General features: G+C 45.8%; 2 protein-coding genes, 1 non-coding gene and 1 pseudogene across 3 annotated transcripts; 2 read left to right on the top strand and 2 right to left on the bottom strand.

Moving 5' to 3' along the window:
- Positions 1-13200: 13200 nt before the first annotated feature.
- On the bottom strand, positions 13201-31591 carry LOC145348699 (zinc-binding protein A33-like). Its single transcript, XM_080196856.1, has 4 exons — positions 31121-31591; positions 30066-30088; positions 28839-28954; positions 13201-13751 (listed from the first exon to the last, which is right to left on the bottom strand). The coding sequence occupies exons 1-4, from the start codon at positions 31589-31591 to the stop codon at positions 13201-13203; spliced, it is 1161 nt and encodes a 386-aa protein (XP_080052982.1).
- An 8006-nt stretch (positions 31592-39597) lies between these two features.
- LOC145348794 (U2 spliceosomal RNA) lies at positions 39598-39764 on the top strand (annotated as a pseudogene).
- An 8830-nt stretch (positions 39765-48594) lies between these two features.
- Positions 48595-63004, bottom strand: LOC145348698 (E3 ubiquitin-protein ligase TRIM69-like). Its single transcript, XM_080196855.1, has 4 exons — positions 62897-63004; positions 62325-62347; positions 61147-61262; positions 48595-49145 (listed from the first exon to the last, which is right to left on the bottom strand). Exons 1-4 carry the CDS (start codon positions 63002-63004, stop codon positions 48595-48597), a joined length of 798 nt encoding a protein of 265 aa, XP_080052981.1.
- A 7058-nt stretch (positions 63005-70062) lies between these two features.
- LOC145348790 (U2 spliceosomal RNA) lies at positions 70063-70248 on the top strand. Its single transcript, XR_013888016.1, has one exon. It is a non-coding gene; the product is annotated as a U2 spliceosomal RNA (small nuclear RNA).
- Positions 70249-71784: the final 1536 nt, after the last annotated feature.

The raw sequence follows: 71784 nt of genomic DNA, 5'->3' as shown, positions 1-71784 counted from the left end.
TCTCTCTCTCTCTGCTTCCCCCTCTCACTCTCTTTCTCTGCCTCCCTTCCCGCCCCACTTTCTGCCTTCCCTCTCTCTCTCTCTCCTTCCCCTCTCTCTCACTCTCTTTGCTTCCCTTCTATCTCCTGGGTCACTAAAGGGCAACTTAGCAGAGCCAAACTACCTAACCAGCACATCTTTCAGACAGTGGGAGGAAAGTGGAGCACCTGGGAGGAACCCATGCAGACATGGGGAGAACTTGCAGACTCCACACAGACAGTGGCCCAAGTCAGGAATTGAACCCAGGACCTTGGAGCTATGAGGCAGCAGTGCTAACCACTGTGCTGCCCCATTTTATTTGATTAAATTTATTATTATTACATGTATTAGTATACAGTGAAAAGTATTTTTCATTGCGTGCTATACAGACAAAGCATACCATTCATAGAGAAGGAAAGAAGAGTGCGCTAAATGTAGTGTTAGAGTCATAGCTAGGGCGTAGAGAAAAATCAACTTAGTGCGAGGTAGGTCCATTCAAAAGCCTGACTGCAGCAGGGAAGAAGCTGTACTTGAGTGGGTTGGTACGTGGCCTCAGACTTTTGTATCTTTTTCCCGAAGGAAGAAGGTGGAAGAGGGAATGTCCGGGGTGCATGGGGTCCGTAATTATGCTTGCTGCTTTTCCGAGGCAATGGGAAGTGTAGACAGAGTCAAGGGATGGGAGGCTGGTTTGCATGATGGATTGGGCTGCATTCACAACCTTTTGTACTTGCTTGCATTCTTCGGCAGAGCTGGAGACATACCAAGCTGTGATACAACCAGAAAGAATGCTTTCTATGGTGCATCTATAAAAGTTGGTGAGAGTTGTAGCTAACATGCCAAATTTCCTACCACTATAAATTACAAAATGTCGTGAATTTCCTGATGGCAGCAAATTAGTTAGGAATTTTGTTCTCCTGAAATTCCATGACCAGTCCACCTGACCTACACATCTTGGGATGTTAAGGGGCCACATTTGAACGGCCCCACACAAGCAATTGCTCTTCCATTCTGCTCTCTGATTCCCTCACCTTCTCTGCACTAACACCACCTCACCCCACACCCTAACCCCCACCCCAACTCCCTGGTGCACTCAACCCCATAGCAGGAAGGCGGAAGTAACGTTTGCTAACGTCAAAGGTACAGAAAAATGTCTGTCCCACCAGGTGTATGCACCAATCATTACATACATCATCACCGGGTGGGGGGGGGGGGAGGGGGTCTGCTACACAAGATTCCGGCATGTTGGATTATTAATGAGGATTCACCGGATGAAAATGGGATTCCAAACATATACCCCCCCCTGCCCAGGAAACTCCATTAAGGGATTTGAGGAAAATGTCTAGTTTCCTCCTGCAGTCTTAAGATGTGGAAGTTAAGGGGATTGGCCATACTAAATTGTCCCTTGGTGTCCAAAGACATTTGGGTTAGGTGGATTGGCCATGCTAAATTGCCCCTTAGTGTCAGGAGGATTAGCTAAGGGAAATACATGGGGTTACAGTGAAAGGGCCTGGGTGGGATTGTGGCCGGTGCAGCCCCGATGGGCCAAATGGCCTTCTTCTGCACTGTAGGGATTCGAAGACTTCCAACTTCCACCACCGGACCTCGTTTCCAGAATGGAAAGTTCCTCCCAGAGTTCCAAATCAGGACAATGTGTGTGTCTGTTCTGGGGTGAGGGTTGGGGGGATGGTGGTGGTGGGAAGGAGAGTGTCGGGGGAAGGAGGATGTTGGGGGGAGGGGGGTTGGGCGGTGGCAGTGGAAAGGTTCCCGCTGGGAATGAGATAAATAGTAATAATTGCTGGTGATGTAATCTGTTGGTTAATGTGGTTTAATGCTAACAGCAATAACAGGCTTAGAATAAAAGTTTGTTGTATCTGTAAATAAGTGAATGAAACCTGCACAGATCAATGTGCCCTTTGCCCCATAAAATAGTTGTGGTCGCCTATACCTTTGGACCATCGCTCTCCGAAGGTGTGCCCCCAGCCCATGTTGAATAAACCAGATTAACTTTACTCCTATCCCAGCAAAACCAGAAACATTTAGCATGGCCAATCTACCTAACCTGCACAATCTTTGGACATGAAGGGACAATTTAGCATGGCCAATCTATCTAACCTGCACATCTTTGTAACCAGAACATCGGGAGGAAACCTACGCAGATACGGGGAGAACGTGCAAACTCCACACAGACAGTGACGCAAGACAGAAATTGAACATTCGTCCCTGGTGCTGTGAGCCAGCAGTGCAAACCACTGTGCCACAGTGCTGCCCCATTGAATGGTGGAGTAGACTTGATGGGCTGAATGGCCTACCTATGCTCCTACATCTTGTGGCCTTATAAGGTGAGATTTAGAATTAAATTTGCATTTAACGTTAGGTTTCAGGTTAGATTTAGAGTTAAGATTGGATGTAGGGTTTGGTTTAGGATTAGGTTTCTGTTTAGGGCTAGTTTTCGGGTTAGATTTAGGGTTAGGTTTATGGTCAGACTTAGGGCTTGAGTGAGTTGTGTGGGTTACTTGGAGTTTAGGATCGGGGTCTATCACAGTCTATATTTGTATACATGAGCTCAATATTAAAATGTTGGTCGTAGATGAGATAGTTCTTCCGTTAGTGTTGGTGTCCAAAATAGTTGGGCCAGGGTTTGTGTTAGACAGGAAGATTTTTTCGGTGTTTAGCCTGGTTGAGTTTCCCTATTAGGCCAGAATTCTCTGGCCATTCACGCCAGTGAGATTCTCCAGCCCCGCTGGCAGCATACCCCCATCTGTGGGTTTCCCGCTGGCATGGGGTGACATCAATGGGAATTCCCACTGACGGCGGTGGGAACCAGAGAATCCCACTGACAAACAACACACCACCTCCCGCCAAGGGGCTTGGAGGCTGGTGAACTTCAGGTTTTTAGGTGTCCAGATCACCAGCAACCTGTCCTAATCCCCCCTTGCTGATGCTACAATAAAGAAAGCCCACCAACGCCTCTACTTTCTCTGGAAACTCAGGAAATTTGGCATGTCCACTACGACTCTCTCCAACTTTTACAGATGCACTATAGAAAACCTCTTTCTGGTTGCATCACAGCTTGGTATGGCTACTGCTCTGTCCAAGACCACAAGAAACGAAAGGGTCATGAATGTAGCCCAGTCCATCATGCAAACCAGCCTCCCATCCATTGACTCCGTCTACACTTCCCGCTGCCTTAGAAAAGAAGCCAAAATAATCAAGGATCCCACATGCCCCAAACATTTGTCTCTTCCAACTTCTTCCATCGGGAAAAAGCTACAAAGGTCTGAGGTCACATACCAACCAACTCAAGAACGGCTTCTTCCCTACCGCCATCAGACTTTTGAATGGAAATACCTTGTATTAAGTTGATCTTTCTCTACACCCTGGCTATGACTGTAACACTACATTCTGCACTCTCTCATATCCTTCTCTATGAGCGGTATGCTTTGTCTGTATAGCACGCAAGAAAAAATATTTTTCACTGTATACTCACACATACAACAATAAGAAGTCAAATAAAGTCAAAGAATCTCGCCCTTTACGTTTGATTCAGATTATTTGGTAATGGGGTTTGTTGCATGTCTGATCTCTGGGTTGTGTTTTTTTTTCTTTGTTGCCCGTTGCAATGGCACAAAAGTGTCCTATGACACTTTTAATGTGTCATTAAATGTTGATTTGAGACATTGTTTAGTTTGGACTGACAAGATTACATTGTGTTGCTCGCATGCAATGTTTGATTTACTGAGGTGGTTCTCATGTGATCTTGTTTTGTCAGAGGCTGTGGCTTAGAGGTATCGTCATTGGACTAGCAATCCAGAGATTCGGCATAATGTCCTGGGGTCCTGGCTTCGAATCCCACCACAGCAAATGGTGAAACTTGAGTCTGGAATTAAAAGTCTAATGATAACCATTGTCGATTGTCGGAAAAACCCATCCGATTCACTAACGTTCTTCAGGGAAGGAAATCCACCATCCTTACCCGGTCTAGCTTACATGTGACTCCAGAGCCACAGCAATGTGGTTGACTCTGAAATACCCTCTGAAATAGCTTGGCAAGCTAATTAGTTCAAGGGCAGTGCTAGTCCAATGAATAAAAAGAGAGGAAATGCTAAAAACTCCCCAGAAACAACAGAGAATCAAGGGATTGTGAATCAGTCTAGTGAACCTTCATTGCACTCCCTCTGTGTCAATGCTCCAGGTGTGGTCTCACCAAGCATCTATACTCTATGATGATTAAGGAATGTGCATTACTTTCTAGCACTTCCTGGCCACTCAAAAATAAGCAAAATTAGCATACATGGGATTGGGGGGTGGTGGGTAATACACTGTCTTGGATTGAGAAATTTGGGACACAAAACAGAGAGCAGGAATAAATGGGTCTTTTTCAGGTGGGCCAGCTGTGATGGGTTTGGGACTGTAAGGATCAGTACCTTGGGGTTCAGCTATTCACAATGTTTTAGATGTAGGGACTAAATGTGTTATTTCCAAAATGACACAAAACTCGGTGTAAGCTGTGAAGAGGATACAAAGAAGCTGCAAAGGGACTTGGAGAGGCTGAGCGAGTGGGTGAAAATTTGCCAGATGGTTAGCACTGCTGCCTCAGCACCAGGGACCCGGGTTCAATTCCGACCTCGGGTCATTGTCTGTGTGGAGTTTGCACATTATCCCCATGCCTGCGTGGGTTTCCTCCAGGTGCTCCGTTTTCCTCCCACAGTCCAAAGCTATGCAAGTTAGGTGGATTGACCATACTAAATTGCCCCTTAGTGTCAGGGGTACTAGCTAGGGTAAATGTGTGGGGTTATGGGGATAGGGCCTGGGTGGGATCGTGGTCAGTGCAGACTTGATGGGCCAAATGGCCTCCTTCTGCACTGTAGGGATTCTATGTAATTCTGATATGGGCCAAACGTGGGCAGTTGGGACTGCTGGGAGGGCACCATGGATCAGTTGGACCGAAGGGCCTGTTTTCATGCTGTATTGCTCTATGACAGAGCAGGTTCAAAGGGCCGAATGGTCTACTCCTGCCCCAACCTAATATGCTATTATGTATCATTTTTAATGCCCTTGATTAATGGCATGTTCCTCGAGTAAACGTTTCAACTAAAAGACAGCACCTCTGGCAGTGCGGCATGTCCTCAGTACTGCACCAAGTGTTGGCTGGTACATGTTCGGAACTCTGGATTCAAAACCATATTTTTCTTCTTTCAAATGATAAAGTTTAAAGTTTATTTATTGGTGTCACAAGTAAGGCTTACATGAACACTGCAAAGAAGTTACTGTGAAAATCCCCTAGTTGCCACACCCTGGCGTCTGTTCGGGTACCCTGAGGGAGAATTTAGCATGGCCAATGCACCTAACCATCTGGTCGCAGCAGCTGAGGGACTTCACTGGTGCATTCTGGGAGAAGTCAGATGAGCAACATTGACCAAGAAGTGGGAAGCAGAAGATCTGGTCTGAAGGAGTGGTAAGCCCAAAACATTGCATTAGTGTTTCCCACCTACTCTCCTTCTCCTCTAACCCAAAAAAAAGGAAGGTAAAAGTGAAGCTAAGTTTTTTTCAAACAATTGTATTGGTGCTCAAAATGTCAGTCAGTGGGGTTAAGTGCTGCAGTTGTGAGGAGTGGGAGATCTGTGATGCTTCCAGTGTCTCGCCTACTATATCTGCAGGAAGCTCACGCTATTGCAGCTCCTTACAGAATGCATGGATAGGTTGGAGCAGCAGTTGGATGCACTTAGGAGCATAAAGGAGATGGGAAGCGTCATAGATAGGAGCTTGATGGTCACACCCAAGGTGCAGTCTGAAGGGTGACTGCCAGAAGGGGCAGCCAGTCAGTGAAGGAATCCCCTGCGATCATCCCCCTCTCTAACAAGTATACCATTTTGGATACAGTTGGGAGAGATGGGCTATCAGGGGATAAACACAGTAAGAAGTCTCACAACACCAGGTGAAAGTTCAACAGGTTTATTTGGTAGCAAAACCCACTAGCTTTCGGAGCTAGTCAGGTAAGGGGCAGGGTAAGGGAACAGGTAAGAGACACTTACCTGACAGAGGAGCAGCGCTTTGAAAGCTAGTGGCTTGTGCTACCCAATAAACCTGTCGGATTTTAACCTGGTGTTGTGAGACTTCTTGTTGTGTTTACCCCTGTCCAATGCCAACATCTCCACATCATGACTATCAGAGGATACCAGCAGCAGCAGCAGCCAAAGCAGTGGCACCGCAGCTGGCTCTGTTGTTAAGCAGGGAGGGATAAAGAGGACTAGAGCAATAGTTATAGGGGACTCTATAATTAGAGGTGAAGATGGGCGTTTCTGTGGACGTGAAAGAGACTCCAGGATAGTATGTTGCCTCCCTGATGCCAGGGTCTAGGATATCTCTGAATGGACAGAAAGCATTCTGAAGGGAGAGGGCGAACAGTCAGATATCCTGATACATATTGGTACTAATGACATAGGCAGGAAGAGTGATGAAGTCCTGCAGCAGCAGTTTAGGGAGTTAGGCAGAAAGTTAAAAGCAGGACTTCTGGGTTGTAATCTCAGGATTACTCTCTGTACAATGTGCTAGTGAGGTTGGGAATAGGAAGATAGTGCTGCTGAACACGTGGCTAAGCAGCTGGTGTAGGAGGGCGGGTTTCCGATATCTGGACCATTGGGGTCTCTTCCGGGGCAGATGGAACTTGTACAGGAAGGATGGGTTGCATCTAAACTGGAAAGGCATAATAAATATTCTGGCCGGGAGGTTTGCTAGTGTCACACGGAAGGATTTAAACTAGTTTGGCAGGCAGGGTGGTGTTATTGCGAGTGGGCGAAACGACCACTACAGACTCAGGATGAGTTCAATAACGGCACAGCTTTCTTTTCTTTTTACGTCGACGGAGAAACAAAGTCAGGACATACAATCGGACTGTCCCAAAAGTGCTCTAAAGACTCCCCCACATAGGGCTACAGTTATACCTGAACGTTGCGTTTCAAATGCTAATCCTTTATTTACAGTATTTGACTTCAGCCGTCCTGTTTCGATGTTTTTGAGTGTTGGAGCAATTGTTTTAAGTGTGTGTTAATCGTTTTTGTCTGGTTGGTTATTAATGGTCTAGGATCTCTGGGGTTTGATCTCAAGAGTTTTGAGGGGCCAGGGACGCTTTCCTTAACTGTGTTAATTTTAGCTGTCTCCATGGGTTTTTTGACTGGTTTAGAAGTGCTGATTTTGATGGGGTGGGGATGTGTTCTTTAGTTCCTGTAGGTGCCATCCTGTCCAATTTCCCTTATGTGCTAGCCCTGAGTTGCATTCTAAAAGCATGCTCTTGCCTACTGATCAGTGTCTGTTACTTTGTGATTTTAGTGGAGGGCTCTGAGGATAGCTTTAGTTTGCTTCCATTTTGTGTGCCCAATTTCATAAAATTTGTTGTCCGATAACAGTGGGAACCAAAGCAAAGGTGAATTAGCTGAAGGGTAACCTGAGAGTAGGGCCAGTAAATACCAGAGAAACAGCAGGCAGAGAGGGATTGCTAATCAGAGTCTGGTGGACTGAGGTGCATTTGTTTCAATGTGAGAAGTGTAACAGGTAAGACAGATGAACTTCGAGCTTGGATTAGTGCCAGGAACTATGATGTTGTTGCCATTACAGGGACTTGGTTAAGGGAAGGACGTAATTGACAGCTTAACATTCCAGCATACAGATGTTTCAGGCAGGATAGAGGGAGATGTGAAAGGGGTGGGGGAGTTGCATTCCTGGTTAAGGAGAATATCACATTTGTACTCCAGGAGGATACATCAGAGGGCTCATACAGTGAGGCAATATGGGGAGAGTTCAGGAATAGGAAAGGTGTAATCACAATATTGGGGGTTTACTATAGACTGCCCGACTGCCAGTGGGAAATTGAGGAACAGATATGTGGGCAGATTTTGGCAAAGTGTAAAAATAACAGAGTTGTTGTGGTGGGAGATTTTAATTTCCCCTAAATTGTCTGGGACTCACTTAGTGCTAGGGGCGTGGATGGGGCAGCGTTTGTAAGGAGCATGCAGGGAGGCTTCCTGAAACAGTGTGGAGATAGTCCAACTAGGGAAGGGTCCATACTGGACTTGGTATTGGGGAATGAGCCTGGCCAGGTGGTCGATGTTTCAGTAGGGGAGCAGTTCGGGAACAGTGACCACAATTCAATAAGCTTTAAGGTACTGATGGAAAAAGATGAGTGTGGTGTCCTCAAGTCTTCTGGTAGATGGACTGCAACCCAGATAAGTGTGTGGTAGTTCATTTTGACAGGTCAAATGGGATGAAGGAATATAATATTAAGGGTAAGACTCTTAACAGTGTGGAAGATCAGAAGAATCCTGGGGTCCGGGTTCATCGGACTCTCAAATCGGCTTTGCAGGTAGAGGATGTGGTTAAGAAGGCGTATGGTGTACTGGCCTTCATCAATCGAGGAATTGAGTTTAGGAGCCGGGAGATAATGCTGCAGCTGTATAAGACCCTGGTCAGACCCCACTTGGAGCACGGTGCTCCCGTTCTGGCCGCCTCATTACAGGAAGGATGTGGAAGGATGTGAAAGGGTGCAGAGGAGATTTACAAGGACGTTGCCTGGATTGAGTGGCATGCCTTATGAGGATAGGTTGAGAGAGCTCGGTCTTTTCTCCTTGGAGAGACGAAGGATGAGAGGTGACCTGATAGAGGTTTATAAGATGTTGAGAGGTATTGATCGAGTGAATTCTCAGAAGCTTTTTCCCAGGGCTGAAATGGCTGCCACAAGAGGACACAGGTTTAGGGTGCTGGGGAGTAGGTACAGAGGAGATGTCAGGGGTAAGTTTTTCACTCAGGAGGGTGGTGGGTGCGTGGAATTGGCTACCAACAGTGGTGGTGGAGGTGGAATCAATAGGGTTTTTGAAGAGACTTCTGGATGAGTACATGGAACTTAGTAAGATTGAGGGTTATATGTAAGCCGAGTAGGTAGAGATATGTTCGTTGCAACTTGTGGGCCGAAGGGCCTTTTTGTGCTGTGGTTTTTCTATGTTTTATGTTCTATGTTCTAAGTTAAGGTGCTAAATTGGGGGAAGGCTAATTATAATAATATTAGGCAGGAACTGAAGAATGTAGATTGGGGGCAGATGTTTGAGGGCAAATCAACATCTGGCATGTGGGAGTCTTTCAAGTGTAAGTTGATAGGTATTCAGGACTGACACATTCTTGTAAGGATGGAGGATAAATATGGTACGTTTTGGGAACGTTGGATAATGAGAGATATTGTGAGCCTAGTCAAAGAGAAAAAGGAAGCATTTGTCAAAGCTAGGAAGCTGGGAACACACAAAACAAGTGTGGAATGCAAGGAAAGTAGAAAGAAACTTAAGCAAGGAGTAAGAAGTGCTAAAAGGGGTCATGAAAAAGCATTGGCCAGCAGGATTAAGAAAAATCCCAAGGCTTCTTATACATATATAAAGCGCAAGAGGGTAGCCAAGGAGAGGGTTGGCCCACTCAAGGACAAGGAAGATATCTATGCATGGAGCCAGAGGAAATGGGCAAGATATTAAATGAATACTTTGCATCAGTATTCACCAAACAGAAGGACTTGGTGGATGTTGAGTCTGGGAAAGGATGTGTAAATAGTTTGAGTCATGTTGAGATCAAAAAGGAGGAGATATTAGGGTTCTTGAGAAACAGTAAAGGAGACAAGTCCCCAGGGCCTGATGGGATATTTCCCAGAATACTGAGAGAGGCAAGAGAGGAAATTGCTGGGGCCTTGAGAGAAATCTGTGCATCCTCTCTGGCTACAGGAGAGGTTCCAGTGGATTGGAGATTAGCCAATGTTGTTCCTTTGTTTAAGAAGGGTAGCAAGAATAATCCAGGTAATTACAGGCTGGTGAGCCTCACATCAGTGGTACGGAAATTACTGGAGAGGATTCTTCGAGACAGGATGTATTCCCACTTGGAAATAAGTGGTTATATTAGTGAGACGCAACATGGTTTTGTGAAGGAGAAGTCACATCTCACGAACTTGATCGAGTTTTTGGAGAAAGTGACAAAGATGATTGATGAGGGTAGGGCAGTGGATATTGTCGACATGGACTTGAGTAAGGCCTTTGACAAGGTCCCTCATGGCAGACTGGTGCAGAAGGTGAAGTCACATGGGATCAGAGGTGAGCTAGCAAGGTGGATACAAAACTGGCTCGGTCAAAGAAGACACAGGGTAGCAGTGGAAGGTGTGTTTCTGAATGGAGGGCTGTGACAAGTGCTGTTCCTTAGGGATTGGCGTTAGGACTTTTGCGGTCTGTAATATATATAAATTATTTGGAGGAAAATGTAACTGGATTGATTAACAAGTTTGTGGATGTAATACAGATAGGAAATATGCAGTAAATGGCAGAACCCTTAAGAGTATTGATAGGCAAAGGGATCTGGGTGTACAGGTACACAGGTCACTGAAAGTGGCAATGCAGGTGGAGAAGGTAGTCAAGAAGGCGTACAGCATGCTTGCCTTCATCGGCCGGGGCATTGAGTTTAAAAATTCGCAAGTCATTTTGCAGCTTTATAGAACCTGAGTTAGGCTGCAGTTTTCAATTCTGTTTGCCACACTATCAGAAGTATGTGGAGTCTTTGGAGAGGGTGCAGAAAAGATTTACCAGGATGTTGCCTGGTATGGAGAACATTAGCAATGAGGAGAGGTTGGAGAAACTTGGTTTGTTCTCACTGGAGCAACGGGGGTTGAGAGGAGACCTGACAGAAGTCTGCAAGATTATGAGAGGCATGGACAGAATGGATAGTGAGAAGCTTTTTCCCAGGGTGGTAGAGTCAATTACTGGGGGGCATAGGTTTATGTTGCGAGGGGAAAGGTTTGAAGGAGATATACAAGGCAGATTTTTTACAGAGTAGTGGGTGCCTGGAACTTGTTGCTGGGGGGAGGTGGCGGAAGCGAATACGATCGTGACTTTTGAGGGGTGTTTTGACAAGTACATGAATAGAGGGATATGGTCCCCAGAAGGTCGGGTGTTTTAGTTAAGTTGGACAGCCTTGAAGGGCCGAAGGGCCTGTTCCTGTGTTGTAATTTTCTTTGCCCCTTGTCTTTTGGACCATGGGAGCAAACAGGAGCACCCAGAGGAAATCCATGCAGACGTGGGGAGAATGTACAGACTCCACACAGACAGTGACCTGAGGCCAGAATCGAACCCGGGTCCCTGGCGCTATGAGACAGCAATGCTCGCCACTGTATCACCGTGCCGCCATGGTTGAGAGCTTCAAGTTTCCAGGTGTCCAGATTATCAACTTGTCCTGGTCCCTCCATGTTGCGCTATGGTTTAGGACAGCCACCAACACCGCTACTTTCTCAGGAGGTGAAGGAAATTTGGCACATCTGCTGCAATTCTCAGCAATTTTTACAGATGCAGCATAGAAAGCAACTTTTCCTGATATATCACAGCTTGGTAGGGCTCCTGCTCTGACCAAGAGTGCAAGTAAATACAAAGGGTTGTGAACGTGGCCCAGTCCATCATGCAAAACCACCCTCCTATCCATTGACTCTTTCCCTGCCTCAGAAAAGCAGCCAGCATAATTAAGGACCCCAGACATTCTCTCCTCCACCTTTATCTGTCAGGAAACAGATACAAAAGTCTGACGTCACACACCAACGGACTCAAGAACAGCTTCTTCCCTGCTGCCGTCAGACTTTTGAAAGGACTTACCTTATATTAAGTTGCGCTCCACATCCTAGCTATGACTGTAACACTACATTGTGCACTCGCTCCTTTCCTTCTCTACGAGCAGTATGCTTTGCCTGTATAGCACACAATAAGCAATACTTTTCTTTGTATACTAACACATGTGACAATAATAAATCAAATCAATATCAAAATCGCTAAAGCAGCCTGTTGGCAAGGGGTTGAGAAAGGTGTATACTCTGCTCGGTTATAACCCGAAAGAACTCCCCAGCAGGAGAAGGGTGTATGCGAACACCAACACTTGAAAATTCCCTCCCAAGCCACCCATCATCCAGATTTGGAAATATATCAATGTTCCTTCACTGCCCGAGAAGTCAAAATCCTGTAGCTCCCTCCCTAACAGCACTGTGGATGTACGTACACAGAAAGAAGTCTCACAACACCAGCTTAAAGTCCAACAGGTTTATTTATACGAAATGCAACAAGCTTTCAGAATAGGCTGTTCCTTCGTCTGGTGGTTGGGAGTTCCACACTGGCGGGTGTACCTACACTGCAAGGAGAGCAGCGATAGAGGCAGGGCGAAGGGGGAAGGGGCAGATGGTGAGGGGAATGGGGCGTGGGAGAGAGGGAACGCAATGAAACGGAGGGGAAATGAGGTGAGGAGGGTCCCCGGCACTGAGGGACAAGAGATGCAGCCAATCACCTCCAAGGTTCTGCAATCCCGCCTCCCTTCATATGAGTGACAGGCGCTCCGGCCAATCCTGCCCCCCAATTGGCAACGCCCCTGTGACGCTACGTGTATATTATCAAATAAATAGGTTGGACTAAAACCTGGTGTTGTCAGACTTTTTACTGTGTTTACGCCAGTCCAACGCCGGCATACCCACATCACGCTACGTGTCAGCGGCTAAGGCAAATCCATTTCCGGGTTCCCTGATACCTCGCCTCTCTCAGTCTGAGTGACAGCGGCGTTGACCAATTGCCCTCCACCTTCCGGGGACGGCCTCCTTTATTGTCAATAAGTCATACTGACCAATCGGCTTCCCTAATGCTCTGAAACCCGCCTCTTAATCTGAATGAATGACGCAACAACCAATTGATTTACGGACCATTCGAAAACCCGCCTCCCTCACGATGACTGACAGGCGGTTCAGCGAACCAATCGCCTTCTAAGCTTCATGAACCCCGCCTCCTCAGTCTCCAGCGACCAATCGATAGTCCCCCTGAACCGCCCCCTCAATGTAAATGACATCCATCCTGACCAATCGGCTTCTCCATTCCCCGGATCCCGCCTCCCTCACTCAGTGACAGACACAAACAACATGTTGAGTTTCTGCTTCTTGGATTTAATGATGAACTGTGGAATCTTTGAGAAAAACTGTTTCGATTCCAGCGGTTCACAGATTGTTTTGTTTGAAGAATCATTTTACAAATGTAATCATGGAGCCCCCAATGTAAATTATAATTCTATATAATAACCACAATATGAACAGGTTCCATCAGTTTACAGCTGGCAGGAGGCAGGGAGACGGTGTGAAATTATGGGATGGATCTGTTAGAGACCTTTAATCCTGCAGATTGTCAACGGCGCCGAGTTTTTCCCGTCGAAGTTCCATCCCGGGCTGAAGAAGGGAAAGATTCTCTCAGTGAAAGTGTGGGTGAAAGTGTGGAGATGGGACATGTTGTCCGCATTGTAAAATGACACCTGTCCACCTTCATAGTCCAGGGAAACCCCGATCTTCCGGAGATTCACACTCGGGGTGAGGAGGGTCAGTAAGGGGGAGGTGAGGGCAGAATAAACACTTCCGGAAAACAGCCTCACAATCCAGAATCCGGACTCAGGTCTCAGGGGGAATTCCCCTTTCCTGTTCACAGACTCTCGGGCCACTCCCAGATCCCACCATGTCTTCTCCCCCACCTCCACCTCCCAGTAATGTCTCCCTGATGTGAATCCCTCTGATCCCAGGACAAAGGGCCAGTAATCAAACCTCTCCGGGGTGTCAGGGAGCGGCTGCCGTTTGTCTCCGAGTCTCACACTGGTCCGGTCCTCAGACAGGATGAGCCGGGGACTCGCTGTGTTCGGATCCAGAGTCAGAGAGGCTGGAGCTGGGGGAAAGTGAAAATAACACAGTCAGTGATTTAGAAAGAGGGGGTGGGGAGGGGAGAGAGTGAGGAGTGAGGAGGAGAGGAGAGAGGTTTGTGAGGGGGAGAGGAGAATGAGGGGGAGGAGAGAGTGGGAGCAGGAATGGGATGGCAACATGGAGCCGGAGGGAGGGGAGAGGAGGGGGAATAGACCAGAAAGGAGAGGCAGGGAAGAGGGGAGAGAAGATAGTGAGTGACAGAGAGAGAGGGAGGGGGGATGAGAGGATAGGTGGAGGGGTGCAGTTGGGAAGAGAGAAAAGAGGCAGGAATGAGAGGGACTGGAGGGAGCCGGAGTGTAAAGAGGGAGATTGAGAGTGGGATGTGGGAGATTCAGAGTGGGATGTTTTTAGTGTGGAAGCAGGAGAGAGAACGACAGAGCAGATGACAGGGATTGGGATAGTGGGTGAGAAAGAAAGAGCAGAGTAGAGAGAGGATCTGGAAGGCAGATAGTGTGGGAGGAAGAAATAAACAGACCCTTCCGTGTAAAGACAGGATGGGAAATAAAGCAGGAGGGGCATGGAAGAATGTGAGAGAGAGGGAAAGGGGAGAGAGTCTGAAGCGAGTGAGGGGGAGAAGTATACCAGAATGATGAGGGAAGGGGATAGGAGGTGAGGTGGAGAGAGATTATGTGTCGATGGGGGAGTATAGGAAGGTGCTGAGAGAGAGTGGGTGAGGAGCAGGGTCAGGGAGCAGGAGGGACAAATGAGTGGTTGGCAGGGAGATGGGATGGTTGTGGGAAATGGGAGAGAGATTGCGGGACAGATTGATTTCCAAGTTAATTAGTGTCACAAGTAGGCTTACATTAACACTGTAATGAAGTTAGTGTGAAAATCCCCTCGTCACCACACTTCGGTGCCTGTTCGGGTACACTGAGGGAGAATTTAGCATCGCGAACCAGCATGTCTTTCGAACTGTGGAAGGAAACCCACACAGATGTGAGGGAGAACATGTAGATTCTGCACAGACGTGACCCAAACCAGGAATCGAAAGCGGCTCCCTGGCTCTGTGGGGCAGCAATGCGAACCACTGAGCCACCATGCCACACAAAGTAGGAAGAAGAGACGAATTAAAGAGGGAGAGACAAAGGAAGAATGGGAGGTGAGTGAGAGAGGGAGAAAGAGGAGGGAGAGAATGTAGGTGGAAAGAAATTAGTGGGGAGAAGGGGGGAGTATGTAAGCAGAGGAGTGCATAAGTGACAAGGAGAGAGAGATAGCAGGGTTGGGGAAGGAGAATTTGAGAGAGGGAAGATAGGCTGTGAGAAGGAGAGTGGGGGGGTGACAGTTACGGTTGAGGAGAGAGGGAGAGGGGACAGAGGTAAAGGAGAGAAAGCTGGAGACAGCGGGTGGGAGGCGATATCTCTGTGAAACATTGTGTAAGTGTCACTGTACAGATTGTTCACAATCTGCGTCTGTAAGATATCACACAAAACCTCAATTCCAAGAACAAAAGAATTCGGAACAGGATTAGGCCATTCGGCCCCTCGAGCCTGTTCTGGACAAGATCATGACTGATCTGATTGAATATTGTCAGTGATCCGGCCTCTGCTGCTCACTGGGGTAGAGAATTCCAATACAAGTGACCCTCTGATAGAAAACAAAATCTCATTTCTGTATTAAATGGGAGATTGCTAATTTTCAAAATGTGCATTATACAAGACGCCATCGCAAGGGAAACATCCACTCAGCATCAATCTTGTCGAGTCCCCTCAGCGTCTTGTATGTTTCAATAAGATCACCTCTCATTCTCCTAAACTCCAATGGATATCGGCCAAATCTGCTCAGGCTTTCATGATAATATAACTGCCTTCATCCCAGGAATCAGTCTCTAATTCAATGGTCATTTCTTATATTATGTATATTAATAATTTGGATAAGGGAAGTGAATGTACTACTGCTAAATTTGAGATGACACAAAAATAGGTGGGAAGGCAAGTGCTGAGGATGACAGGGTCTACAGAGGGATAAAAAAAATTAGGTGTGTGGGTGAAAGCTTGGCAGATGAAAAATAATGCAGGAAAATGTGAAGTTATGCAGATTGGTGGGAAGAATAAAGGAGCTGGATATTATTTAAATAGAGAAAGACTGCAGAAAGCTGCAGCACAGAGGGATTTGGGATCCTTGTGCATAAATCACAAAAAAGCTGGCATGCAAGCTCAGCAAGTGTTAGGGAAGACAAATGGAATATTGACTGTAATTGAAAAGGGAATGGAGTATGAAAATAGGGCCGTCTTGCTAGAACTGTACAAGTGACTAGTTTGACCACACCTGGAATACTGTTTTCATCCCCTCAACTCAGAAAAGACATGCCATCATTAAAAGTAGTCCAGAGAAAGTTAATTTGATTGATTCTAAAGATGGCAGGATATTTTTATCAATCGAGGCTAAGTAGGTTGGGCCTGTACTCATTGGAGTTGAGAAGAATGAGAGGTGACCTTATTGATATATACAGGATTCTCAGGGGGCTTGACAGCTTGGATGCTGATAGTTTGTTTCGCCTTGTGGGAGAGTCCATGACCAAAGGGCATATTCTCAGAGCAAAGGCTTATCCATTTAAGACAGAGATGAGGAGGAATTTCTTCTCTCAGAGTAGTGAATTCTTGGAACTCTTTACCGTAGAGAGGTGTAAAGACTGGAATATATCTTTGGGGCTGAGAGAGACAGATTTTTAATCAGTAATGGAATCAGGGTTATGGAAATAAGGTGGGAAAATGGAGTTGGAGGATTATCACATCAGACCAGTCCTGATCTCATTGAATGGCAGAGCAGACTCAATGAGCTAAATGGCCTACCTTTGTCTTATGATCTCATGATCTTACGTAAGGAGATCAAAATATTTCACATTCCTCCAAATGCAGCCTCACTAAGGCCCTGTATGCTTGCAGGCACAATTTTTTATATTTGATTGTCCTTACAAGAAACATTAACATTCCATTGATATTCCTAATTACTTCCTGTAAATGCAGACTAAGGTTTTGTGATTTTTACACCAGGACATCCAGATCCCTCTCTTCACTAAAGTTCTGAGTTTCTCAGTGCGATATCAGACCAGACCCCAAACTTGTTACAATATTGGATGAAGCTCCATATTCGGTTATGTTCAGAATAGGAACAATCAACGTTTTTTTTGATGCACAGAGCAAATTTGAAATCCCAGTTACTGAAGAAGGGTATAAAGCCATGAGATTCAATACTTTGAAAGAAATACAATAACCTTTGAGACAGCGTCAGGGCATAATGGTTGGCAATGCTGCCTCACAGCTCCAGAGACATGGGTTCAATTCCAACCTTGGGTCACTGTCTGTGTTGAGGTTTGCACATTCTTCCTGTGTCTGCATGGGTTTCCTCCGGGTGCTCCCATTTCCTCCCCACATCAATGATATGTGGATTAGGTGGATTGGCAATGTTAAATTGCCCCTTTAATTTTTGTGTGTGAGTGTGTGCCCTGTGATGGATTGGTGTCTTAACACCCTCTGCCTGTCGACATTGTCTCTGACTCGCCAGGACCCTGAATTAGAGTAAGTGGGGAAGTGAGGAATAATTTTTTCTATTAAAGAGTCAACAAAGCAAACAGTTAATACTATATATCTTATACATAAATAATGAACAAGGTAAGCATGAATTAAAAGGAAATCCTAATTACTCACTAAGGGGATAAAGCCATAAGATTCCATAATTTGAAAGAAACACAACGCACAGTGGTGCGTTGGTCAGCTGCTACCTCACAGCTCCAGGCACTGGTCTCACACACACCTCAAACCTCGTGTTAGATGACATGACCAAGGCAGAACACACCGACTTTCTCAATAATCTGTCCAAATGTCAATGATCACCATTCATTAAAAACCTTCCATAAATAATGGAGAATCAGGTGGCTGGTATTAATGAGGAACAACAAGATGCTTTTATGCTTAAAAGAATAGTAGAAATAGAGAAATGAATGAGATTTGAAGTAGATAAATTTCCCCAGACTTGGTGGTCTCTTTCTCAGATGCTGAAAGTCATGACTGTCAAGAAAGTTGATGCATTGGTGGTTATCTTTCAAAATTCTACAGACCCTGGAATTGTTCCTGCAGATTGGAAGGTGCAAATGTAACTCCGATGTTTAAGAAAGAAGGGAGAGAGAATATGGAGAATGAAAAACTTGTTAGCCTGACATTAGTCCGACGGAAAATGCTAGGATCTGTAACAAATGATGGAATAACTGAACACTGAGAAAATAATGGTGAATTTGGGCACAGTCGGGATTTCGGAAAAAGAATCAGTTTGACAAACTGCATAGGAACAGGCCCTTCGTCCTTCCAATCCTGCACCGACCATGCTGCCCAACTTAACTAAAACCCTCTACCCTTTTGGGGACCATATCCCTCTGTTCCCTCCAATTCATGTACATGTCAAGACGCCCCTTAAAAGTCACTACGGTATCCGCTTCCACTACCTTCCCCGGCAACCCAGTTCCAGGGACCCACTCTCTGAGTAAAAAATTTGTCCAGATCAATTTCCATCTGCCATCTCTCCACCCAAGTCTCCAACTGCTGTATTCCCTGATGGTCCTCATCGCTATCCACAAATCCACCAACCTTTTCATCATGTGCAATCTTACTAATCAATCCAGTTACATTTTCCTCCAAATCATTCATATATATTACAAACAGCAAAGATCCCAGTAATGATCCCTAAGGATCACCATTTGTCACAGCCCTCCATTCAGAAACTCACCCTTCCATTCCTACGCTCTGTCTTCTTTGACTTTATCCACTTTGCTAGTTCACCTCTGATCCCATGCAACTTTAGCTTCTGCACCAGTCAGTCATGAGGGACCCTGTCAAAGGCCTTACTGAAGTCCATGTAGACAACATCCACTGCCCTACTCTCATCAGTCATCTTTGTCACTTCCTCAAAAAACTCGATCAAGTTTGTGAGACACGACCTCTCCTTCACAAAACCATGCTGGCTCTCATGAATACGTCCACTTATTTCCAAGTGGGAATATATCCTGTCTCGAAGAATCCTCTCCAATAATTTCCCTCCTACTGAAGTAAGGCTCATCGGATTGGAATTACCTGGATTATTCTTGCTACCCTTCTTAAACGTAGGAACAACATCAGGAATTCTCCAATCTTCTGGGACCTTCTCTGTAGCTAGTGAGGATGCAAAGATTTCTCTCAAGGCCCCAGAAATTTCCTCCCTTGCCTCTCTCAGTATTCTGGGCTATATCCCATCAGGCCCTGGGCTATGGAGGGCATTAAATATGACGAGAGGTTGGAGAAGCTTGTTTTGTTCTCACTGGAACGATGGAGGTTGAGGGGCGAATTGATAGATTATGAGGGGCATAGACAGAGTTGATATTCAGAAGCTTTCTCCCAAGGCGGAAGAGTCAATTACTAGTGAGCATAAGTTTAAGTTGCGAGGGACAAAGTTTATAGGAGATGTACGAGGTAAGTTTTTTTACACAGAGGGTGATAGGTGTCTGGGACTCTCTGCTGAGAGAGGTGGAAGGAGATACGATAGTGGCTTTTAAGGGGAGTCTTGGCAAATACATGAATAGGGTGGGAATGGAGGGATATGGTTCCCGGAAGGGTAGGGGGTTTTAGTTCAGTTGGACAGCATGGTCGATGCAGGCTTGGATGGCCAATGGGTGTGTTCCTGTGCTGTAATTTTCTTTGTTCTTTGATATGTTGACCTTCATCGTGAGAGGATTTGAGTATTGGAATGGGGATGTTTTGCTGCAATTATATAGCACATTGGTGAGGCCACACCTGGACTACTGTGTGCAGTTTTGACCTCCTCATCTGAGGAAGGATGTCCTTGCTATAGAGGGAATACAGCGAAGGATTACCAGGCTGATTTCTGGGGTGGCAGGTCTGTCATACGAGGAGAGACTAAGTCGGTTAGGATTATAGTCACTGCAGTTTAGAAGGGTGAAAAGGGTATCTCATAGAAACTTTAAAATTCTAACAGAGTTACACAGGATAGATTCGTAATGAATGTTCCAAATCGTGGAGGAGTCTGGAACGAGGGGTCATAGTTTGAGGATAAGGGGTAAACCTTTTAGAACTGAGGTGAGGAGAAATTTCTTCACCCAGAGGATGGTGAATCTGTGGAATTCACAATAACTGAATGTAGTTGAGGCCAAAATGTTGTGTGATTTCGAAAAGAAATTAGATATAGTTCTTGGGGCTAATGGATCAAGAGATATGGGGAGAAGGGGGGATCAGGATATTGAATTTGATGATCCGCCATGATCAATTTAAAAAGCAGAGCATGTTTGAAGGGCCAAATGGCCTACTCCTGCTTCTAATTTCTATGTTAACTAGAGAACTATATGGAGTGGCAGTTATCTGTCAACCACCTGAAATCAGTTCATTCATGAGTGTTAATCAGTGCAGCAGGAAGTAAAACTAGCAAGCGACTCAGCAGAGGGTCTATAAATAAGACACACCTTTCAAAATGCATGGCCAGTAATAGTTGCATGAGACAGGTGACTGCGCTGGACTGGGATGGAGACTGAGTGAGGGGTGAATCAGGTTCATGCGGGAATGAAATGCACAGGGAAAAGAAATGTGGTTATCATTGGAATTATTCTAAGTTAATTAAGTGAATAATTTAATTAAATTTAAGTATATAACATGAGGAACAATGCAAGACAGGTGTTCTGTTGCAGTTGAGGAATGTGTGATTTTGGATGTCCAGGTAATCCATGACGAACACATCTACAGAAAGTGTGAGCAGCTGGAGGACTTCCAGATCAGAATTAGTGAGTTAGAGGCTGAACTGCAGACACTGCACAATGTAAGGGAATGGGAGAAATCCCTGGATAATTTGATGTGGAATATGGTCACACCTCTTAGAATAGGCTCATCTGTTTTGGTCAGCAGTGAGTGACAGGAAGATATGATCGAGAGTGAGACAGGGAAAGGGACTGAGCAGACAATAATGGAGGAACCTCAGACTTTGCAGTTGTTGAAAAGATTTGAGGTGCTTATAATCTGTGTGGATGAAAACAAAGGCTGAAAAGTGAGTGAGCAGTCTAACCATGGCACTATGATACAGGAAGCCTATCAAGTGGGGGATAACAAACAGGAATGTGGTTGCAGTAGGGGACAATATAGTGTGGGACACAGATATTGATCTCTGCAGCAAAAGCGAGAGCCCAGACAACTCAGTTGCTTGATCGTACCAGAGTTCTGAGTTGGAGAGGAATTTTCACTGTAAGTGGGAGGATCCAGTTGGCGTGGACTATTTAGGTACCAAAGACATAGACAGGACAAGCAAAGAAGATTGTCCTGGTCCACTCCACTAATGGTCAATCAGGGTGATATTGTGGGCTGGGACACTGAGGTTGGAGGGAAGTGGTCACACAAGCAGGGGTATTTGGGATGTCTGTAAAGGGCATAGTCACTGTGAGAGGCTCAGTACAAATTAAGGAGCAGAACCTCAAAGGTAATAATCTCTGGATCATTACCTGAGCTACATGTAAACTGGCAGAGGGAAAATGAGATGGCAAAGATAAATGTTCAAAGGCTGGTGTCTGGATCATGGGCATTGGCACCAATATTGGGGATAGTGGGTTGTTTTGATTTGATTTATTATTGTCACATTTATACTGTGAAAAATATTGTTTCTTGCAGGCTATACAGATGAAAAGTACTATTCATTGAGTACGTATGAGAGAACGAAAGTCTTGGATGCCAAATATAGTGTTACAGTTACAGATGGGGTGAAGAGAAAGCCAGCTTAATATATGATAACACCAATCAAAAGTCTGATGGCAGCAAGGAAGAAGCTGTTCTTGAGTTGGTTTGTACGTATTCTCAGACTTCTGTATCTTTTTCCCGACAGATACAAGAAGTTGGAAGAGAATATGTCCAGGGTGCACGGGGTACTTGATTATGCTGGCTGCTTTCCCTGAGGCAACGGGAAGTGTAGAAGGAGTCAATGGATGGGGGGCTGGTTTGCATGATGGATTAGGCTACACTTTGTAGTTTGTTGCGGTCTTGGTCAAAGCAGGAGCCACATCAATGCTTTCTATGGTGCATCTGTAAAAGTTGGTGAGAGTCATGGTGCTCATGCTAAATTTCCTAAGCCTCCTGAGAAAGTACAGGCACTGTTGATCTTTCTTAACTATCGTATTGGCATGGAGGGACCAGGACAGGCTATTAGTGATCTGAACACCTTGAAATCTGAAGCTCTCGACCATTTTCACTTCCTCCCTGTTTTTGTAGACAGGAGCATGTCCTCCAATACATTTCCTGAAGTTGATGACTCTCGTTCATTTTACGACATTGAGGGAGATTGTCGTCACACCATTTTGCCAGATTCTCTATCTCTTTCCTGTAGCCCATCTCATCATTGTTTGAGATTTGACCCACTACGGTTGTATCATCAGCAAATTTGAATATTGGGCTGGAGGGGAATTTGGCCACATGGTCATAGGTGTTTGAGGAGTATCGTCAGGGACTGAGGAAATAGCCTTGTGGAGCACTGGAGTTGAGGATGATCACAGAGGAGATGTTGTCACCTATCCTTACTGATTGTGGTCTGTAGAAAAGAAATCTAGGATCCAGTTGCAAAGGGAGGAGCCAAGCCATCGGCCAGGGAATTTCAAGATGAGTTTTGTCGGAATAATGGTGTTGAAGGCTGAGCTGTAGTCAGTAAATAGGAGTCTGACATTGGTGTCCTTGTTAACTAGGTGATCCAGGTTTGAGTGTCGGGTCGGGGAAATGGCGTCTGCTGTGGACATTTTGCGGTGATAGGCCAACTGTCGTGGATCCAGTCAATCTGGGAGGCTGGAATTGATTCGTGCCATGACTAACCTTTCAAAGCATTTCATGATGGTGGATGTTAGAACCACCGGACGGTAGTCAAGTTAAAGTTTATTTATTAGTCACAGGTATGGCTTACATTAACACTGCAATGAAGTTACTGTGAAATTCCCCTAGTCGCCACAGTCTGGCCCCTGTTCCAGTCAATGCACCTAACCAGCATGTCTTTCAGAATGTGGGAGGAAACCGGAGCACCCAGAGGAAACCCAAGCTAGCACAGGGAGAATGTTCCAACTCCACACAGACAGTGACCCAAGCTAGGAATCGAACCCAAGTCCCTGCTAACCACTGTGCTATCTTGCCACCTCCCCCACTTCCCCCCCGCACCCCCCCCCCCCTACCCCCCCGCCACCCCATGCTGCCTCATTGCTGGGACGGTCGACACCTGAACTGCTGGAATGAGTGTTCCAGGAAATTGCATAACACGGGAAGTAAAAAGGGCTTCAAACTGAACTCAGAGGGTAAGCTACCTTGAATATATGTGGCAAATCCAGGGGGAGATTCAAGGCAAGAAACCATCAAAATAATATGGGAAATGGGGATCAGAGAATAACGGGAATGGACAAACAGATAAAACCTTCGAATACACCAAGAGTCAAGACTAATTAGTACAAAGATAATAAAAATATGAAACTAAAGGCTCTGTATCTGAATGCACACAACATTCATCATAAAGTTAACAAATTGATAACACATATTGAAGTAAATGAATATGATCTGATTACAGAGACATTGCTGCAGGAGGAAAGGATAACATTTACTAATATTCAAGAAGAATAGAAAGCTAGGTAAAAGTGGAGTGGGAGCACTGTTTATCAAGGGCCTCATTGGTGCAATAGCTGGAGATGATCCTGGTTCAGGAGATCCGGATATAAAATCGGTTTGGAGATGAGGAATAGTAGGGGAAAGAAGTCAATAGTGGGAGTTGTCCACAATCCTTGCAACAGTAGCCACAATGTGGGTCACAGATAAAGAGACAGTAATAATCATGGGTGATTTTCATCTAAGTATAAACCAGAAAAATCAGGCTGTAGTTGACTGGATGGGGAGTTCACAGAATTCTTTCGAGGAAGTTCCTTACAGCGGAACGTTCTGGAATTAACCAGAGAGTAGGTTATATTAGACTTGTCTTTATGTAATGTGACAGGAATAATTAGTGAATTCTGAGCGAAGGCAGCACTTGGTCACCGCAACTACAATATGATTGAATTTGAAATCCAGTTTGAAAGGGAAAAGAGAGGGTCTAAGTTCGGTATTTTAAACTAAAATAGGGGCAACTATCTGATCATGAAAGCTAAGCTAGTTGTAGTGAACTGGGTCCCCAGGCTTGGGGATATATCGATACAGAAGCAAAGGCAGATATTTAAGATGATATTTCAGAATATTCAGAATAAATAATTCCTACTGTAAAGAAAATCCCCAATGGGAGGACCCACTATCTGTGGCTCACTGAAGAAGTTAAGGAAAGGCTCAAATTCATGGAAAAACATATAACTGAGCAAAGATGAATGGCAGGACAGATGACTGATGAGAATGTAAAGAATGGCAGAGATCAAACCCCCACAATAATGTAGCAGCAGCAAAATAGGTATCCAGTTTTCCCACACTAAACATAAGGAGAAGTCACATTGTCTGTACAAACTGGAGACATTTGATATAACTGGAGACTCAATACAATCTTGATCTTCCATTGGATGGTGATGCCCCACCCAGAGGAACAATCTGTACAATTAATCCCTGGTCTTAAAGGGACCACTGGAAACCCTAATAGAAATGATACAAGGAGTTATTTCCTCTGTTTCCTTTCTAATATTTATACCGGAAACGACAACATCAAAACAGAAGACTTCATCATCATCACAATGCTGTTCCTGAGATCCTGCTTGGACATTGGTTTTCTCATTTTCTACATTCAAACACCGACTGTTCCTTAGAATAATTCCACTGGTTCTAAAGTGTTTAGGCTCACACTGCAGGAATGAAGGGAGCTTTTGATGATTTCTCTGTGACCAGGAGGTGAGTTATTTTTCTTACTCCTGCTTGCTGAACATACAACATAGAACATAGAACATTACAGCGCAGAACAGGCCCTTTGGCCCACAATGTTGCGCCGACCAGTTAAAAAACAATGACCCTCTAACCTAAACCAAACCCTTTCCATCCATAAACCTATCCACGGATCTCTTAAATGCCCCAAACTAGGTGCATTTACAACTGCAGCAGGCAGGGCATTCCAATCCCTCACCACCCTCTGGGTAAAGAACCTACCCCTGACATCCGTCCTATAACTACCACCCCTTAATTTAAAGCTATGCCCCCTCGTGCTAGCTTTCTCCATCCGAGGAAAAAGGCTATCACTGTCCACCCTATCGAAACCTCCAATCATCTTCTCTGTTTCAATAAGGTCCCCTCGTAGCCGCCTTCTTTCTAACGAAAACAACCTCAAATCCCTCAGTCTCTCCTCATAGGACCTCCCCTCCACACCAGGCAACATCCTGGTAAACCTCCTCTGCACCCTCTCCAAAGCCTCCACATCCTTCCTATAATGTGGGGACCAGAACTGCACACAATACTCCAAGTGCGGCCGCACCAGAGTTTTGTACAGTTGCAACATGACGCTGCGGCTCCTAAATTCAATCCCCCTACCAATAAACGCCAAGACACCGTATGCCTTCCTAACAACCTTATCTACTTGATTCCCAACTTTCAGGGATCTATGTACACATACACCTAGATCCCTCTGTTCATCCACACTATTCAGAGTCCTACCGTTAGCCCTATACTCAACGCATCCGTTATTCCTGCCAAAGTGAATTACCTCACACTTTTCCGCATTAAACTCCATCCTCCACCTCTTGGCCCAGCTCTGCAACTTGTCCAAGTCTCCCTGTAGACTAAGACACCCTTCCTCACTATCTACCACACCTCCGACTTTGGTGTCATCAGCAAATTTACTAATCCACCCAACTATACCCTCATCCAGATCATTAATAAAAATTACAAACAGCAGTGGCCCCAAAACAGATCCCTGAGGCACACCACTCGTAACTGAACTCCATGACGAATACTTACCATCAACCACCACCCTCTGTCTCCTATCCGCCAGCCAATTCCTAATCCAATTTCCTAAATCACCCTCAATCCCATACATCTGCAATTTCTGCAGAAGCCTTCATTATTGAAGCCTGACATTATTGTTACCTTCTGCAGAAGGTAAAGGAAAGTGTTAAATTAAAAGTGGATGCATTTAGAGTAGCTAAGAGTAGTGGGCGAGAAGAGGATTGGGAGAGGTTTAAATGTCAACAAAGAATGACAAAGAAGTTGTTAAAGAAGGGTAGGATAAACTATGAAGCTGGGCTAGCGCTAAATATAAAAAAGGACAGTAAGAGTTTTTATAAATACATAAAAAGGAAGAGGCTGACTAGGGTGAACGTTGGACCCTTAGAGGATGAGAGGGGGGACTTAGTGATAGGGGATGGGGAAATGGCTGAGGCCTTGAATAACTTTTTTGTTTCGGTCTTCACAGAGGAGGACGTGAATAATTTGCCAGGTGTTCGCGATGGAAAGATGGTAGGAGTGGAGGGCCTGAATGACATTATTGTTACTGGAGAGGCAGTGCTCGACAGACTGGAGGGACTGATTGTGGACAAGTCCCCAGGACCAGATGGAATGCATCCAAGGGATCTGACAGAAATGGCGGAGGTGATAGTGGATGCCTTGGTGATTATTTTCCAAACGTCGCTGGATTCCGGGGAAGTGCCGGAAGATTGGAAAATGGCTAATGTTACGCCGTTGTTTAAGAAGGGTGGCAGACAAAAGGCAGGGAATTATAGGCCGGTTAGTTTAACGTCTGTTGCAGGTAAAATGTTAGAATCCGTGATCAAGGAGAAAATAGCGAGGCATCTTGAGGAGAATTGTTTGATAGAGCAGACACAGCACCGTTTCATTAAGGGGAAGTCGTGTCTGACAAATTTATTGGACTTCTATGAGGATGTGTCGAGGGCGGTGGATAGAGGAGAGCCGGTGCATGTGGTGTTTCTTGATTTTCAGAAGGCGTTTGATAAGATGCCTCACAAGAGGTTATTACAGAAGGTCAGGGGCATGGAGTTGGGGGTAGGGTGTTAGCGTGGATAGGGGATTGGCTGTCAAATAGGAGGCAGAGAGTGGGGGTCAATGGGTGCTATTTGGATTGGCAGTTGGTGACTAGTGGAGTGCCCCAGGGGTCGGTGCTGGGGCCTCAGCTATTTACCATTTATATAGATGATCTGGAGGAGGGAACCGAGTGTATGGTGTCGAAATTTGTTGATGACACCAAGATTGGTGGAACGGCAAATTGTGCGGAGGGTGTGGAGAGTCTGCAGAAGGATCTAGATAGGCTAGGCGAATGGGCCAGGAACTGGCAAATGGGATTTCATGTTGGCAAGTGTGAAGTTGTCCACTTTGGTAGGAATAATGGTAGGAAGGACTATTACTTACATGGCGAAAAACTGCAATATGCGACGGTGCAGAGGGACCTGGGGGTCCTTGTGCATGAGTCGCAAAAACCCAGCCTGCAGGTGCAGCAGGTGGTCAGGAAGGCGAATGGGATGCTGGCCTTCACAGCGAGGGGGATTGAATATAAAAGTAGGGAGGTCTTGCTGCAACTGTACAGGGCACTGGTGAGGCTGCAGCTGGAGTACTGTGTGCAGTTTCGGTTGCCGCACTTATGCAAGGATATTTTGGCCTTGGAGGGAGTGCAGAGGAGGTTTACTAGGCTGATACCGGAGTTGAGGGGGTTGATCTATGAGGAGAGGCTGAATAAACTAGGCTTGTACTCGTTAGAGTTTAGAAGAATGAGGGGAGATCTCATTGAGACATATAAGATGATGAATGGGATGGATAGGATAGAGGTGGAGAGGCTCTTCCCGCTCAGAAAGGACAGAAGGACTAGAGGGCACAGCCTCAAAATAACGGGGGGGGGGGGGGGCAGTTTAGAACGGAGTTGAGGAAGAACTTCTTCACTCAAAGGGTGGTGAATCTCTGGAATTCTCTGCCCGTTGAAGTGGTGGAGGCTGCCTCGTTAAATATATTTAAGACGTGGGTTGATAGGTGTTTGATAGGCAAGGGGATTAAGGGTTAAGGGGAGAGGGCGGGAATGTGGAACTGAGACACGACAGATCAGCCATGATCTTATTGAATGGCAGGGCAGGCTCGAGGGACTAGATGGCCTACTCCTGCTCCTATTTCTTATGTTCTTATGTTCTTTATCTCTCACTCCTGCTGTGTATTCATGAGGATTTCTTATCCCCTGTTCCCTCCTCAGGAACGACAGAACATTTTCCCACACTGCAAACCCGCGGGAAACTGGACAGAGATTTTGTTCTGAAGATCAGCTCTCAGAATGGATTGGGCCTCTGATCAAATTCATCAAGTGAGCAATGGGTTCACTTGTTCACTACCTCAATGGAGTCACTCAAAAACTCAACCTCACTCAATCCAAACTGCCCTGTCATCCTCCCTATTCTAGATGTAAAGCTTTGATCTAGACTCTGTGACTGTGTGAAACCTGTGGACATTTATAACCACCCTTGTATTCCAGAGCTTGAACATTTCAATAAGATCATCACATTCCCTCCCTTATCCACTGCAGACTCGCACTTTCTGCATCCATCCTCTTGATTAAGGTGTCCAATTCCACCAAACAGAATATAAGAACATAAGAAATAGGAGCAGGAGTTGGCCATCTAGCCCTTCGAGCCTGCCCCACCATTCAATAAGATCACGGCTGATCTGTCGCGGCTCAGTTCCACATTCCCGCCCTCTCCCCATAACCCTTAATCCCCTCTCTTATCAAAAACCCATCAACCCGCGTCTTAAAAATATTTAGCGAGGTAGCCTCCGCCACTTCAACACCTGCTCTCTAATGTCTGTGTGTCTTCCTGATAAATGATGATAAAAAAATGTTTCCCACAATGACAGAGGAGACCAGTCCAGTCTCCTGGAGCAATTCCATTTCACATCCTGAGATTGGTGCTCTATTCCTCTGGTTATACAGATCCCTTCACTGCTTTGACACACAGTGCAGATGGCTTCAGACACTTCCCCAGAGGAACCTCAGAAAGAGAAATATGAGAATGGGGAGACTGCAGGTATTAACAACTGGAAATGTGAGTATTTAAGCTGGATCTTTGGAGCCCATTCAATATATTTACAACTGGATTGATAAGCAGGACAATTAATATGAGACTTACCGGGGTTAATGAAGCTTATCATTTCTCTCCATGCTCTGTACTGTAAAAGGTCTTTGTACTTTCTGATAGGCAGGGCGGCAGGAGACACTGAGAGTTTGTTATACTCCTTACTAATCCTGTAAATGGTAAAAATGATGCTATGAATTTGTCTTTGTTAGGAGAATTTAGAACTTATTTAAATGGTCAAGTTTACAGCATGTTTGATGACAGAGAAAATGTACAAAGTGAAATGTTAATCTTGTTTCTCTAAATGAGAAAGAAATAACTTTTAAATTCAAGGGCAGAGAATGGAAACGGCCACGTCTTGAAAAAGGTTCAAAACATGATAACAGACATCACAGACTGCAGGAAATGATAAATGTTTAGCCTGTCCACTTGCTGTATGATAAACAAAGTTTGTAGAACAAAGACAAAGACTGAAATCATCCCAAAGTTCAATATGCAATTCTGCAATCCCTGGCCCCACAGAATCCTGCTCTTCTCTACTCCCGACACCTTGAACATCTCTGATTTCAGTCACTCCCACATTGGGAGCTGGACCTTCAGCTGTCGACGTCCTGAGCTCTGGAATTCTCTCCCTGATCCTCTCTATTTTTCTTTCTTTTTTCTTCCTTGAAGACGCTTTCTCAAATCTACCTCTACCATCCAAATTAATCTTTCCTTATTTGGCTCTGTGTCAATTTACTTTGTCATGCTCCTGTGAAACTCCTTGCAATATTAATTTCCAATAAAAGTTCTATGTGAATACAAGTGTGGTGTTGTTAAGGACGCAAAGCCAATTTTTATTTAGTACAATCTTAGAATCCATTCTCCCTTTAACCTGAGACTTTCTCGGGTTGGTCAGGCTCCATGCAGGGACATGGGTGTCCCACTCCTTAGAAACATGGACTGCGCGGTTCCCTGAGAGTCAGTGGGAAGGTCACAGACACTAACAGCCAACATCGGGCAAGTGATCTCTTCCAGCCTGGTTGTATTATTTACACTTCCCTGTTATTTATTACAATATCGTAGAACAGTTATGTAAAATCACTGTAATGAGTTGAGTTATCATAAAGTTCTCGTCAGTGTGTATACGCGGAGCTTATCATTTCCTGCAGTGTGTGATGTCTTGGTAACTAATGACCGAACATTTAAAGTTGTGACAACAACCAATAAATAAATACAAAATAACACATCACTGAGTTTATTTTACCAAACTGCAGAGTTTCAGTAAAGAACATGTCCTACCTTCTCTTCCAACAAGCTTCCTCCTGAAAGAAATTAACCAGGAACAGTGAGGATGACAATAACAGGTTTCAGGAGCAGTTAGGCAGGCTGGTGAAATGAGCAGACTCAGAGCAGATGAGATTTCACACGGAAATGTAAAGTGATGCATTTTGGAAGGAAGATTGTGGAGAGTCAAATAAACTGGAATTGAACATCAGTCCCGCTCACAGACGCAGTGACTCACACACCGTCCCAGACACACCCACACACTCACAACATGGAACTGGAACTGGATTACAATGGGAGTTCCAGGAGTAAATCAAACTCGGGAAACACGAAAATAATCACAAACCAACTGTGAAAATCAAGAAACTTATTACAGATATTCCCGGGAATCTTATTCAATGTGGGATCCATTAGTTCAGAGTTACAGCAGAATTTCCACGGAATAGACAGAAATCAGTTACTGTTTTTCAGTAAATTCTATATTAATTTCACCATTACCATCAGTTATTCAGTGACTGTGTGAAGTTGCCCTGAACTGAGACACAATATATTCCCTCACCTTCAGAAATATCAGCTGGTCTTTTTGCTCCATCTGTTTCCGCAACTTGGAGAGTTTCTTCTCAATAGAATTTAAATTCTCCTGAATCTCTCGAAGGTTTCTCTCCATCGGTTCTAGAATCCTCTCCTCTTCTTCCCTGACATCTCTGAGTAATCGCTGCTCTTTCTCAGTGAGAATCTGGCGCATTTTAGTGAACTCGGATGTGATGTGGGTCTGCAGACTGCTCGACTGTTCCTACCCAATGAAATGTGAAACATAATTAATGGTCCACGATAAAGGGAACAAAACTAACCGAGATCCCAGAAAATCAGCACAAGGAGACCTTACCCTAACTTCAGAAATCTTTCCTTTCTGTTTCTCTTCCATTTCTAGAACCGCCAATTTCTTCTCTGTGAGAGAAACTAAAGAAGATTTGAGCTGATCCTGTGATTGGGAGAGAAAATCACAGAATGAAAATGCTGTATGTTGAAAATGTGATAAAACTATGAGGTAAATAATATTTCCCTTTTACCTTGTAGATTTCAACAGCTTCATCGGTGGGCCGGAAGCGGTGCTCTCTGTGTTCCCGCGAATCTCTACAAATCAGACAGATCAATTTCTTATCAGTTTCACAAAACAGCTTCAGTTCTTCCTGATGTTTCTCACAGTGAAGTTTACTTTTCTTCTCTTTCGGACTCAGCTTTAATTGTCGAGCTTTCTCGGCCAGATTCGCTAAGGCCCGATTTACCCTGAGGTTTCTTCCCGGAAACTCCTCTCTACATTCGGGACAGGTGTTTTTCTCCTTCATTTCCCAACATTGGGTGATACAGGAGCGGCAGAAGTTGTGTCCACAATCCAGTATTACCGGATCAGTGAAGAAATCGAGACAAATGGGACAAATTGCCTCCTCGGTCAAACTCTGGAGCTGTTGTCTGGAAGCCATGCTCACACTCAGCACTTCCTGATTCAAACCGCTTTCAGTTTCGGTGTTACTGCCGCACATCCTCAGTTCAGCTATTTACTGATGAAGTTCACTGCAGCACTCAGGGAAGTACTATTACAGAGTGGGCCATGTCCCCGCCACTTCCACACTGGAGATAACAACTGGCGCGGTCTCAAGATAACGGTGGGGAATCATTGAACTCTGTCGGCGGCAGGCTGGGCTCCCGGGGATGTTGTGGATGTGGTAAACACAGTAAGACGTCTGACAACACCAGGTTTTAGTCCAACCGATTTATTTGATCGTAAACTCACAAGCTTTCGAGGGGATTCCCTCTTCGTCAGCTGATTCACCTGGGGACTGTCTTGAAAGGTACACAGATTCGATAGGCCGATTAACCTCTTTCTGTGTTGTATCAGCCTGGCAATGTTATTTATTCAGAACCTTGGATCTGACCTGATCAAATCCAAATTAACAAATCCCATTTAGTAAACCCCATTGTTTGAGATGTTCCCTGACCATTCTGCGAGAAGGATTTACGCAGTAAAATTCTGCAACAACTGAATACATGCTGCTATATTTAGTTGGTTTAGAAACCCGCAATGAAAATATTTAAGTACGAATCGTTGCGCTGACAGCGGGAGTTAACAACAGCAATCGTGGAGCACAAGTGTTTGGAGAACTCAGGAACTGAACAGGATCGCTGCAGGCTTGGTATCAAGACCCTGCCTTGTGTAAGTCAACTCCAATCTGCTGCACTCCCGGTTTGTCTGTTCATCTGATGAATATCGCAATGGGATTCATTCTGCCGGATGAAATGTTGGACACTGAACTTTCCACGGATTTCATTCAGACATCCCAGAGGATCACAGAGTCACTCAACACAATAAAATCAACTATGATCTCGATATGTTCCATCTCAGGCTCGTTCTGATATAACTATTATTCCTCATTCACTGAGATCACTGTTAATTGATTAACTGTTTCCAAAAGGACATCGACACGTCTCTCTTTCCAACAGCCGCTTATACACAGCTCTGGTAATGCAGTGTTAGTTGTTCCTGACAGGAATTAGGAATATTCCCATTCTGTCCTTTCCAGCCTTTCAGCCTCAGCATTGAATTCAGGAACTTCAGCTTCTAACCACCGTTACCATTCTGCTGTAACCATTAACACTGCTCTGGAACCACCTTATGCTTCTTCACCAGTCCCATTCCCCATTCTCTTATACTTTGCACCGTTACACACTTAGACATTTAACCTCTCCTGTCTTCCACCATTTCATAGAGTTTTACCCGTTGTTACTCTCCGTCCTTTTCCCTGACACTGTCCTTGCTGAGAAATTGTTTACTCTGTAAAATAGGAATGTAAGGTGTTGTTCATTTCCAGCCATTTCCCTCTGGCGCTCAACACAAAGCCCAAGTACTCAGGCTCAGAACCTCCCGGTAATTCCTTCACCTCCGATCCCAGATGGCTGTATTTGTGCCGTTTTAAGTCCCGCACAACCCAATGCCTTGTATTCGTCTTCGTACCGCACTGTGACACCCACCACTGTAACTCTCTGATCGACCGTGAGTATTGTTTCAGGTTTCCAGAAGGAACCGTCCTTGGCCACTAGTCTTGGCTCCTTGTAAGATGTTGAGCAGTACTTACTGACATCTCGGTGGAGTTGTTGGAATCCCTTGCTGTGCTGTTTAATTCTTGCGTTCTTTACAAACGGGCAACAACCGAAATGTGGGCGATGGTTTTGTTTGCTGCCTCGCATCACTGATATGATTTGATAGCGTTTGATATCTCCCCCTTGTTAGGGATGAACTTGTGGGATAGAGCTTACTTCAAAAAAGTAAGTTGTTAATGAGACGAGATGGTTTCATTTGGAATGCTGTATTTATTTATCTGTCTGAGGTTTATTTGGGTGTTTCAGTTTGAAGGATGCTTGCGATTTCCTTTTTGGTGTACCGGCATCCTGCAAATCTCGGCTCGAGTTCCCTCAGGAGTGTAACTTGCTCCGGGGTTCACTTACAGGCACAGATCCCCGGCTTAGAATTGACCTGAAGAGCTTCCAGGCGCTTCTGGGTGCGCAAAGCGACATGTATCTGCCTGTCGTGCTGGCTCAGCCCAGACCTGGTGGTGAAGCTGAGCTCGCACTCGCTGCATTGGTATTCCCCGACTGTTACAGGTTACCTTTCTCCGCTACACTGAGGGCAGTGCCAGGCAATGGATTGATAGTCTCCTGTTTTACCGCAGAGCCAACGCCTGGTTCTGATGTTTATAACCTGGGGCACTTTGGTCATGTGGATGTTGGAGAAGCCGATCGTGCGGAGGAGGGTGTTACAGGGGCTGCAGAACAACCCGATCAATGGGGGTAATGGCTGATCACCTCTCTGACTGATACTTGGTCATAAGTCGGCTCGACAGTGACCCCTTCCATGAAGGTGGTCGTCTCGGATGTTTCTCCATTTGTGTCAATTGCCGCTCCATTGGCCGGAGTTCCCCTTCCCTTCTTGGAAACGCGATATTTCTTCTAAAAGGAGATTTGTGTTGTTACAAAGTTCGCATTTTCCGGTGGATGGGCCGTCCACCTTGGAGGGAGTGCAGAGGAGGTTTACTAGGCTGATACCGGAGTTGAGGGGGTTGAGCTATGAGGAGAGGCTGAATAAACTAGGCTTGTACTCGTTAGAGTTTAGGAGAATGAGGGGAGATCTCATTGAGACGTATAAGATGATGAATGGGATGGATAGGATAGAGGTGGAGAGACTCTTCCCGCTCAAAAAAGACAGTAGGACTAGGGGGCACAGCCTCAAGATAAAGGGGGGGCGGTTTAGAACGGAGTTGAGGAGGAACTTCTTCACTCAAAGGGTGGTGAATCCCTGGAATTCTCTGCCCGTTGAAGTGGTGGAGGCTGCCTCGCTAAACATTTTTAACTGGCGGGTTGATGGGTTTTTGATAAGAGAAGGGATTAAGGGTTATGGGGAGAGGGCGGGAATGTGGAACTGAGCCACGACGGATCAGCCATGATCTTATTGAATGGCGGGGCAGGCTCGAAGGGCAAGATGGCCTACTCCTGCTCCTATTTCTTATTATGTTCTTATGCTCACTCTTCGATAACAGTGTCGTCCGCCACTGGGTTGGCTGCCTCTCCTGCTCTGGGACCCGAACTCAGCTGCCAACAGGGCTGGTAGCAATGGCGGGGGTCTCAAGATCTCCTCTTGGGTTGGAGTGACGGAAGATCTTGTTACTCGCTCCGGAGAGCTGGAACATGTGTGGCGGTGACATTGACATTTTGCACATTGCGCTGCGACAGACGCCACTGCGGGGAGGTTGTTTATCCGGGACGGATCCCAGCCGCTCTGAACCATCAACAACGGGATTCCCATTCCTTGATACCATCTTGAGACTCAGTGGGTTATGGGGAGAGGGCGGGAAAGTGGAACTGAGCCACGACAGATCAGCCATGATCTTATTGAATGGCGGGGCAGGCTCGAAGGGCCAGATGGCCTACTCCTGCTCCTATTTCTTATGTTCTTATGTTCTTATGTTCTCTGATCCACGCAGATCGCGGCCGTCTCGTACTTTTCCCTAGTCGTTGAGTCTCTCAGTAGCGGATTACTGAGTTTACCAGCGGGAGCCAACGGGGAGGAGCGACTGTCTCTGGTCGCTAAAAACAGGAGAAAACTCCACAGAGACAGCTCGCCAGAATTCATTCTCCGGGGAAACCCGCCCAAGAGAGCCAGAGTTACTCCCGCCTGTGTTCGCGGGTTGTCTGGTACTCGAGCCAATATCGCAATGGGATTCCCTCTGCCGGGCAAAATGATGTGAGGGTCAACTCACTCTGCAAACTTCCTTGGAATCAACAGAGCGTCTCAGAGACACCGCACCAAAAAAATCAATCACAAGCCTCGTGTTTCCCACCTAAAATATTTCCTTATATTTTAAATCGTTGACTCGGGTCACTGTTAACTCCTGACTTTCGGTCTATTACAAAGGAATTGGAATTTCAGAGCAAAGAATTCTCACTGTAAATAGACAGAAGCGCGGTGGCACAGTGGTTAGCATTGCTGCCTCACAGCGCCAGGGACCCGGGTTCAATTCCAGCCTGTGTGGAGTTTGCACGTTCTCCTCGTGTCTGCGTGGGAATGCTCCAGTTTCCTCCCACAGTCCACACGTATGCGGGTTAGGTTGATTGGCCATGCTAATTGGCCCCTTGGTGTGTGATTGACAGGGTAAATACTTGGGAAGGGCCTGCGTGGAATTGTTGCTGGTGAATGCTCGATGGGCCGAATAGCCTCCTTCTGCAGTGCAGGGATTCTGTGATTCTATTCAATGATCCTATAAAGGGCCTTGGTGATTGGGCAGCTGTTATTAAGATGTGGAGATGCCGGCGTTGGACTGGGGTGGACACAGTAAGAAATCTCAGAACACCGGGTTAAACTCCAACAGGTTTATTTGGAATCACGAGCTTTCGGAGCGCTGCTCCTTCACCTGTTGGACTTTAACCTGGTGTTGTGAGACTTCTTACTGAGAAAGAAGACTTCCGGCATTCGACTAATACTTGTGAACACTACGGAACAAGTTAGTCAGTTTCCTGACTTTTCTCTATTCCGGTGGCGGTTCTGTTATGTTACGAGATATGGGGATTATTCTAACTCTGGCGTCCTTTCCCAATCCTTACCCCATTCCCTTATTCCTTCCGGCCTTGTCTGCGATTCTGTTGTTGGATAATTTTCTGTCGGTCAATAACACAGTTTTCACCTTGAATGACAGTGAAATTAATGGATCATCTCCTTGTCTGTTTCAGTGTTTTCTGAATGTTGTCTGTATTTGTGATGGGGACACGGGTTTGGGTGCGCGTGAGGTGTGAAGTGTGTCTGATTATGTATCCAGTTCCCACAACAAATCTTTGCATTCAAATCACCTCCCTTGGCCTCGCTGCTCCCTATCTTTGTAAACTCCTCCAGCCCGATAACTTATTAAGATCTCTGAGCTGTTCCAATTCTGCCTCTTGTTAAACCCTGATTCCCTTTGGTCCAACATTGGTGGCTGTGTCTTCAGCTCTCCCGGCCCGAAGGCCGCGGTTCCACTAATACCTCCCGACCTCTCTCCCCTCCTTTAAGATACTCTTTAAATATTAAGATTGACGCCGTTTTTCGATATCTGGTGAATAGGTTTGTTTCGGTGGCTCAAATCAACTTTTGACAATTACTTTAATAATTATTTTGTGGGCAGCATCAAGACTGTATTTAATTGAACCCCGGTTAATTCACCTGACGAAGAGGCAGTCCCCTCGAAAGCTTGTGAGTATATTATCAAATAAATAGGCTGGACTAAAACCTGGTGTTGTCAGACTTTTTACTAATCCACTGTAACCATGCCTTACACGTCAGATTGGGGATAATCTGATGATTTTTCCTGTGTTTTGAGCAGGAATGATCTGAACAGAGGAATAACCAGATGAAGAGCGCAATGTAACGTTGCAGTGTGGGTGTCAATCAGTGTGTGTGATGTGCGAATGGAGCTGGTGAATCAGTGACACTCAGGATCACAGAATGTGGTGAGAAAGCTGAATCAGCTGAATTTGGGACATTGTCTCTTTCTGAACCCGGGGCTCCGGGTCCTTTCCCGGGCTCCCCTCCCCCACGCGCTCTTTCCACCACGTGACGCTGTGCTGCGTCCAGCCCCTCCCCCTGTCCCCGCCTACGGTGCCTAATCCTCCAATCAGAGCCGCGCTTCATCCCGCGCTCTGACCTTGGGTGGGAGGACAGAGCGCGGCTGCTCCTCGCGCTCTGGGCGGAGCTTTTCCTCCCGCGCGCCCGCTTTCCCCCCTCAGCCGTCCAGAGCCGCATCATGGGCGCTCATTCAACTTCATATGAGTCCAACACCTTCTCATGGGATGTCTAGTTTCACTCCATTCCATGGCCTCCTGAGAGTTTGCATAGAGGCTGCCGTGAGATGCGGAGCCCAGTGCGTCTGGACGAAGCCGAACTGAACATCTCCCCCAGCCGGAGCAAAGACCTGAATTCCAGAGATGGAGTGAGAGTGACTGCCCTGAACATCATCACAGCATTTCACCCAGTGTGGCATCAAGGGGCCCCAGCGAAACACAACTCCATGGCAATCGGGGGGAAACTCTCCACTGGTTACAGTCTGGATTATTACTGCAGGAACATCAGCATCAAGCTGCTAAAGTCCCTGGTTCTGCAGACCCCAGTCGGGGGAACCATCCTTCCAGCACCTATCCTGTGTCAATGCCCTTTTCATTGAAACTCTGGGGAACAGATGCCGAGTGTATTTATTCTCATCTCACATGACAATCTTCAGTTCAAGTCAACTTTGAAAATGTGGATTTGATCCGATCTAAATGTCAGATGATATAAAAATCATAATGTGATCTCGCAGTGGAAAGAGACCATTCGGCTCATCCTGCCTGTGAATCTTCGAAAACTGCCCCCACTTCTTGGGCCGTTTTTAATGGGGAATTCTTTCCTGCAGCACTAAGATTCTGTCAGCAGGTGGCCGCGCTGCGCTTTGTAGGAATGAAAGGTTTGAGTTCACACACATGGCGGGATTTTCCAGCCCCCAAACCAGAAAATCACACCCAAGGTCAACGGACCTTTGAATGACTTCTGTCCACCCCCTCACCCCCATCCGCCAACGCCTCTACTTTCTCAGGAGGCAAAGGAATTTTGACGTGACCGCAGCAACTCTCAGTAATTTTTTCAGATGCACCATAGAAAGCACCCTTTCCCATATAGAACATAAGAACATAAGAAATAGGAGCAGGAGTAGGCCGTCTAGCCCTTCGAGCCTGCCTCGCCATTCAATAAGATCATGGCTGATCTGTCGTGGCTCAGTTCCACATTCCCGCCCTCTCCCCATAACCCTTAATCCCCTCGCTTATCAAAAACCCATCAACCCGTGTCTTAAAAATATTTAGCGAGGCAGCCTCCACCACTTCAACGGGCAGAGAATTCCAGAGATTCACCACCCTTTGAGTGAAGAAGTTCCTCCTCAACTCTGTTCTAAACCGCTCCCCACCTTTATCTTGAGGCTGTGCCCCCGAGTCCTACTGTCCTTTCTGAGCAGGAAGAGTCTCTCCACCTCTATCCTATCCATCCCATTCATCATCTTATGCGTCTCAATGAGATCTCCCCTCATTCTTCTAAACTCTAACGAGTACAAGCCTAGTTTATTCAGCCTCTCCTCATAGCTCAATCCCCTCAACTCCGGTATCAGCCTAGTAAACCTCCTCTGCACTCCCTCCAAGGCCAAAATATCCTTGCGTAAGTGCGGCGACCAAAACTGCGCACAGTACTCCAGCTGCGGCCTCACCAATGCTCTATCTAGCCGCAGCAAGACCTCCCTACTTTTATCCCCCTCGCTATGAAGGCCAGCATCCCATTAGCCTTCCTGACCACCTGCTGCACCTGCAGGCTGGGTTTTTGCGACTCATGCACAAGGACCCCGAGGTCCCTCTGCACCGTCGCCTGTTGCAGTTTTTCGCCACATAAGTAATAGTCCTTCCTACCATTATTCCTACCAAAGTGGACCACCTCGCACTTGCCAACATTAAATTCCATTTGCCATTTCCTGGCCCATTCGCCCAGCCTATCTAGATCCTTCTGCAGACTCTCCACACCCTCCGCGCAATTTGCCGTTCCACCAATCTTGGTGTCATCAGCAAATTTCGACACCATACACTCGGTTCCCTCCTCCAGATCAACTATATATCACAGCTTGGTATGGTTCCTGCTCTGACCAAAACTGCAAATAATTACAAAGGGTTGTGAACGTAGCCCAGTCCATCACGCAAATCACCTTCCTATCCATTGACTCTTCCCCCTGCCTCAGAAAAGCAGCAAGCATAATTACAGACCTCAAGCGGACTAGCACACTTGCTCCCAGAGCAGGAGATTCAGGTTCGAATCCTGGTCAGGCTGCTTTTCAGCAGTAACATTCGCACTGCATGAAAGAAACTCTGTGAGCCCTCTCAGGTGGACCCACCCCCTCCTTCTGCTGCTCATTCCTTCTTTGAAGGAGACAACATCTGTGAGTAAAACACTTTCTTTGGCATCGCTTCTCGGCCTTTTGGCGAAGATCAAGTGTCGTATTTGTTCTGATCAGTTTAATATCTGATACGTCCCGTATCTGGGAACCATATATTAAATTGATTTTTGGAGCAGGGAGATGGAATAGGGGATTGCTCCGTTCACTCCCCGTATCGACCGGTAACTTCAAAAACAGCTCTTCCAACTTTATCTGTCGGGAAAAAAAATACAACAATCAGAGATCACAACCAACCGACTCAAGAACAGCTTCTTCCCTGATGCCATCAAACATTTGACTTTGCATTAAGTTGAGCTTTCTCCACTCCCCAGCTCTGAGGCTGAATAAACGAGGCTTGTACTCGTTCGAGTTTAGAAGAATGAGGGGAGATCTCATTGAGACGTATAAGATGATGAATGGGATGGATAGGATAGAGGTGGAGAGACTTTTCCCGCTCAGAAAGGACAGTAGGACTCGGGGGCACAGCCTCAAGATAAAGGGGGGGGGGTGCGGTTTAGAACAGAGTTGTGGAGGAACTTCTTCACTCAAAGGGTGGTGAAGCTCTGGAATTCTCTGCCCGTTGAAGTGGTGGAGGCTGCCTCGCTAAATATTTTTAAGACGCGGGTTGATGGGTTTTTGATAAGCGAGGGGATTAAGGGTTATGGAGAGAGGGCGGGAATGTGGAACTGAGCCACGACAGATCAGCCATGATCTTATTGAATGGCGGGGCGGGCTCGAGGGGCTAGTTGGCCTACTCCTGCTCCTATTTATATGTTCTTATGTTCTTATGACATTCTGCACTCTCTCCGCTCCTTTTCTGTGGACGGTATGCGTTTTGTGTAGAGTGCGCAAGAAAGAATACTTTTTACTGGATGCTAATACGTGTGACAATAATGAACCATATCAAATCAAAAACTCACTGCCGATATGCCGCACAGAGGGACAAGAGATGCAGCCAATCACCTCCAACTTTCCGCAAACCCATCTCCCTTCAGATGAGTGACAGGCGCTCCGGTCACTCCACCTCCCCAATTGGCAGAGGTCCCGATCCCGTGACACTGAATGACAGCGGGTACGACCAATCGGCTCCCTGGATTACCGGAACCCCGCCTCTCCCAGTCTGAGTGACAGCGGCGCTGATCAGCAGAACCAGCAGAGATCAAGCCCTTGCGATTGTGCAGCAGCTTCAAAATAGATAGCCAGTGTACTCACACAGGGAGAAATCTCATACCTGAAGACGCAATGCAAACTTGATCTTCCATTGGATTGCGATGCCCCACTCAGAGGAACAGAATGGTCTAATCACTGATCTTAATTGACCACTGGAAATTCCCATCAGAAATTAGGTAAGCAGTTTGTTTCCTCTGTTCCTTGCCCAATATTTACACTGAAACAACATCATCAAACTTCATCATTATGCTGTTTCTGGGAGCTTGCTATTTGGAAATTGTTTTTTACATTTCCTGCATTACAGCAGTGATTGTTCCGCAAACACATTCATTGGTTCTGAAGGAATTTGCGTCACACTGTGGGAGTGAAGGCAGTTTTTAATGATTTCTCTGTGACCAGCAGGTGACTTGTCTTTCTCACTGCTGCTCGACTCTCCTTGCTCTCTCTCCTCCCCACTGAATATTCATGCATCCCACGGCCCCGAGTCACCAGAGTTGGGAGGAGGACTTCTTGTCTCCTGTTCCCTCCTCAGGAGCCACGGAACGTTTTCCCACACTGCAAACCAGTGGGAAACTGGACTATGATATTGTTCTTAACATCAGCTCGGAGACTGGATTGGGTCTCTGATCAAATTCACAGACTGAGCGGTGGGTTCACTGGTTCACTGCCTCACTGGAGTCACTCAAAAACTCAACCTCACTCAATCCAAACTGCCTTGTCACCCTCCCTATTCTAGATTTAAAGCTACACCTACTTCGATCTAGACTCTGGATGTTTGCAATCTCCCTTTCATTCTGAACCATGAATATTTCAGTAAGATCACCACACTCCCTCCTTTATCCAGCACAGATTCGCAGTTTCTACAGCCCCCTCCTCTTGATCAATGAGTCGAATTCTACCAAACAGAATATCTGCCGTTTAACATTTGCTCTCTAATATCTTTACGTCTTCCTGATAAACGACGATAAAAACTACTTCCTAGAATGACAGACGAGACGAGACAGATCCCTTCACTGCTTTGACACACAGTGCTGATGGCTTGAGACACTTACCCAGAGGAACCACAGGAAGAGAAATATGAAAGAGAAACCTCGGACATCGCTCCTATATCTCCCACCATGAAACTTGTTGTTATGCCCCCTAGTAACAGCTCCATCCACCTGAGGAAATAGTCCCTGAACGTCCACTCTATCTATTCCCCTCATCATCTTATAAACCTTTAGTAAGTCGCCTCTCATCCTCCTCCACTCTAAACAGAAAAGTCCTAGCTCCCTCAACCTCTCCTCATAAGTTTTACCCTCCAAACCAGGCAGCATCCCGGTATATCTCCTCTGCACTCTCTCCAATGCTTCCACATCCTTCTTATAGTGAGGTGACCAGAACTGCACACAATGATCCAAATGTGGTCTCGCCAAGGTCCTGTAAAGTTGCAGCATAACCCCACTGCTCTTAAACTCAACGTCCCGCCCCCTGCTATTAACAAACACTAACACACTATAGATCTTCTTTATGACTCTATCCACTTGAGTGGCAACCTTCAGAGATCTGTGGATATGAACCCCAAGATCTCTTTGTTCATTCACATTCCTCAGAACCATGTCGTTGGCCTTATAAACCACATTCAAATTTGATCGACCAAAACGAATCACCTTGCACTTATCAGGGTTAAACGTCATCTGCCTTTTTTTTCGGCCCAGCTCTGCATCCTATCAATGTCTCTTTGCAGCCGACAACAGCCTTCCACCTCATCCACTACTCCACCAATCTTGGTGTCATCAGCAAACTTCCTGACCCAACCTTTAGCCCCCTCCTCCAAGTCATTGATAAAAATCACAAATAGCAGAGGATTCAGCACTGATCCATGTGGCATGCCGCTGGTCACTGGCCTCCAGTCTGAAACTTTTCCATCCACCACCACCTTCTGTCTTCTATGACTTAGACAGTTACTGATCCTAACGGCCAAATTTCCATCTATCCCACACCTCCTTACTTTCTTCATGAGACAACGATGCGGAGCCTTATCAAACACCTTACTAAAATCCATGTATACAACATCAGCTGCTCTACCTTCATCTACACACTTAGGTACCACCTCAAAGAACTCAATCAAATTTGTGAGGCAAGACTTACCCTTCAGGAATCCGTGGTGACTATACCGGATTAAGCTGCATCTTTCCAAATGGTCATAAATCCTATCCCTCGGGACCTTTTCGATTAACTTACCAACCACCAAAGTAAGACAAACCAGCCTATAATTATCAGGGTCATTCCTATTAACTTTCTTGAACAGAGGAACAATATTCGCCACTCTCCAGTCCTCTGGCACTATCCCCATGGATATTGAGGACCCAGAGATCAAAACCAAAGGCTCTGCAATCTCATCCCTTGCCTCTCCAAGCAGCCTAGGATATATCCCATCTGGCCCAGGGGATTTTGTGACCCTCAGGTTTTTCAGAATTGCTAATACATCTTCCCTCAGAACATCTACCTCCTCCAGCCTATCAGCCTGTATCATACTCTCATCCTCAAAAACATGGTCCCTCTCCTTGGTGAACATTGAAGAAAAGTATTCATTCATCGCCTCTGTTATCTCTTCTGACTCCATGACCCGCCCTAACCTCATCCTGGTCATTCTTTTATTTCTCACATAAGAGTAAAAAGCCTTGGGATTTTCCTTGATCCGCTCCACCAAGGACTTCTCATGCCTCCTCCTGGCTCTCCTAAGCCCTTTTTTAAAGCTCATTCCTTGCTACCTTGTAACCCTCAAGCGACCCAACTGAACCTTGTTTTCTCATCTTTCCGTACGCTTCCTTTTTCATCTTGAGAGGACATTCAACCTCTTTTGTGAACCATGGTTCCCTCATTCGGCCATTTCCTCCCTGCCTGACAGGGACATAACTATCAAGGACACGCAGTATTTGTTCCTTGAACAAGCTCCACTTTTCATTTGTGCCTTTCCCTGACAGATTCTGTTCCCATCTTATGCTCCCTAATTCTTGCCTCATCGCATCATAATTACCCTTCCTTCAATTATAAACGTTGTTCTGCCGTATGGCACTATCCCTCTCCACTGCAATCATGAAAGACACCGGATTGTAGTCACTATCTCCAAAGTCCTCTCCCACAAACAAATCTAACACTTGGCCCGGTTCGTTACCCAGTACCAAGTCCAATGTGGCCCCACCTCTTGTCGGCCGATCCATATATTGTGTCAGGAAACTCTCCTGCACACACTGTCCAAAAACTGCCCCATCCGAACTATTCGACCCATAAAGGTTCCGGGTCAATGTTTGGAAAGTTAAAGTCACCCACGACAACTTCCCTGTGACCTCCACACCTATCCATAATCTGTTTTGAAATTTCTTCCTCCACGTCTCTATTGATATTTGGGGGCCGATAGAAAACTCCTGAAGACTTGACCACTCATTTCCTATTTCCAACTTCAGCCCATATTACCTCAGGAGGCAGATTCCCCTCGAACTGCCTTTCAGCAGCCGCTAAACTATACTCGATTAACAATGCTGTTCCTCCACCTCTTTTACCACCTTCCCTACTCTTACTGAAACATCTATACCCGGAACTTCCAACAACCATTCCTGTCCCTGTTCTTACCATGTCTCCGTAATAGCCACAAAATCGTAGTCCCAAGTCCCAATCCCCGCTCCAAGTTCACCTATCTTATTCCGGGTGCTCCTTGCAATGAAGTGGACAAACTTCAACCCACCTTCCTGTCTGCCTGTACACTCGTGCGACCTTGATACCCTCCTCAGTACCTCACTACACTCAACACTGGCTTCTGGACTACAGCTCGTTTTCCCATTCCCCTGACAAATTAGTTTAAATCGCCTCCGAAGAGCCGTGGCAAATTCCCTCCCAGGATATTGGTGCCCCTCTGGTTCAGGTGCAAACCGTCCTGTTTGTACAGGTCTCACCTTCCCCAGAATGTGCTCCAATTATCCATGTAACTGAAGCCCTCCCTCCTACACCATCCCTGTAGCCACGTGTTTATCTGCACTCTCTCCCTGTTCCTCAACTTGGTAGCACGTGGCACTGGCAACAAACCAGAGATGACAACATGGTTTGTCCTGACTCTCAGCTTCCACCCTAGCTCCCTAAATTCCTGTTTTAAATCCCCGTCCCTTCTCTTACCAAGTCGTTGGTACTGATATGTACCATGAGTTGTGAACTGTTCCCTCTCCGCCTTAAGGATCCTGAAAACACGGTCTGAGAAGTCACGGACTCTGGCACCCGGGAGGCAACATACCATCCATGAGTCTCTTTCGTTGCCACAGAACCTCCTATCTGTCCCTCTAACTTTCGAGTCCCCAATTACTATTGCTCTCCTGCTCCCCTCCCCCGCCCCCCACCCCCTTCCCTTCTGAGCCACAGGGACGGACTCAGTGCTGAAGATCCGGTCACCGCGGCTTACCACTGGTAGATCGTCCCCCTCAACAGTATCCAAAGCAGTAGACTTGTTGCCGAGGGGAAAGACCACAGGGTATCCCTGTACTGACTGCTTCCTCCCAGCCCCTCTCACTGTCACCCATCTATCTTCATTCTTCGGAGTAACTCCATCTCTCCTAACCTGGCGCGAATCCAGCACGGAAAACCACAGGCTGTGAAGTTTGGCGATGGATCAGATTCATTAACAGGCAGGTAGAGGCAGAGAGATCAATGTGGATTGGAAATCAATGTCTTGTTTTATTGCAGAGATATTGTCTGTGATTCTGGTGTAAAATGTTTCATATATCTGACAGTATTGAACATTGGGTTTTATTGTTACTGCCTGGGTTTTAAACAGCTCCTGTGTGGAGAACAGGAAAGAGAATCTGTCCTGGGGGACATGGGCACCCCTTACACAGCCCAGCGGAATTTACTAACATTCATTTCAACACAGAGAAAATCTGGGAAGTTATTGAAATTGGAATTTCTGTCATTCTGAGCGGATTAAATTCTCCTCAGTTTTGGAAAATGCCTTCACCCTCGGCAGCACCACGGAGAGTTCTGCCATCATCGTTAAAATCTGAGCGAGGACTTTCGGCAGTCAAATCATGAAGTAATTTTTCACATCAAAGTGTCGGAGAAATGTGGAATTCTCCCTCATCTAGGGATAGATATTGGGAATATTGTGATCTTCCAGGGTATCAAGTTGAGGTGCTCAGTGGAATATACTGACTTTAATTTCAACTCAAGGAAAAGGTGGAAATTGCTTTCATTTGTGGCAACTCGGGGCTCCTGTCCTTGTCAGTAATTAATTCATTGCGGGTGCAGTACGTTTCTGGAATGAGTTGAGATTCTGCGTGAATTCAATTTTTCACTGTTACAGAAGTGCACCGCTGCCACCTGCTGACAAAACTCATTCCACCAGGTAAACGCAAAACAACAGCCAGGATTTATCACTCCCTCCTTTGGCTCCGGGTACTGGGCATGTTCATATCATCAGCAATGTTTCCAGAGGATGGAAGGTGCCCATTGGGCAGGGGCCGGATTCACTTGGAGACAGAGGAGACAGTTTCAAGTGACGCTGGAAATCCTCTGACAACATCGGTCACCAAATGCAATTATGTATTAAAGATAGTCCACCAGTCAGGAATGTGATGGAATACGCTCCACTTTCTTGGTTGAATGCAGCTCCAAAAACACTCCATAATACCATCCAGACAGACAATGACTTGAGGCCAGAATCGAACCCGGGTCCCTGGCGCTATGAGACAGCAATGCTCACCACTGTATCACCGTGCCGCCATGGTTGAGAGCTTCAAGTTTCCAGGTGTCCAGATTATCAACAACTTGTCCTGGTCCCTCCATGTTGCGCTATGGTTTAGGAAACCCACCAACACCGCTACTTTCTCAGGAGGTGAAGGAAATTTGGCACATCTGCTGCAATTCTCAGCAATTTTTACAGATGCACCATAGCACCTTTTCCTGATATATCACAGCTTGGTAGGGCTCCTGCTCTGACCAAGACTGCAAGTAAATACAAAGGGTTGTGAACATGGCCCAGTCCATCATGCAAACCACCCTCCTATCCATTGACTCTTCCCCTGCCTCAGAAAAGCAGCCAGCATAATTAAGGACCCCAGACATTCTCTCCTCCACCTTTATCTGTCAGGAAACAGATACAAAAGTCTGAGGTCACACACCAACGGACTCAAGAACAGCTTCTTCCCTGCTGCCATCAGACTTTTGAAAGGACTTACCTTATATTAAGTTGCGCTCCACATCCTAGCTATGACTGTAACACTACATTGTGCACTCACTCCTTTCCTTCTCTACGCGCAGTATGCTTTGCCTGTATAGCACACAATAAACAATACTTTTCTTTGTATACTAACACATGTGACAATAATAAATCAAATCAGTATCAAAATCGCTAAAGCAGCCTGTTGGCAAGGGGTTGAGAAAGGTGTACACTCTGCTCGGTTATAACCCGAAAGAACTCCCCAGAAGGAGAGGGTGAATGGGAACAGCAACACTTGAAAGTTCCCTCCCAAGCCACCCATCATCCAGATTTGGAAATATATCAATGTTCCTTCACTGCCCGAGAAGTCAAAATTCTGTAGCTCCCTCCCTAGCAGCGCTGTGGATGTACGTACACAGAAAGAAGTCTCACAACACCAGCTTAAAGTCCAACAGGTTTATTTGTAGCAAATGCAACAAGCTTTCAGAATAGGCTGTTCCTTCGTCAGGTGGGTGGGAGTTCCACACTGGCGGTTGTACTTACACTGCAGGGACGGCAGCGATAGAGGCGGGGCGTAGAGGGAAGGGGCAGATGGTGAGGGGAATGGGGCGAGGGAGAGGGGGAACGCAATAAAGCGATGGGCGAACGGGGCGAGGGGGATCCCCGGCACTGAGGGACAAGAGATGCAGCCAATCACCTCCAAAGTTCCGCAATCCGGCCTCCCTTCAGATGAGTGACAGGCGCTCCGGCCAATCCTGCTCCCCAATTGGCAACGTCCCTGGAACGATGCGTGTCAGCGGATAAGGCCAATCCGTTTCCGGCTTCCCTGATACCTCGCCTCTCTCAGTCTGAGTGACAGAGGCTCTGGCCAATCGCCCGACATCTTCCGGGACGACCTCCTTTTATGTCAATAAGTCATACTGACCAATCGGCTTCCCTAATGCGCGGAAACCCGCCTCTTAATCTGAATGAATGACACAACAACCAATTGATTTACGGACCACGCGGAAACCCGCCTCCCTCATGATGACTGACAGGCAGTTGAACCAATCGCATTTCAGACTCGCCAAAAATCGGTGTTCAGGCGCAGAGCGACAGGGACGCGAACCAATCGCCTTCTAAGCTTCATGAACCCCGCCTCCTCAGTCTCTGTGACCGGAGTCTTCCCGGTGTCAAGAGCACTCACTTCTTCTCTGATTGACAGTTATAGCGACCAATCGACAGTCCCCCCGTGTTAATGACATCCACCTTGACCAATCGGCTTCTCCATTCCCCGGAATCCCGCCTCCCTCGCTCTGACTGATATGAACTCCGGCCAGTCGGCTTCTCCATTCCCCGGAATCCCGCCTCCCTCGCTCTGAGTGACAGGAGCTCCGGCCAATCGGCTTCTCCATTCCCCGGAATCCCGCCTCCCTCACTCAGTGACAGACACAAACAACATGTTGAGTTTCTGCTTCTTGGATTTAATGATGAACTGTGGAATCTTTGAGAAAAACTGTTTCTATTCCAGCGGTTCACAGATTGTTTTGTTTGAAGAATCATTTTACAAATGTAATCATGGAGCCCCCAGTGTAAATTATAATTCTATATAATAACCACAATATGAACAGGTTCCATCAGTTTACAGCTGGCAGGAGGCAGGGAGACGGTGTGAAATTATGGGATGGATCTGTTAGAGACCTTTAATCCCGCAGATTGTCAGCGGCGCCGAGTTTTCCCCGTTGTTATTCCATCCCGGATTGAAGATGGGAAAGATTCTCTCAGTGAAAGTGTGGGTGAAAGTGTGGAGATGGGACATGTTGTCCGCATTGTAAAATGACACCTGTCCACCCTCATAGTCCAGGAAAACCCCGATCTTCCGGGGATTCACACTCGGGGTGAGGGGGGTCTCTGAGGGGGAGGTGAAGGCACAATAATCACTTCCGGAAAACAGCCCCACCATCCACAATCCGGTCTCAGGGGTCAGGTCAATTTCCTCTTTCCTGTTCACAGACTCTCGGGCCACTCCCAGATCCCACTCTGTCTTCTCCCTAACCTCCACCTCCCAGTAATGTCTCCCTGATGTGAATCCCTCTGATCCCAGGACAAAGGGCCAGGAATCAAACCTCTCCGGGGTGTCAGGGAGCGGCTGCCATTCGTCTCCGACTGTCACACTGGTCCGGTCCTCAGACAGGATGAGCCGGGGATTCGCTGTGTTCGGATCCAGAGTCAGAGAGGCTGGAGCTGGGGGAAAGTGAAAATAACACAGTCAGTGATTTAGAGAGAGGGGGTGGGGAGGAGAGAGAGTGTGAGGAGTGAGGAAGAGAGGAGAGAGGTTTGTGAGGGGGAGGGGAGAATGAGGGGGAGGGGAGAATGAGGGAGAGGAGAGAGTGGGAGCATGAATGGGATGGCAACATGGAGCCGGAGGGAGGGGAGAGGAGGGGGAATAGGCCAGAAAGGAGAGGCAGCGAAGAGCGGAGAGAGGATAGTGAGTGACAGAGAGATAGGGAGGGGGGATGAGAGGATAGGTGGAGGGGTGCAGTTGGGAAGAGAGAAAAGAGGCAGGAATGAGAGGGACTGGAGGGAGCCGGAGTGTAAAGAGGGAGATTGAGAGTGGGATGTGGGAGATTCAGAGTGGGATGTTTTGAGTGTGGAAGCAGGAGAGAGAACGGCAGAGCAGATGACAGGGATTGGGATAGTGGGTGAGAAAGAAAGAGCAGAGTGGAGAGAGCGTCTGGAAGGCAGATAGTGAGGGAGGAAGAAATAAACAGACCCTTCCATGTAAAGACAGGATGAGAAATAAAGCAGGAGGGGCAGGGAAGAATGTGAGAGAGTGGGAAAGGGGAGAGAGTCTGAAGAGAAGAGAGTGAGGGCGAGAAGTTTTGCAGAATGATGAGGGAAGGGGATAGGAGGTGAGGTGGAGAGAGATTATGTGTCGATGGGGGAGAATAGGAAGGTGCTGAGAGAGAGTGGGTGAGGAGCAGGGTCAGGGAGCAGGAGGGACAAATGAGTGGCTGGCAGGGAGATGGGATGGTTGTGGGAAATGGGAGAGAGATTGCGGGACAGATTGATTTCCAAGTTAATTAGTGTCACAAGTAGGCTTACATTAACACTGTAATGAAGTTAGTGTGAAAATCCCGTAGTCACCACACTTCGGTGCCTGTTCGGGTACACTGAGGGAGAATTTAGCATCGCAAACCAGCATGTCTTTCGAACTGTGGAAGGAAACCCACGCAGATGTGAGGGAGAACGTGTAGATTCTGCACAGACATGGCCCAAACCAGGAATTGAAAGCAGCTCCCTGGCTCTGTGGGGCAGCAATGCGAACCACTGAGCCACCATGCCACACAAAGTAGGAAGAAGAGACGAATTAAAGAGGGAGAGACAAAGGAAGAATGGGAGGTGAGTGAGAGAGGGAGAAAGGGGAGGGAGAGAATGTAGGTGGAAAGAAGTTAGTGGGGAGAAGGGGGAAGTATGTGAGCAGAGGAGTGCATAAGTGACAGGGAGTGGAAGGAGAGAGAGATAGCAGGGTTGGGGAAGGAGAATTTGAGAGAGGGAAGACAGGCTGTGAGAAGGAGAGTGGGGGGGTGACGGTCAAGGTTGAGGAGAGAGGGAGAGGGGACTGAGGTAGAGGAGAGAAAGCTGGAGACAGCGGGTGGGAGGTGATTTCTCTGTGAAACATTGTGTAAACGTCACTGTACGGATTGTTCATAATCCGAGTCTGTAAGATATCGCACAAAACCTCAATTCCAAGAACAAAAGAATTCGGAACAGGAGTAGGCCATTTGGCCCCTTGAGCCTGTTCTGAACAAGATCATGACTGATCTGATTGAATATTGTCAGTGATCTGGCCTCCACTGCTCACTGGGGTAGAGAATTCCAACACAAATGACCCTCTGATAGAAAACAAAATCTCATTTCTGTATTAAATAGGAGATTGCTAATTTTCAAAATCTGCATTATACAAGACGCCATCGCAAGGGAAACATCCACTCAGCATCAATCCTGTCGAGTCCCCTCAGTGTCTTCTATGTTTCAATAAGATCACCTCTCATTCTCCTAAACTCCAATGGATATCGGCCAAATCTGCTCAGGCTTTCATGATAATATAACTGCCTTCATCCCAGGAATCAGTCTCTAATTCAATGGTCATTTCTTACATTGTGTAAATTAATAATTTGGATAAGGGAAGTGAATGTACTGCTGCTAAATTTGAGATGACACAAAAATAGGTGGGAAGGCAAGTGCTGAGGATGACAGGGTCTACAGAGGGATAAAAAAAATTAGGTGTGTGGGTGAAAGCTTGGCAGATGAAAAGACGTGCCACCATTAAAAGGAGTCCAGAGAAAGTTAATTTGATTGATTCCAAATATGGCAGGATATTTTTAACAATCGAGGCTAGGTAGGTTGGGCCTGTACTCAGTGGAGTTGAGAAGAATGAGAGGTGACCTTATTGATACATACAGGATTCTCAGGGGGCTTGACAGCTTGGATGCTGATAGTTTGTTTCCCCTTAACATAAGAACATAAGAAATAGGAGCAGGAGTAGGCCATCTAGCCCTTCGAGCCTGCCCCGCCATTCAATAAGATCATGGCTGATCTGTCGTGGCTCAGTTCCACATTCCCGCCCTCTCCCCATAACCCTTAATCCCCTCTCTTATCAAAAACCCATCAACCCACGTCTTAAAAATATTTAGCGAGGCAGCCTCCACCACTTCAACAGGCAGAGAATTCCAGAGGTTCACCACCCTTTGAGTGAAGAAGTTCCTCCTCAACTCCGTTCTAAACCACCCCCCCTTTATCTTGAGGCTGTGCCCCCTAGTCCTACTATCCTTTCTGAGCGGGAAGAGTCTCTCCACCTCTATCCTATCCATCCCATTCATCATCTTATATGTCTCAATGAGATCTCCCCTCATTCTTCTAAACTCTAACGAGTACAAGCCTAATTTATTCAGCCTCTCCTCATAGCTCAACACCCTCAACTCCGGAATCAGCCTAGTAAACCTCCTCTGCGCTCCCTCCAAGGCCAAAATCTCCTTGTGCATGTACGGCGCCCAAAACTGCACACAGTACTCCAGCTGCGGCCTCACCAATGCCCTATACAGCCGCAGAAAGACCTCCCTACTTTTATATTCAATCCCCCCCGCTCTGAGTCCACGACCAAAGGACATATTCTCAGAGCAAAGGCTTATCCATTTAAGACAGAGATGAGGAGGAATTTCTTCTCTCAGAGGTAGTGAATTCTTGGAACTCTTCACGGCAGAGAGGTGTAAAGAGTGGAACATATCTTTGGGGCTGAGAGAGACAGATTTTTAATCAGTAATGGAATCAGGGTTATGGAAATAAGGTGGGAAAATGAAGTTGGAGGATTATCACATCAGACCAGTCCTGATGTCATTGAATGGCAGAGCAGACTCAATGAGCCAAATGGCCTACCTTTGTCTTATGATCTCATGATCTTACGTAAGGAGATCAAAATATTGCACATTCCTCCAAATGCAGCCTCACTAAGTCCCTGTATGCTTGCAGGCACAATTTTTTAAATGTGATTGTCCTGACAAGAAACACTAACATTCCATTGATATTCCTAATTACTTCCTGTAATTGCAGACTAACGTTTTGTGATTTTTACACCAGGACATCCAGATCCCTCTCTACACTAAAGTTCTGAGTTTCTCAGTGCGATATCAGACCAGATCCCAAATTTGTTACAATATTGGATGAGGCTCCATATTTGGTTATGTTCAGAATAGGAACAATCAACATTTTTTTTGGTGCACAGAGCAACTTTGAAATCCCAGTTACTGAAGAAGGGTATAAAGCCATGAGATTCAATAATTTGAAAGAAATACAATAATTTTTGAGACAGCTTCAGGTTGGCAATGCTGCCTCACAGCTCCAGAGACATGGGTTCAATTCCAACCTTGGGTCACTGTCTGTGTTGAGGTTTGCACATTCTCCCTGTGTTTGCATGGGTTTCCTCCGGGTGCTCCCGTTTCCTCCCCACATCAATGATGTGTGGATTAGGTGGATTGGCAATGTTAAATTGCCCCTTTAATTTTTGTGTGTGAGTGTGTGCCCTGTGATGGATTGGTGTCTTAACACCCTGTGCCTGTCGGCATTGTCTCTGACTTGCCAGGACCCTGAATTAGAGTAAGTGGGGAAGTGAGGAATAATTTTTTCTATGAAAGAGTCAACAAAGCAAACAGTTAATACTATATATCTTACACTTGAATAATGAATGAGGTAACCATGAATTAAAAGGAAATCCTAATTACTCACTAAGAGGATAAAGCCATAAGATTCCATAATTTGAAAGAAACACAACACACAGTGGTGCATTGGTTCGGCTGCTACCTCACAGCTCCAGGCACTGGTCTCACGCACACCTCAAACCTCACGTTAGATGACATGACCAAGGCAGAACACACAGACTTTCTCAATAATCTGTCCAAATGTCAATGATCACCATTCATTAAAAACCTTCCATAAATAATGGAGGATCAGGTGACTGGCATTAATGAGGAACAACAAGATGCTTTTATGCTCATAAGAATAGTAGAAATAGAGAAATGAATAAGATTTGAAGTAGATAAATTTGCCCAGACTTGGTGGTCTCTATCTCAGATGCTGAAAGTAGTGACTGTCAAGAAAGTTGATGCATTGGTGGTTATCTTTCAAAATTCTACAGACCCTGCAATTGTTCCTGCAGATTGGAAGGTGCAAATGTAACTCCGATGTTTAAGAAAGAAGGGAGAGAGAATATGGAGAATGAAAAACTTGTTAGCCTGACATTAGTCCGAAGGAAAATGCTAGGATCTGTAACAAATGATGTAATAACTGAACACTGAGAAAATAATGGTGAACTTGGGCACAGTCTGGATTTCTGAAAAAAGATCAGTTTAACAAATTGCATAGGAACAGGCCCTTCGGCCTTCCAATCCTGCACTGACCATGCTGCCCAACTTAACTAAAACCGTCTACCCTTTTGGGGACCATATCCCTCTGTTCCCTCCAATTCATGTACTTGTCAAGACACCCCTTAAAAGTCACTACGGTATCCGCTTCCACTACCTTCCCCGGCAACCCAGTTCCAGGGACCCACTCTCTGAGTAAAAAATTTGTCCACATCAATTTCCATCTGCCATCTCTCCACCCAAGTCTCCAACTGCTGTATCCCCTGATGGTCCTCATCGCTATCCACAAATCCACCAACCTTTTCATCATCCGCAATCTTACTAATCAATCCAGTTACATTTTCCTTCAAATCATTTATATATATTACAAACAGCAAAGATCCCAGTACTGATCCCTAAGGATCACCACTTGTCACAGCCCTCCATTCAGAAACACACCCTTTCATTCCTACGCTCTGTCTTCTTTGACTTTATCCACTTTGCTAGTTCACCTCTGATCCCATGCAGCTTCAGCTTCTGCACCAGTCTGTCATGAGGGGCCTTGTCAAAGGCCTTACTGAAGTCCATGTAGACAACATCCACTGCCCTACTCTCATCAGTCATCTTTGTCACTTCCTTGAAAAACTCGTGAGACACGACCTCCCCTTCACAAAACCATGTTGGCTCTCACTAATACGCCCACTTATTTCCAAGTGGGAATATATCCTGTCTCGAAGAATCCTCTCCGATAATTTCCCTACTTCTGAAGTAAGGCTCATCGGATTGGAATTGCCTGGATTATTCTTGCTACCCTTCTTAAACGTAGGAACAACATTAGGTATTCTCCAGTCCTCTGGGACCTTCTCTGTATCTAGTGAGGATGCAAAGATTTCTCTCAAGGCCCCAGAAATTTCCTCCCTTGCCTCTCTCAGTATTCTGGGCTATATCCCATCAGGCCCTGGGGATATGGAGGGCATTAGGTATGACGAGAGGTTGGAGAAGCTTGTTTTGTTCTCACTGGAACGATGGAGGTTGAGGGGCGAATTGATAGATTATGAGGGGCATAGACAGAGTTGATATTCAGAAGCTTTCTCCCAAGGTGGAAGAGTCAATTACTAGTGAGCATAAGTTTAAGTTGCGAGGGACAAGGTTTATAGGAGATGTACGAGGCCAGTTATTTTTACACAGAGGGTGATAGGTGTCTGGGACTCTCTGCCGAGAGAGGTGGAAGGAGATACGATAGTGACTTTTAAGGGGAGTCTTGACAAATACATGAATAGGGTGGGAATGGATGGATATGGTTCCCATAAGGGTAGGGGGTTTTAGTTCAGTTGGACAGCATGGCCGATGCAGGCTTGGAGGGCCAATGGGCGTGTTCCTGTGCTGTAATTTTCTTTGTTCTTTGATATGCTGACCTTCATCGCTAGAGGATTTGAGTATTGGAATAGGGGTGTTTTGCTGCCATTGTATAGCACATTGGTGAGGCCACACTGGGGGTACTGCGTGCAGTTTTTGTCTCCTTATCTGAGGAAGGATGTCCTTGCTATCGAGGGAATACAGCAAAGGTTTACCAGGCTGATATCTGGGGTGGCAGGTCTGTCATATGGGGAGAGACTAAGTCAGTTAGGATTATAGTCACTGCAATTTAGAAGGGTGAAAGGGGATCTCATAGAAACTTTAAAATTCTAACAGGGTTAGACAGGATAGATTCATAAAGAATGTTCCAAATCGTGGAGGAGTCTGGATCGAGGGGTCATAGTTTGAGGATAAGGGGTAAACCTCTTAGAACTGAGGTGAGGAGAAATTTTTTCACCCAGAGGGTGGTGAATCTGTGGAATTCACAATAACTGAATGTAGTTGAGGCCAAAATGTTGTGTGATTTCAAAAAGAAATTAGATATAGTTCTTGGGGCTAATGGACCAAGGGATATGGGGAGAACGGGGGATCAGGATATTGAATTTGATGATCCGCCATGATCAAAATAAAAAGCAGAGCATGTTTGAAGGGCCAAATGGCCTACTCCTGCTTGTAATTTCTATGTTAACTAGAGAACTATCTGAAGTGGCAGTTATCTGTCAACCACCTGAAATCAGTTCGTTCATGAGTGTTAATCAGTGCAGCAGGAAGTAAAACTAGCAAGTGACTCACCAGAGAGTCTATAAATAAGACACACCTTTCAAAATGCATGGCCAGTACTAGGTGCATGAGACAGGTGACTGCGATGGAGACTGAGTGAGGGGTGAATGAGGTTCATGTGGGAATGAAATGCACAGGAGAAAGAAATGTGGTTATCATTGGAATTATTCCAAGTTAATTGGGTGAGTAATTTAATTAAATTTAAGTAGATAACATGAGGAACAATGCAAGACAGGTGTTGTGTTGCAGTTGAGGAATGTGTGATTTTGGATGTCCAGGTAATCCATGACTAACACATCTACAGAAAGTGTAAGCAGCTGGAGGACTTCCAGATCAGAATTAGTGAGTTAGAGGCTGAACTGCAGACACTGCACAACGTAAGGGAATGGGAGAAACCCCTGGATAATTTGACCTGGAATATGGTCACACCTCTGAGAATAGGGTCATCTGTATTGGTCAGCAGTGAGTGACAGGAAGATGTGACCGAGAGTGAGACAAGTGAAGGGACTGAGCAGACAGTAATGGAGAAGCCTCAGACTTTGCAGTTGTTGAAAAGATTTGAGGTGCTTATAATCTGTGTGGATGAAAGCAAAGGTTGCAAAGTGAATGAGCAGTCTAACCATGGCACCAGGATATAGGAAGCCTATGAAGTGAGATGACAAACAGGAATGTGGTGGCAGTAGGGGACAATATAGTGTGGAACACAGATACTGATCTCTGCAGCAAAAGCGAGAGCCCAGACAGCTGTGTTGCTTGACCGTACCAGAGTTCTGAGCTGGAGAGGAATTTTCGTTGTAAGTGGGAGGATCCAGTTGACATGGTCTATTTAGGCACCAATGACATAGACACGACAAGCAAAGAAGATTGTCCTGGTCCACTCCTCTAATGGTCAATCAGGGTGATATTGTGGGCTGGGTGGGGACACTGAGGTTGGAGGGAAGTGGTCACACAAGCAGGGATATTTGGGATGTCTGTAAAGGGCATAGTCACCATGAGAGGCTAGGTACCAATTACGGAGCAGAACCTCAAAGGTAATAATCTCTGGATCATTACCTGAGCTACATGTAAACTGGCAGAGGGAAAATGAGATGGCAAAGATGAATGTTCAAAGGCTGGTGTCTGGATCATCCGCATTGGCACCAGTATTGGGGATAGTGGGTTGTTTTCATTTGATTTATTATTGTCACATTTGTACTGTGAAAAATATTGTTTCTTGCAGGCTACACAGATGAAAAGTAGTGTTCATAGAGTACATATGAGAGAAGGAAAGTATAGGATGCTGAATATAGTGTTGCAGTTACAGATAGGATGAAGAGAAAGCTCAGCTTAATATATGATACCACCAATCAAAAGTCTGATGGCAGCAAGGAAGAATCTATTCTTGAGTTGGTTTGTATGTGTTCTCAGACTTTTGTATCTTTTTCCCGACAGAAGAAGTTGGAAGACAATATGTCCAGGGTGCAGGCATACTTGATTATGCTGGCTGCTTTTCCTGAGGCAGCGAGAAGTGTAGACAGAGTCAATGGATGGGGGGCTGGTTGGTGTGATGGATTAGGCTGCATTCACAACCCTCTGTAGTTACTTGCGGGCTTGGTCAGAGCAGGAGCCATATCGTGCACCTGTAAAAGTTGGTGAGAGTCATGGTGGTCATGCTAAATTTCCTGAGACTCCTGAGAAAGTAGAGGCACTGTTGATCTTTCTTAACTATAGTATTGGCATGGAGGGACCAGGACAGTGTGTTGGACACCTTGAAACCTGAAGCTCAAGACCATTTCCACTTCCTCCCTGTTTTTGTAGACAGGAGCATGTCCTCCAATACACTTCCTGAAGTTAATGACTCTCGTTCATTTTACAACACTGAGGGAGATTGTCGTCACACCATTTTACCAGATTCTCTATCTCTTTCCTGTCGCCAGTCTCATCAGTATTTGAGATTTGACCCACTATGGGCGTATCATCAGCAAATTTGAATATTGAGCTGGAGGGGAATTTGGCCACACGGTCATAGGTGTATGAGGAGTATAGTAGGGGACTGAGAAAACAGCCTTGTGGAGCACTGGAGTTGAGGATGATCGCAGAGGAGATGCTGTTACCTGTCCTTACTGATTGTGGTCTGTAGAAAAGGAAATCTAGGATCCAGTTGCAAAGGGAGGAGCCAAGCCATAGGCCACGGAGTTTGTAGATGAGTTTTGAAGGAATAATGGTGTTGAAGCCTGAGCTGTCGTCAATAAATAGGAGTCTGACATAGGGGTCCTTTTTCTCTAGGTGTTCCAAGGTTGAGTGTCGGGCCAGGGAGAGGGCATCTGCTGTGGACCTTTTGTGGTGATAGGCCAACTGTCATGGATCCAGGTAATCTGGGAGGCTGGAATTGTTTTGTGCCGTGACAAACCTTTCAAAGCATTCCATAATGATGGATATTAGAACCACCGGACGGTAGTCAAGTTAAAGTTTATTTATTAATCACAAGTAAGGCTTACATTAACACTGCAATGAAGTTACTGTGAAATTCCCCTAGTCGCCACAGTCTGGCACCTGTTCAGGTCAATGCACCTAACCAGCATGTCTTCCAGAATGTGGGAGGAAATGGGAGCACCCGGAGGAAACCCAAGCTAACACAGGGAGAACGTGCAAACTACACACAGACAGTGACGCAAGCTGGGAATCGAACCTAGGTCCCTGGCACTGTGAAGCAGCAGTGCTAAACACTGTGCTACATTGCCGCTCCCCCATGCTGCCTTATTGTTGGGACGGTCTACACCTGAACTGCTAGAATGAGTGTTCCAGCAAACTGCATAACTCGGGAAGTGAAAAGGGCTTCAAACTAAACTCAGAGGGTAAGCCACCTTGAATATATGTGGCAAATCCAGGGGTAGATTCAAGGCAAGAAACAATCATAATAATATGGGAAATGAGGATCATCGAATAGCGGGAATGGACAAAGAGATAAAACCTAAGAATACATCAAAAGTTGAAACTAAATAGTACAAAGATAATAAAAAGATGAAACTAAAGGCTCTGCATCTGAATGCACACAACATTCATAATAAGGTAAACAAAATGATAACACACATTGAAGTAAATGAATATGATCTGATAACTTTACAGAGACATTGCTGCAGGAGGAAAGGATAACATTTAATAACATTCAAGAAGAATAGAAAGTTAGGTAAAGGTGGAGGGGGAGCACTGTTTATCAAGGACCTCATTGTGCAATAGCTGGAGATGATCTTGGTTCAGGAGATCCGGATATAAAATTGGTTTGGAGATGAGGAATAGCCAGGAAAGAAGTCAATAGTGGGAGTGGTCGACAATCCTTGCAACAGTAGCCACAATGTGGATCACAGATAAAGGGACAGTAATAATCATGAGTGATTAATCTGAATATAAACTGGAAAAATCAGGCTGTAATTGTCTGGATGGGGAGTTCACAGAATTCTTTCGGGAAAGTTTCTCATCGCAGAACGTTCTGGAATTAACCAGACAGTAGGTTATATTAGACTTGGCTTTGTGTAATGTGACAGGAATAATTAGTGAAATCAGATGAAGGCCACACTGGGTCACAGCAACTACAATATGACTGAATTTGAAATTCAGTTTGAAAGGGAAAAGAGAGGGTCTTAGATTGGTATCCTAAACTTAAATAGGAGCAACTATCTGGTCATGAAAGCTAAGCTAGTTGTAGTGAACTGGGTCCCCAGGCTTGGGGATATATCGATAGAGAAGGTGTGGCAGATATTTGAGATGATATTTCAGAATATTCAGAATAAACATATTCCTACTATAAAGAAAATCCCCAATGGGAGGACCCACCATCTGTGGTTCACTGAAGAAGTTAAGGAAAGACTCAAATTCATGGAAAAAGCATACAACTGAGCACGGAGGAATGGCAGGTCAGATGACTGACGAGAATGTAAAGAACAGCAGAGATCAAACCCCACAATAACGTAGCAGCAGCACAATGGGTATCCAGTGTTCCCACACTGAACATAAGGAGAAGTCACATTGTCTGTACAAACTGGAGGCACTTGGCATTCCAGGAGACTCAGTACGATTTTGATCTTTCACTGGATGCTGATGCCTCACCCAGGGAAACAATCTATACAATGGTTTAATCCCTGGTCTTAAAGGGACCATTAGAAACCCCATTGGAAATGATGTAAGGAGTTTATTTGCTCTGTTTCCTGCTTAATGTTTATGCAACAAATAACAGCATTAAAACAGCAAAATTTACCATTATCACAGCGCTGTTCCTGTGATCTTGATGTTGGAAATTGGTTTTCTCATTTTCTACATTCAAACACTGACTGTTCCTCAAAACGATTCCACTGGTTCTAAAGTGTTTAGGCTCACACTGCAGGAATGAAGGGAGCATTTGATGATTTCTCTTACTCCTGCTTGCTGCTCCTTTCTCTCTCTCACCCCTGCTGTTTTTTTTTTCATGAGGATTTCTTGTCCCTGTCCCCTCTTCAGGAACAAAAGAACCTTTCCCCACACTCCAAACCACTGAGAAACTGGACAGTGATTTTGTTCTGAAGATCAGCCCTCAGAATGGAGGGCCTCTGAACAAACACACAGAGTGAGCGGTGGGTTTACTGGTTCACTACCTCAATGGAGTCACTCAAAAACTCAACCTCAATCCAAACTGCCCTGTCACCCTCCCTATTCTAGATTGAAAGCTATACCTACCTTGATCTAGACTCTGTGACTGTGTGAAACCTGTGGATGTTTATAACCACCCTTTTATTACGGACCTTGAACATTTCAATAAGATCATCACATTCCCTCCCTTATCCACTGCAGACTCGCACTTTCTGCATCCATCCTCTTGATTAAGGTGTCCAATTCCACCAAACAGAATATCTGCCATTTAACACTTGCTCTCTAATGTCTGTGTTTCATCCTGATAAATGATGATTGAAAAAATGTTTCCCAGAATGACAGACGAGACCAGTCCAGTCTCACGGAGCAATTCCATTTCACATCCTGAGATTGGTGCTCTATTCCGCTGGTTATACAGATCCCTTCACTGCTTTGACACACAGTGCTGATGGCTTCAGACACTTATCCAGAGGAACCTCAGAAAGAGTAATATGAGAATGGGGAGACTGCAGGTATTAACAGCCGGATATGAGTATTTAATCTGGAACCTGGGAGCCTGTTTAGTTTATTCACAACTGGATTTATAATCGAGAAAATCAATATAAGAGATTTACCGGGTTTACTGAAGTTTATCATTTCTCTCCACACTCGGTACTGTAAAAGGCCTTTGTACTTTCCGATAGACAGGGTGGCAGCAGATACTGAGAGTGTGTGATTCTCATCACTAATCCTGTAAATGGTAAAAATGATGCTGTGAATTTGTCTTTGTTAGAAGATTTTAGAAATTATTTAAATGGTCAAGTTTACAGCATTTTTGATGATTGAGAAAATGTACAAAGTGAAATGCTCGTCTCGCTTCTCCAACTGAAAAACGGTTAACTTGGAAATTCGAGGACAGAGAACGGAAACATCCATGTCCTGAAAAAGGTTCAAAACCCGATAACAGACACCACACACTGCAGGAAATGATAAAGACATAGTCTGTCCACTTGCTGTATGATAAACAGTTTGTAGAACAAAGAGAAGACCCCAAAACTGAGAATCCAATTCTGTAATCCCTGGGCCCACAATTCTCCCAGAATGCTGCTCTCCTCCACTTCCGACACCTTAAACATCTCTGATTTCAGTCACTCCCACATTGGGAGCTGGACCTTCAGCTGCCGAGGTCCTGAACTCTGGAATACCTCCCTGATCCCCTCCATTTCTCTAATTCTCTTTCTTCCTTTAAGACACTCTCCACCTCCGTCAAGCAGATTAATATTTCCTCATTATCAATTTACATTAAACTCCGAAGGATATTAATTTACAATAAAGGTTCTATATAAATACATGTGTACTCTTGTGGTTGTTAAAGACATAGAGCCAGTTTGTATTTAGTATAAACTTAGAATCCATTCCCCCTTTAACATGAGACTTTCTTAGGTTGTTTAGGCTCCATGCAGGGACATGGGTGACCCACTCCTTGGAAACATGGATCATGTCGCTCTCTCAGGGTCAGTGGGAAGGTCACAGAAATGAACAGTCAACATCGGGCAAGTGATCACTTCGGGCCTGGTTGTATTATTTACACTTCCTGGTGATTTATCGTAGAACAGTTATGTAAGGTGAGTTATCATTAAGTTCTCTTCAGTGTGTATATGCGGAGCTTATCATTTCCTGCAGTGTGTGATGTCTTGGTAACTAATGACTGAACATCTAAAGTTGTGACAACAACCAATAAATAAATAAATAATAGCACTTCACTGAGTTTATTTTACCAAACTGCAGAGTTTCAGTAAAGAACATATCCTACCTTCTCTTCTGACAAGCTTCCTCCTGAAAGAAATGAATCAGGAACAGTGAGGATGACCGGAAGAGGTTTCAGGAGCAGTTAGACAGGCTGGTGAAATGAGCAGACTCAGAGCAGATGAGATTTCACACGGAAATGTAAAGTGATGCATTTTGGAAGGAAGATTGTGGAGAGTCAAATAAACTGGAATTGAACATCAGTCCTGCTCACAGTCACAGTGACTCTCACACACCGTCCCAGACACACCCACACACACACAACATGGAACTGGAACTGGATTACAATGGGAGTTCCAGGAGTAAATTAAACTCGGGAAACATGAAAATAATCACAAAACAAGTGTGAAAATCAAGAAAACTCATTCTCAGGAGGTTACAGGAATTCTCGGGAATCTGCAGATAGTGTGGGAGCCATTAGATCCGAGACAACAGGAAAACGGTTCAGGAAGGGACACACAATTCTGTTCAATTCAGCTAGTATTTTTCAGTAAATTCTATATTAATTTCACCATTACCATCAGTGATTTAGTGACTGTCTGAAGTTTCCCTGAACAGAGCTACAATATATTCCCTCACCTTCAGAAATATCAGCTGGTCTTTGTGCTCCATCTGTTTCTGCAACTTTGAGAATTTCTCTTCAATAGAATTTAAATTCTCCTGAATCTCTCGAAGGTTTCTCTCCATTGATTCTAGAATCCTCTCCTCTTCTTCCCTGAGATCTCTGAGTAATCGCTGCTCTTTCTCAGTGAGAATCTGGCGCATTTTAGTGAACTCGGATGTGATGTGCGTCTGCAGACTGCTCGACTGTTCCTACCCAATGAAATGTAAAACATAATTAATGTCCCGCGATAAAGGGAACAAAATTAACCGAGATCCCAGAAAATCAGCACAGGCAGACTTTACCCTAACTTCAGAAATCTTCCCTTTCTGTTTCTCTTCCATTTCTAGAACCGCCAATTTCTTCTCTGTGAGAGAATCGAGGGAAGATTTGAGCTGATCCTGGGATTGGGAGAGAAAATCACAGAATGAAAGTGCTGGATGTTGAAAATGTGATAAAACTATCAGGTAAATAATATTCCCCTTTTACCTTGTAGATTTCAACAGCTTCTTTCATGGGCCGGAAGCGGTGCTCTCTGTGTTCCCGCGAATCTCTACAAATCAGACAGATCAATTTCTTGTCAGTTTCACAAAACAGCTTCAGTTCTTCCTGGTGTTCTTCACAGTGAAGTTTACTTTCCTTCTCTTTCGGGTTCAGCTTTAATTTTCGAGATTTCTCGGCCAGATTCGCTAAGGCCCGATTTACCCTGAGGTTTCTTCCCGGAAACTCCTCTCTACATTCCGGGCAGGAGTTTATCTCCTTGTTTTCCCAACACTGGGTGATACAGGAGCGGCAGAAGTTGTGTCCACAACCCAGTGTTACCGGATCAGTGAAGAAGTCGAGACAAATGGGACAAATTGTCTCCTCGGTCAAACCCTGGAGCTGTTGTCTGGAAGACATGTTCAGAATCAGCACTTCCTGATTCAAACCGCTTTCAGTTTCGGTGTTACTGCCGCATATCCTCAGTTCAGCTATTTACTGATGAAGTTCACTGCAGCACTCAGGGTATTATTATTATAGAGTGGGCCATGTCCTCGCCACTTTCACACTGGAGATAACAACTGGCGCGGTCTCAAGGATAACGGAGGGAAATCATTGAACTCAGTCGGGGGCAGGTTGGGCTCCCGGGGATGTTGACAGTGGAAAGAGAGAGAGAGATGCAGAGATAGAATGGGGAGAAGAGGTGGAGATGGGAGGGATCGAGATTCCATTACATTTCTCTTCAGTCTGAACCCAGTGCCGATTAAAACCACTCTGGTGAAACTTGGTGTGAGATCCAGATCCAGAAATTGAATTGTGTTCATGACTGCAGCCGCTCACATTGAAACATCAAGTACTATAAATGTCAAGGAGACATTTTACACAGCAGGTATCGGGAAGATATTTAGAGGGTTCCACCTGTGAAGTTTGGTTTGTTTTCTAGAAAGAGAAACTTGCGGTTTTATAAATGTTTATGAATCCCTCCCAGGGACCCTGACCCAGAGAAACATCAACTGATGACGGAGCGAAAACAGAAAATGCTGGAAAATCTCAGCAGGTCTGACAGCATCTGTGGAGAGAGAAGAGAGCTAACGTTTCGAGTCTGGATGTCTCTTCGTCAGATTCCAACATCTGCAGGAATTTGCTTTTAGCTGATGAGGGAACAGTTGAAGTGGAGTCTCCCCTCCAATACTGGGCGGAGTTTCTTCACACAGAGAGTGGGGAGAATGTGGAACTCGCTGTCACATGGAGTGGTTGAGGGAGAGAGAGTTGATACATTGACAGTTCTGCTCTCCCAGTCCCTGATGAAGAGGAAACACATCACAGGGTGTGGGGGCAGGACTGTGGGACATGGGAAATGGGAGAGGGTAAAACGACATCCTATTGGGATTGAATTTGAAGAGTTTCCCCCAACACTCGCGCTATTCCAGCAAGAAAAAACACAGGCTGTGAAGTTCTCCGATGAATCAGATTCATTAACAGGCATTTTTGTGAAGTTGGGAAAATGGCAGGTAGAGGTAGAGAGATCAATGTGGGTTGGAAATCAATGTCTTGTTTTATTGCAGAGATATTGACTGTGATTATGGTGCAAAATGTTTCATATATCGGACAGTATTGAACATTGCGTTTTATTGTTCCTGCTTGGTGGAGAACAGGAAAGACAATCTGTCCTGGGGCACATTGACTCCCCTTACACAGCCCAGAGGAATTTACTGACATTCATTTCAACACATGGAAAATCTGGGAAGTTTGTGTCATTGGCGACAATCCTCCCGCTGGATGGAATTCTCCTCGATTTTGGGAAATTCTCTCACCCATCATCAGCACTGGGGGGAGTTATATTTTCATCGTTAAAATCTGACCGGAGACATTCAGGAGTGAAATCATGCTGCAATTTTATACACTAAAGTGTCGGAAAATGTGAATTCTCTCTGGGGATAGGTATTGGGAACATTGCAACTTTCCAGGGTGACAAGGTGCGGAGCCCAGTGGAATTTACTGACTATCATTTCCAGCCAAAAAAAATCTGGGAAGTTTCTGTCATTTGTGACAATCTCTCTACTTGACTGCTGCTCCTGTTCTTGTGAGTAATTCATTGCGGGTGCAGTCAGTTTCTGGGACGGGTTGAGACTCTGTGTGAACTCAAGTCTGTCATTGTTACAAAGCGCACCGCTGCCACCTGCTGACGGAATCACAGTGCTGCAGGGAAGCATTCCCCATTAAAAACGGCCCAAGAAGTGGGGACTGTCTTGAAAGGTACACAGATTCGATGGACCGGTTAACCTCTTTCTGTGTTGTATCAGGCTGGCATTGTTATTTATTCAGAACCTTGGATCTGATCAAATTCAAATTAACAAATCCCATTCAGTCAATCCCATTGTTTGATGAGATGATCCCTGACTATTAGTGAGAAAGATTATCAGGAGAATCACATTAATATTCACCACTCTGTGAGAAGGATTTACGCAGTAAAATACTGCATTAACTCAATACATGCTGCTATATTTAGTTGGTTTAGAAACCCGCAATGAAAATATTTGAGTGTAAATTGTTGTGCTGACAGCGGGAGTTAACAACAGTAATCGTGGAGCACAAGTGTTTGGAGAACTCAGGAACTGAATAGGATCGCTGCAGGCCTGGTATCAAGACCCTGCCTTGTGTAAGTCAACTCCAATCTGCTGGACTCCCGGTTTGTCTGTTCATCTGATGAATATCGCAATGGGATTCATTCTGCCGGATGAAATGTTGGACGCTGAGTTCTCCAAGGATTTCATTCAGACACCCCAGAGCATCACAGGGTCACTCAACACAATAATATCAACTATGATCTCGATATGTTCCATCTAAGGTTCGTTCTGATATAATTATTATTCCCCATTCACTGAGATCACTGTTAACTGATTAACTATTTCTAAAAGGACATTGACACATCTCTCTTTCCAACAGCCGCTTATACACAGCTCTGGTAATGCAGTGTTCGCCGTTCCCGACAGGAATTAGGAATATTCCCATTCTGTCCTTTCCAGCCCTTCAGCCTCAGCATTGAATTCAGGAACTTCAGATTCTAACCACCGTTACCATTCTGCTGTAACCATTAACACTGCTCTGGAACCACCTTATGCTTCTTCACCAGTCCCATTCCCCATTCTCTTATACTTTGTACCGTTACACTTTTAGACATTTAACCTCTCCTGTCTTCCACCATTTCATAGAGCTTTCCCCATTGTTACTCTCCGTCCTTTTCCCTGACACTGTCCTTGCTGAGAAATTGTTTACTCTGTAAAATAGGAATGTTAGTAAGGTGTAGTTCATTTCCAGCCATTTCCCTCTGGCGCTCAGCACAAAGCCCAAGTACTCAGGCTCAGAACCTCCCGGCAATTCCTTCACCTCCGATCCCAGATGGCTGTATTTGTGCCGTTTTAAGTCCCGCACAACTCAGTGCCTTGTATTCGTCTTCGTACCGCACTGTGACACCCACCACTGTAACTCTCTGATCTGCCGTGAGTATTTTGTCAGGTTTCCGTAAGGAGCCGTCCTTGGCCACTAGTCTTGGCTCCTTGTAAGATGTAGTTGCTGGAATCCCTTGCTGTGGTGCTTAATTTTTGCGTTCTTTACAAACGGGCAGCAACTGAAATGTGGGCGATGGTTTTGGAATTTCAGAGCAAAGAATTCTCACTGTAAATAGACAGAAGTGCGGTGGCACAGTGGTTAGCATTGCTGCCTCACAGCGCCAGGGATCCGGGTTCAATTCCAGCCTCGGGTAACTGCCTGTGTGGAGTTTGCACGTTCTCCTCGTGTCTGCGTGGGAATGCTCCAGTTTCCTCCCACAGTCCAGATGTATGCGGGTTAGGTTGATTGGCCATGCTAAATAGCCCCTTAGTGTGTGATTGACAGGGTAAATACTTGGATAGGGCCTGCGTGGAATTGTTGCTGGTGAATGCTCGATGGGCCGAGTAGCCTCCTTCTGCACTGCAGGGATTCTGTGATTCTATTCTATGATCCTATAAAGGGCCTTGGTGAGTGGGCAGCTGTTATTAAGATGTTTAGATGCCGGCGTTGGGCTGGAGTGGACACAGTAAGAAATCTAAGAACACCGGGTTAAACTCCAACAGGTTTATTTGGATCACGAGCTCTCGGAGCGCTGCTCCTTCACCTGTTGGACATTAACCTGGTGTTATGAGACTTCTTACTGAGAAATAAGAGTTCCGGCATTCGTCTATACTTGTGAACAGAACGGAACAAGTTAGTCGGTTTCCTGACTTTCCTCTATTCCGGTGGCGGTTCTGTTATGTTACGAGATATGGGGATTATTCTAACTCTGGCGTCCTTTCCCAATCCTTACCCCATTCCCTTATTCCTTCCGGCCTTCCCTGTGACTGTTGTTGGATAATTTTCTGTCGGTCAATGACACAGTTTTCACCTTAAATGACAGTGAAATTAATGGAACTGTCTGTTTCAGTGTTTTCTGAATGTTGTCTGTATTTGTGATGGGGACACGGGTTTGGGTGCGCGTGAGGTGTGAAGTGTGTCTGATTATGTATCCAGTTCCCGCAACAAATCTTTGCGTTCAAATCACCTCCCTTGGCCTCGCTGCTCCCTATCTTTGTAAACTCCTCCAACCCGATAACTTATTAAGATCTCTGAGCTGCTCCAATTCTGCCTCTTGTTAAACCCTGATTCCCTTTGCTCCATCATTGGTGGCTGTGTCTTCAGCTGCCCCGGCCCTAAGGCCGCGGTTCCACTAATACCTCCCGACCTCTCTCCCCTCTTTTAAGATACTCTTTAAATATTAAGATTGACGCCGTTTTTCGATATCTGGTAAATAGGTTTGTTTCGGTGGCTCAAATCAACTTTTGACAATTACTTTAATAATTATTTTGTGGGCAGCATCAGGACTGTATTTAATTGAACCCTGGTTAATCCACTGTAACCATGCCTTACGCGTCAGATTGGGGATAATCTGATGACTTTTCCTGTGTTTTGAGCAGGAATGATCTGAACAGAGGAATAACCAGATGAAGAGTGCAATGTGACGTTGCAGTTTGGGTGTCAATCAGTGTGTGTGACGTGTGAATGGAGCTGGTGAATCAGTGACACTCAGGATCACAGAATGTGGTGAGAAAGCTGAATCAGCTGAATTTGGGACGTTGTCTCTCTCCAAATCCAGGGCTCCGGGTCCTTTCCCGGGCTCCCCTCCCCAACACGCGCTTCCCGCCACGTGATGCTGTGCTGAGTCCAGCCCCTCCCCCTGCCCCCAACTGACGCTGCCTGATCTTCCAATCAGAGCCGCGCCTCTTCCCGCGCTCTGACCTTGGGTGGGAGGTCAGAGCGCGGCTGCTCCTCGCGCTCTGGGCGGAGCTTTTCCTCCCGCGCGCCCGCTTTCCACCCTCAGCCGCCCGGAGCCGCATCATGGGTGCTCATTCAACCCCTCCTTTCATATGGGGCCAACACTTTCTCATGGGATGTCTAGTTTCACTCCATTCCATGGCCTCCTGAGAGTTTGCATGGAGGCTGCCGTGAGATGCGGAGCCCAGTGCGTCTGGAAGAAGCCGAACTGAACATCTCCCCCAGCCGGAGCAAAGAGCTGAATTCCAGAGGTGGAGTGAGAGTGACTGCCCTGAACAACATGGCAGCATTTCACCCAGTGTGGCATCAAGGAGCCCCAGCGAAACACAACTCAATGGCAATCGGGGGGAAACTCTCCACTGGTTACAGTCTGGATTATTACTGCAGGAACATCACCATCAAGCTGCTAAAGTCCCTGGCTCTGGAGACCCCAGTCAGGGGAACCATCCTTCCAGCACCTATCCTGTGTCAACCCCCTTTCATTGAAACTCTGGGGAAAAGAGGCCGAGTGTATTTGTTCTCATCTCACATGACAATCTTCAGTTCAAGTCAACTTTGAAAATATGGATTTGATCCGATCTAAATGTCAGATCATATAAAAATCATAATGTCATCTCGCAATGGAAAGAGGCCATTCGGCCCATCCTGCCTGTGAATCTTCGAAGACTGTCCCACTTCTTGGGCCGTTTTTCATGGGGAATTCTTTCCTGCAGCACTGAGATTCTGTCAGCAGGTGGCAGCGCTGCGCTTTGTAAGAATGAAAGATTTGAGTTCACACACACGGCGGGATTTTCCAGCCCCAAAACCAGAAAAATCACACCCAAGGTCAACGGACCTTTGAATGACTTTTGTCCACCCCCTCACCCCCAACCGCCAACGCCTCTACTTTCTCAGGAGGCAAAGGAAATTTGGCATGACCGCAGCAACTCTCAGTATTTTTTACAGATGCACCAGAGAAAGCACCCTTTCCCATATATCACAGCTTGGTATGGTTCCTGCTCTGACCAAAACTGCAAGTAACTACAAAGGGTTGTGAACGTAGCCCAGTCCATCATGCAAATCACCTTCCTATCCATTGACTCTTCCCCCTGCCTCAGAAAAGCAGCCAGCAGAATTAAAGACCCCAAGCGGACGAGCACACTTGCTCCCAGAGCAGGAGATTCAGGTTCGAATCCTGGTCAGGCTGCTTTTCAGCAGTAACATTCGCACTGCATGAAAGAAACTCTGTGAGCCCTCTCAGGTGGACCCACCCCCTCCTTCTGCTGCTCATTCCTTCCTTAAAAGAGGCAACATCTGTGAGTAAAACACTTTCTTTGGCATCGCTTCTCGGCCTTTTGGCGAAGATCAAGTGTCGTATTTGTTCTGATCAGTTTAATATCTGATACGTCCCGTATCTGGGAACCATATATTAAATTGATTTTTGGAACAGGGAGATGGAATAGGGGTTTGCTCCGTTCACTCCACGTATGGAACGGTAACTTCAGAAACAACTCTTCCACCTTTATGTGTCGGGAAAAAAAGATACAACAATCGGAGATCACAACCAACCGACTCAAGAACAGCTTCTTCCCTGATGCCATCAAACATTTGACTTTGCATTAAGTTGAGCTTTCTCCACTTCCCAGCTCTGATGTAACACGACATTCTGCACTCTCTCCGCTCCTTTTCTGTGGACGGTATGCGTTTTGTGTACAGTGCGCAAGAAAGAATACTTTTTACTGGATGCTAATACGTGTGACAATAATGAGCCAAATCAAATCAAAAACTCACTGCCGATATGCCGCACAGAGGGACAAGAGATGCAGCCAATCACCTCCAATTTTCCGCAAACCCATCTCCCTTCAGATGAGTGAGAGGCGCTCCGATCACTCCACCTCCCCAATTGGCAGAGGTCCCGATCCCGTGACACTGAATGACAGCGGGTACGACCAATCGGCTTCCTGGATTACCGGAACCCCGCCTCTCCCAGTCTGAGTGACAGCGGCGCTGATCAGCAGAACCAGCAGAGATCAAGCCCTTGCGATTGTGCAGTAGCTTCAAAATAGATAGCCAGCGTACTCACACAGGGAGAAATCTCATACCTGAAGACTCAATGCAAACTTGATCTTCCATTGGATTGCGATGCCCCACTCAGAGGAACAGAATGGTCTAATCAGTGATCTTAATTGACCACTGGAAATTCCCATCAGAAATTAGGTAAGCAGTTCGTTCCCTCTGTTTCTTGCCCAATATTTACACTGAAACAACATCATCAAACTTCATCATTATGCTGTTTCTGGGAGCTTGCTATTTGGAAATTGGTTTTACATTTCCTGCATTACAGCAGTGACTGTTCCGCAAACATATTCACTGGTTCTGAAGGAATTTGCGTCACACTGTGGGAATGAAGGCAGTTTTTAATGATTTCTCTGTGACCAGCAGGTGACTTGTCTTTCTCACTGCTGCTCGACTCTCCTTGCTCTCTCTCCTCCCCACTGAATATTCATGCATCCCACGGCCCCGAGTCACCAGAGTTGGGAGGAGGACTTCTTGTCTCCTGTTCCCTCCTCAGGAGCCACGGAACGTTTTCCCACACTGCAAACCAGTGGGAAACTGGACTATGATATTGTTCTTAAAATCAGCTCGGAGACTGGATTGGGTCTCTGATCAAATTCACAGACTGAGCGCTGTGTTCACTGGTTCACTACCTCACTGGAGTCACTCAAAAACTCAACCTCACTCAATCCAAACTGCGTTGTCACCCTCCCGATTCTAGATTTAAAGCTACACCTACTTCGATCTAGACTCTGGATGTTTGCAATCTCACTTTCATTCTGAACCATGAATATTTCAGTAAGATCACCACACTCCCACCTTTATCCAGCACAGACTCGCAGTTTCTACAGCCCCCTCCTCTTGATTAATGAGTCGAATTCCACCAAACAGAATATCTGCCGTTTAACATTTGCTCTCCAATATCTTTATGTCTTCCTGATAAACGATGATAAAAACTACTTCCTAGAATGACAGACGAGACGAGACAGATCCCTTCACTGCTTTG

The sequence above is a fragment of the Carcharhinus amblyrhynchos genome, chromosome 9 (genome assembly GCF_965287045.1).
Source record: "Carcharhinus amblyrhynchos chromosome 9, sCarAmb.v2.hapA, whole genome shotgun sequence".
Classification (NCBI taxonomy): Eukaryota; Metazoa; Chordata; class Chondrichthyes; order Carcharhiniformes; family Carcharhinidae; genus Carcharhinus; species Carcharhinus amblyrhynchos.
The sequence above is the reverse complement of the archived record's forward strand: the minus strand, read 5'-3'. Positions and strand labels throughout refer to the sequence as shown.

What these genes read in the sequence shown, in the direction of transcription:
- LOC145348699 (XM_080196856.1), bottom strand. Translation starts at nt 31,591, where the DNA reads ATGTGCGGCAGTAACACCGAAACTGAAAGCGGTTTGAATCAGGAAGTG. An exon ending in GAAGCTTGTTGGAAGAGAAG is followed by an intron (nt 28,955 to 30,065) that starts GTAGGACATGTT and finishes TACCATTTACAG; the next exon opens with GATTAGTAAGGAGTATAACA. An exon ending in GATAAGCTTCATTAACCCCG is followed by an intron (nt 13,752 to 28,838) that starts GTAAGTCTCATA and finishes ACTTTCCCCCAG; the next exon opens with CTCCAGCCTCTCTGACTCTG.
- LOC145348698 (XM_080196855.1), bottom strand. Translation starts at nt 63,004, where the DNA reads ATGGAGAGAAACCTTCGAGAGATTCAGGAGAATTTAAATTCTATTGAA. An exon ending in GAAGCTTGTCAGAAGAGAAG is followed by an intron (nt 61,263 to 62,324) that starts GTAGGATATGTT and finishes TACCATTTACAG; the next exon opens with GATTAGTGATGAGAATCACA. An exon ending in GATAAACTTCAGTAAACCCG is followed by an intron (nt 49,146 to 61,146) that starts GTAAATCTCTTA and finishes ACTTTCCCCCAG; the next exon opens with CTCCAGCCTCTCTGACTCTG.